Source organism: Podarcis vaucheri (assembly GCF_965113315.1).
Source record: "Podarcis vaucheri genome assembly, chromosome: 12".
NCBI classification, from domain to species: Eukaryota; Metazoa; Chordata; class Lepidosauria; order Squamata; family Lacertidae; genus Podarcis; species Podarcis vaucheri.
The window spans coordinates 5,582,465-5,653,714 of record NC_138750.1 but is presented as its reverse complement, the minus strand read 5'-3'; the positions used below and the strand labels follow the sequence as shown (position 1 = coordinate 5,653,714).

At 45.2% G+C, this 71,250-nt stretch overlaps 3 protein-coding genes across 6 annotated transcripts in view; 1 reads left to right on the top strand and 2 right to left on the bottom strand.

Annotated features, from left to right (window-relative positions):
• COA1 (cytochrome c oxidase assembly factor 1) overlaps positions 1 to 210 on the bottom strand; it is a 16,409-nt gene extending 16,199 nt beyond the window's left edge. Inside the window, exon 1 of one of the 2 annotated variants that reach the window (XM_082192940.1) lies at positions 56 to 210. The gene's annotated coding sequence lies outside the window, so the exon portion shown is untranslated. The remainder of the gene's footprint in view (positions 1 to 55) is intronic. The other variant, XM_082192941.1, reaches the window with a different exon arrangement.
• A 17,418-nt stretch (positions 211 to 17,628) lies between these two features.
• FIGNL1 (fidgetin like 1) lies at positions 17,629 to 42,120 on the bottom strand. The gene is made up of 2 exons (XM_082192844.1): positions 41,840 to 42,120; positions 17,629 to 19,767 (listed from the first exon to the last, which is right to left on the bottom strand). The coding sequence occupies exon 2, from the start codon at positions 19,762 to 19,764 to the stop codon at positions 17,725 to 17,727; it is 2,040 nt and encodes a 679-aa protein (XP_082048970.1). The 5' UTR covers positions 19,765 to 19,767; positions 41,840 to 42,120; the 3' UTR covers positions 17,629 to 17,724.
• A 1,674-nt stretch (positions 42,121 to 43,794) lies between these two features.
• On the top strand, positions 43,795 to 70,463 carry BLVRA (biliverdin reductase A). 3 transcript variants are annotated; one of them, XM_082192905.1, is made up of 9 exons: positions 43,795 to 44,377; positions 53,537 to 53,660; positions 53,901 to 54,036; positions 55,311 to 55,437; positions 56,055 to 56,174; positions 57,707 to 57,804; positions 62,016 to 62,123; positions 62,526 to 62,697; positions 66,394 to 70,463. In XM_082192905.1, exons 4-9 carry the CDS (start codon positions 55,319 to 55,321, stop codon positions 66,665 to 66,667), a joined length of 891 nt encoding a protein of 296 aa, XP_082049031.1. In that variant the 5' UTR covers positions 43,795 to 44,377; positions 53,537 to 53,660; positions 53,901 to 54,036; positions 55,311 to 55,318; the 3' UTR covers positions 66,668 to 70,463. The 3 variants fall into 3 exon arrangements, with proteins under 3 accessions (XP_082049031.1, XP_082049030.1, XP_082049032.1); XM_082192904.1 differs by lacking the exon at positions 53,537 to 53,660; XM_082192906.1 differs by lacking the exons at positions 43,795 to 44,377; positions 53,537 to 53,660 and adding an exon at positions 53,680 to 53,817.
• The last annotated feature ends 787 nt before the right edge of the window (positions 70,464 to 71,250 follow it).

Here is a 71,250-nt window from a genome sequence, read left to right as displayed (position 1 = left end):
CCAAGCAAATTATCAGGCATGGTGGGAGGAGACCCTCACTATGTAAAACATTCACCTCGTTCTGGTGCCCTTTCTGCCCCGTCAGCTGATCCTTCTTGATGCCATTTTTTTCTCTTTCTTCTCCACACCATGATTTGATCCAAACTGGTTTTCTGTTCACTGACGGACTTACTGCATCATGCTGACATCAACAAAAAGCATGTGCTCAGGAGAAGCGGGAAGAAAAAAGTGACACCCAGGAGGATGTGTTTGCAAGCAGGGTAAGACAGGAGGCACTTTTCAACTCTCGTCAAAACTAATACAAAATGAGGCTGCATTGAAACATTTAGTCTTGTTCATTCATTTCTAATGTTATATAATAATATTTGATATTTATCTAGTTTCAGCTTCTGACTATATTTGAAGTCCCGCAGGAATAATTTTTTAAAAAATGCAATAGATGTACCATGATGCTATTCAATCATTTAATAACAAATTCTACCACCTTGTGGTATTATTTTTCAGAATGGCACCTATGTTAACACAGCTGACCCTATGATTGCTCTTTGAGAACAATATTTCATCTACATACACCTGGATCTTAGTTGTCATTCTGGGGTTTGTTTTTGGGGGCTGTTGCAGTTTGGTGCTGCTTTGTCTTTTTAATCATCAGCTGTTCAGAACACTTGGAGATAAACACTGTTCTATATATACACATTAAAACTTTCTCATTTTAAATGAAATCCTCATGTAAAGCGCTGGGCCTCTCACTTCTTTATTTCTCATAAAAGAAGCAACATTTCTAATGGTTCAGAGCTTGGTCATAGATGATCTGCTTAAGCCCAAATCCAGCATAAAAAGATAAATCGGTACTTTCCTCAACGTGGGTGACTGCAGTTCTTATGAGGTGTTTTAGGTTCCTCATAAAATAAAAGTACTTTAAGTGCAGATGAGAAGCAAGGATGAGCAAAGGAATGCAAATCCCTGTTACATAATACTACTCTGAATTTTATTGCTGCTTGAAGGGGGAGGAAAATGAAAAGGTTAGACACTATAATAGTGGGGTGTGTTATAAAGAACAACAGTGCAATTATATCACTGTTGCTGCTTTAGAGCACTGAAGTTAATTCTAGTCACTGGTGAATCAATCACCATCTTCATGCTTCTTCAGACAGGCAAAGTGAAGCAAGCAAGTCCATCCCAGCACTCTGGAAGGCTAACAGGTTTCTTTTATGTCCCTTGTCCCTGGTTACTTCTATTTCATACATTATCTCATTACCGGACCAGTTTATAAGAAATGCTTTATCTACTTATCAGCCTAGCCACAAAAACACATGTGTGCTGGTATTGGAAGGCTATATGGAGCACGTGGTCACAATGGGAATTGGCACAAAACCAAGGATATACATAGTTATTGGGGGCAAAACATTATGTCTGAGGCAGAGATATTCATGTGACTGAACTCTATGACATACACAGGGAATGGCCAATATATGCAGGGATACAATGAATAAAACACATTATAGAAACTGGCTTTCACTACTTATTAACAATTCCCCAAACCATGCATTGATTCATCTAGTCTTCCATTTGTTGGGTGGAAATTTACCCATGGGGTGAATAATAAAATAATCAGCTGGGTGACTAAATTCAAAACGGGGAGCTAAACACATTCTCCAGCAGGAGTCTTGGTTGACCACAAACTTGACATGAGCCAACAGTGTGACACGGCAGCTAAAAAAGCCAATGCAATTCTGGGCTGCATCAATAGGAGTATAGCATCTAGATCAAGGGAAGTAATAAAAGGTAAAGGTAAAGGTACCCCTGCCCGAACGGGCCAGTCTTGACAGACTCTGGGGTTTGTGCGCCCATCTCACATCTATTGGCCGGGGGCCAGCGCTGTCCGGAGACACTTCCGGGTCACGTGGCCAGCGTGACAAAGCTGCATCTGGCGAGCCAGAGCCGCACACGGAACGCCGTTTACCTTCCCGCTGGTAAGCGGTACCTATTTATCTACTTGCACCCGGTGGTGCTTTCGAACTGCTAGGTGGGCAGGCGCTGGGACCGAGCAGCGGGAGCGCACCCCGCCGCGGGGATTCGAACCGCCGACCTTACGATCGGCAAGCCCTAGGCGCTGAGGCTTTAGCCCACAGCGCCACCCGCGTCCCTAAGGGAAGTAATAGTGCCACTGTATTCTGCTCTGGTCAGACCTCACCTGGAGTACTGTGTCCAGTTCTGGGCACCACAGTTCAGGAAGGGCACTGACAAACTGGAACGTGTCCAGAGGAGGGCAACCAAAATGGTCAAAGGCCTGGAAACGATGCCTTATGAGGAACGGCTAAGGGAGCTGGGCATGTTTAGCCTGGAGAAGAGGAGGTTAAGGGGTGATATGATAGCCATGTTCAAATATATAAAAGGATGTCACATTGCTCTGAATCCATCACGTGAAGCGTGAGGGTGGTGGGGAGGTGGCCTGGATCTAAAGACATGATATGTTGATCTGATTTTTCTGCTGTGGGCTTAATTCACTCCAAGGGATTTACATTTTGGTTGTGTGCCTGCATTTATATAGCTAAAGGGGCAAAGCAAATCTAGCAGCTTATTTGCTTAAAAAAAAATAAAGAAAAGAACCACATACTCTTAATTGCCTTCAAGTCAAACAATACAGGGCATCAGGGCATCTTTTGGATTTAGCTGAAGCATAGAAAAGTGCTCCTTGGCCCTGCTCCAATTATTCCCAATACTGTCAAGGTCCCTGAAGTGAACTACAACCTTGTAACCAGCTTGACAGCAAATACTGTTCTACATTTATTAATACTCCACATTATTTGCAGAATGACATGTTCCAAAGCCGGGACCTCACCTGCCCCTGTGAAAGGGTGTCAGATAGTTGCCCCGGCTCCCTGATGATAACACACAAAGATGTGTTTCCAACAAGCTGCTGTCATATCATTTTAGAATTCAATCTTCAGTGTGCCACAGCTCCTGCCAAGTGGCTTGAAAACCCAAGGCTCTTCCTTGCTTTTTAATTTCCTTTCAAAGCAAAGGAGCTGTGTGCGTATCTCTGTGTTATTCTTATAATGGAAACCCTACTCTTACAGAAACTTAGATCAACAAAATAGGTTAATCAAATTCAGAAACTGTTCCCCCTTGCTCTCCTCTTGGAACTGATCTGCTTCCCCCACCCTCTTCTCACACCTCTTCTCCTTCCTTCTGCTTTGTGGCCCTTGGGTTATTTTTAGCTATTAATAATGGGTCAACTATGTACATTATTCAACCCAAACAACATTTCGTTAAGCAAATAGAGGGAGAAAAATCAATAAAGGGAAGCATTTGGCAGCTCAGTGTACAGGAAATTATTTGCATTCTCAGCTTCAGATCAATAATCTTCTTTCCTCCACTGGTCCAACAGGAAATTATAACCTTTCTGAACATTATCTGGAAAGTTATCTTCACCAGTAATTTAGCACTTTTTTAACCTTGGAAAACGTAACAGAGTATTCTGCTGTTGACTTAGTTTAAATACCTTTTATTTTCTGTTCTACTGAGTATCTATTTCTGCCTTGTTGGCAGCAGGTCTGTACTTGTCATGCTGGCGGGTTTGCATATATTTGTTCTAAACAGGGATACCTCAAGGCTGTGCTCACCATATGGGGGGCCCATCACTCCCGCCCCAGAAACAGCACCTGGTATCTCCTGACTATGAAAAGTGGATCTCTCTCCCCCTCTGTAGAAGCTTCATAGTAAAATTGACATAAATTATTATTTCTAAGTAAGATTTATTTCTAAAAAATAAAAATGCACACAAACAGGCATACATTGCTCAAGATTTGAAGAATGATTTAAACCAAGAACCCAAATATACACTGAGCTGTTTTTCCACCTTAAGACCCCGTCCTGATTTTTATCTTACTACGAGATTGTTTGAAGCTCCTCACTCTCCAAAGTAATATGGCGTTTCAGGGCAGTCTTGGAAAGGGTCAAGGTCCTTGTCAATTTCACAGACTTACACTACTGTTACAAAGATGCAAATTTAGCATGAAAGAACATAGTTTCATGTTTCCAAGTTGGGGTGGGAGGAGATACTCTGCAGTCTAAACTGCACAGGGGGAAGCTAAACTAAGTGTTAAATGTGTGAGTGTGTGTGTGTGAGTGTGTGTAAAGGTAAAGGTAAAGGGACCCCTGACCATTCGGTCCAGTCATGGCTGACTCTGGGGTTGCGGCGCTCATCTCGCTTTATTGGCCGAGGGAGCCGGAGTACAGCTTCCGGGTCATGTGGTCAGCATGACTAAGCCGCTTCTGGCGAACCAAAGCAGCGCACGGAAACACCGTTTACCTTCCTGCCAGAGCGGTACCTACGGTATTTATCTACTTGCACTTTGAGGTGCTTTCGAACTGCTAGCTTGGCAGGAGCAGGGACCAAGCAATGGGAGCTCACCCCGTCGCGGGGATCCGAACCGCACACCTTCTGATTGGCAAGCCCTAGGCTCTGTGGTTTAACCCACAGCGCCACCCGCGTCCCTGTGTGTGTAGAAGTATTCAAATCTGAGATTCCCCACCCGCAGACTGAAGTAGTACAGCCCAAGAAGAAATTGAGCACCTTAATCTCTTTTCATCTCTCTCTGTTATCTAAAACTGCCTTCATCCCATTTTTGCTGACCCAAGCCTGGGAGTCCTCCTAAGCCAGTGTCTGAGGAGCAACCCTGCAACAGAAAGGAAATGCCTTCTCATACTCTCAAGTAGAGCTTCTGCCTCTGAAAAACATGTTTATCGTTTGGGAAGCCTTTCCACTGCACAAATACCCTGCCAGAAGATTAGATGAATTAATTGTTCAGCATATGTGCGCCGGTCTCCTGTGTGCTGGGTTGGCTCTCTTACCACTCCAGGTGCGCTCCCTGGGTGAACGGTGCCAACTCAGAGAGCAGCTTGGGAGGGGCTGGGAAGGCTTTGCTGCAGCTCCCCTGCCTACTCACAGGACGCAAGAGTAGGAGCTGACTTGCTTTGCAGCCACTGGCCCCAATCTAGGTCACGTCCTGTTGCCAGAAGAGTTGTCAGGATTTTTATCAGTCCTGATCCTGATCTTGACCCTTGTGCAGCATTAGCAAGTGAAGAAACATCTCCATCCTATGAGGAGCTTCATCTGCTGCCGCTCAAGCTGCTTGTTACCGTATTTTTCGCCCTATAAGATGCACTTTTCCCCCTCCAAAAATGAAGGGGAAATCTGGGTGCGTCCTATGGGGCGAATGCAGGCTTTCGCTGAAGCCTGGAGAGCGAGGGGGGTCGGTGCGCACCCACCCCCTCTCACTCTCCAGGCTTCAGGAAGCTATCCGCTAGCCATCAGAGACCCAGCTCTCCCAGGGCTAGCGGAGACCTTGCCGGCACCCAGAAGCTTGGGGCGCGCTGAGCTCTGCACGCCCCAAGCTTCGGGACTAGCGCAACCCTAAGTTTTATGAAGTCGGCTTTCTTAAAGTCAAGAAATTGAGTCCTAGTATGCTTGGCTGCTCTTTCCGCTGTATAGTAAACTTCAGAAAAGCATGATCACTCGCGCCTAATGATCCTTCCACTTCTACCCCACTAACCAGGTCATCAACATTGGTTAGGACCAGATCTAAAATGGCTGTTCCTCTTGTTGCTTCTCCCACTTTCTGGACAATGAAGTTGTCTGCAAGGCCAGTGAGGAATCTGTTTGACCTTAAGCTCTTGGCTGAGTTTGACATCTGTCAGGGGTTCAGGGGCAGAGGCACATGGGAGGCAGGAGAGGGAGGACCATTGGGCAGAGTCCGAGGACAGCGAGGAGGAGGAGGACTGTGGCCCAAGGGACTCCATGAGCTTTTCCAGCGAATCAGGGGATTCCCAGGAGGGGGCGCCTGTAGCCAGGGGGAAAGGAGCCCCAGGGGGGACTCATCAGGGGGAAAGAGCCAACAGGGAATCCCGAAGCAGCAGCTGGAGATCAAAGCCTGCTTCCCCTCCAGAGCGTAGCGAAGGGGGGGGGAGTTCCAGTGTGTCAGGAGAAGCAGCTCCGTTGGCTGGAACGGAGGAGAGGTCAGAACAAGCCACTCTTCCGGAAGGGAAGGGGAGCAGTGAGAGGAGTGACGTTACCATCAAGAGAAGGGTTGGAAACTGGGTGCGCGTGCCAAGTTCAAATGTGCAAGCGCGCGGGGAAACGGAGAGCCCGGGGGAGGAGCCAGGTCCCAAAGCCCGCAGGAGGGAGGGAGAGCCATCGGGAGATTCAGCGTCAGAGGAATCTAGGAGGGGCGGAACTCCAGCGGGCAGAAAGACCCTGCGGAAAAGGAAAGACAGGAGGAGGTGGAGCAAAGCAAGCATCTTAAGCTGGTGTAGGGGGGGCACCGATTCAGAAGGGACTTCTACGGTCTAAGCTAACAGACGTACGGCTGCGCGCCGCTACTGTGGAACAACTAATGGACTTCAATAAAGACCTTTGTATATAAAGAGAAACTGGCGTTGGTCCTTTGTGAGCTGGGACCTGAGGCAGCTGTGACAACATCCAACAAATATCCGGGTAATTGAAGTCCCCCATTACTACTATCTCCCTTCTTTTTGCATGCTTGGCCATCTGTTCCAGGAAGGCATCATCTATGTCCTCCATTTGGCTTGGGGATCTATAGTAAACTCCCACAATGAGGTCACTGTTATTCTTCTCTCCCTTAATTTTGACCCAAATGCTCTCACTTTGGCTTTGAGGTTCTAAATCTTGGATCTCTTCACAGGTATACACATCCCTGACATATAACGCCACTCCTCCTCCTTTCTTGTCTGGTCTGTTTCTCTGAAATAGATTGTATCCCTCCATTATTACATTCCAATTGTGGGACTTATCCCACCAGGTTTCAGTGATGCCTATTATGTCATATTTAGTAAAAGAACTGATCTTTTTCTTTTTCCAAGTGCTGATAAGCGTAAAAGTTGTCTGTAGCTTCAAAACACAAACTGTGTCCTTTAACTTTCTTCTGAAAACTCATCCAAGGGAGCCCAACATTGGTCATGTTTATAAACAGGAAATACAATTGTGCATGGAAAAAATACAAAGTTAAGTTTCATCCCCAAATATGATGCACAGTGCCCGCCTGGTGGCGGGATCTACTTCCCCATCCCTGGATTAGCAACACCATTTGAGGTGACCGAATCCATGGGCACAGCCACTACACACAACAGCTCATCAGCAGAATTGCTCACCAGCCAAAACTGTGCCAGTCTGACCAGTGACACAGTCTTTTGCCAGATAACCAATTTGGGGTTCTAAAATACTCAGAAGTTTTACCTTGATTCTTGACCCTCCAGTTTTGTTGTTCTTTTGGATCCATCCTCAATTCTACTGCAAGGTGTTGTTTTTTAACCCTATGCAACACAGGATGATAACTGCCACTTGACGCAATGTGCAACTGGATCCGGAGCAGTTTTATTTGGAAGGGCCACCAAGCACAAAGGGGCTTGCTTCCAAGTAACTGGGAATAGCGGGAAGGAGAAGTCAGAGCATTAGACCAGGACAGACGACTCGTCCACCCGGCTCAGAGCTGCCTGCACCAACTGGCAGGGGTTGCTGGGGTCTCAGACAGAGGCCTTTCCCAGCCCCATCTGGAGATGCCAGGGACACAACCTGGGACCTTATGGCACGGAAAGCATGTGCTCTACTACTCAGCTAGAGTCGTTCCCCTAGTAAATTACACACACTGTAGCAATTGTTACCTTTGAGGTCTCTAAACCCTTTTATTGCAGCACCAAAATACCTTTAACAGATTCACTATGTAATGCATTGTACCAGATGGGCCTATCCAACAAGCAAAAACTTTGAGGGAAATTGCACTTGGGACCAGTTCTGATGTCTGATGCTCAAGAAATTGTAGATTTTCTGAAGCAATCCTGTGACCATAGAAACGGATGGTCTATGTACCTTTTCCAAGAACATTTCTCTGGGTAGAATTTGGCACCTCACAGGACAGTTCCCCAGCAGACATGTGCATATGCTAAAGAGATCGCTTCAAAAAAAAAGCCACACTGCAGGTGCACATTCGCCCACTGACAGAATAGGCAAGTGAGCCATAAAATAACAAAGGAGGGAAATGAACCAGGAGCCATAAGACAAATAGATCTGGGAGATACTTTCCTAACCACAAATTCAGTAATAAGTTAAAGTGGGCTGCAAGCTTTTGGGAGAGGCAAATATTGATTGGTGATGCTACAGATTTAGAGCACAGACGTTGCTTTTTTAAAAGGAACTTTGGTTCTGATACATTATTATATTAGGAGATGTGTCTTTCTTTCCTTCTAAGAGTGAGAAGTATTTGCTTAGAATGAGTTCTCTTTTGCTATTTTCTACAGCCCTGTTCTGCTGTTTGTACTGGCTTAGAGTGTGGAAGAGGGCTGCACGCATAGCCACTTCAGCCTCCTCTTCCACTGAATATTTAGGAACCTTCTCCACGCCTTTAGGCAAAGGGGGGGGGCGTTAAGGTTGGGCTTGCATGCACCCTCCTTCCCCACTTTAAGGTGGAAAATAAGTTTCTGAAAATTTCTTTATAGTTTCTCCTACATATGGTCCCCACATTAAAAGGGCCAATATCCCATAATGTCAAACCTGCATTGAAGTCTTGGTAACAATGTGCAGATTTATTGAAATCTGATTCAGAAGATCAATACAGTAAAAATGCTTTAAACCAGCTGACAACTGTAAAATGTAAAACTAACCTATTGGTTCTCTGTAAAACAGCAGTGTAGCGTGGTTTGCTGGTGCCTGAGGCAGGCTGCCATGGGCACACGCCACAGGGGGCAGGGCACAGAGGGTGAAAGGAGCCCACCAAGCCGGCCACCAGAGCACACACGCCCAACTGTAGCCAAGCGGGGCCACGCTGCGCCACCTGCCTGCCAGTGCAGGGGGGAGCCCAGCTAGCCACCCCCACCCCTGGACCACCCCAGCTCACAAAGCAGCTTGGGGCTGGCAGGGCAGCGTGAGAAGGAGGCTACAGCCACGCACCCTTCGAACCCAGCCTTGCAAAGCAAGGGAGAGTCTGGGATCAAAGGGCACATGGCTGTTGTGTTCTTCTCACACCACCCTGCCACCCTTGCGTCGCTGTGTGAGGCTGGGATCTGATCTGAACATTTTGCCTGGTGAATCCTCTGGCAGGGCAAGGAGCCAGATGCACAGCACCCCCCCCCCCGAAAAATGCACCCAGGACTGTCAACATGGCAGCCCCCACCCCCTGCTGTGAAATAAAACAAACATTTGCCTCATTTACTTGAAATTGTGATCTTCCACTGTGTTGAAGAGAGGAATAAACTTGAAACCTAAAGTTCTGAAGGGGTGGGACAGAATCTCTCACTAACAGTGAACCCCAATCTAGCCCATCTTAAGATCTTGGCAAATGTGCTGAATGATGTGCTGGTGTGCTGAAACATCTGTTTCTTCATCAGACAAAATGTTTAAAAGTAGCTTGTTTCCTAAATGGGGAATTTGAATGCCATCCTTTACAACTTGCTAGGCCACTTGGCACAACCACAAGGCAAATATTTAAACAGCACTGCAACTCCAGCCTTTAATCAGTAAGAGATAGCAATAAAGAAAGTAATACAAAAGTAAAACGAAGCAGAGATAATTGCTCCCGTTTTAATCAGTTTTGCACACCTTTGCAAAGAGGTGTGAATTCTCACTAATGAAGGACAAAAATGTTTATGACTAGCACAAGCTCCTTCATTTTGATTCAAATAGTACTGCTTATATGCAGAAAGCAAAAAGGTTCAGTAAGCAGCTATCATGGAGAAGTAAAATTATAGAATCATAGAGTTGGAAGAGACCACAAGGGCCATTGATTCCAACCCCCTGCCAAGCAGGAAATACCATCAGAGCACTCCTGACATATGGTTGTCAAGCCTCTGCTTAAAGACCTCCAAAGAAGGAGACTCCACCACACTCCTTGGCAGCAAATTCCACTGTCAAACAGCTCTTACTGTCAGGAAGTTCTTCCTAATGTTTCGGTGGAATCTTCTTTCTTGTAGTTTGGCTCCATTCTCTGAGACGCTCAATCTGTTCTCTGCCATCAGATCAAGAACCACTTGGATGTGGTTCCTAAACCAGAAGAAGGAACTTCAGGGCAAGGGGAAAACCAACCTGGACCCATCCATCAGCCAGACAAGGAACAGCTTGAGGAATCTCCACAACCAGAAAGAACACTCAGCTCCAATCTCCAGTTAGTTCCCCTGTGACAGCAGAGCAGAAGGGAAGCTCTCTCTGGCCCACTCCACAATCCAGGGGACCAAGAGCCACTGAGAGGTGGCACCTGCCCCCTGCCTCCCAGGAAAAACTTCGTGGCAAGGGGAAGACTAACCTGGCCCCATCCACAGGTCAACGAAGCAGCAGCTGCAGGAAGCTGGCCTCCTCTCCTGTCTGCTAGAAAGATTAGTCTGTCCCAATGTCCAGTCACGCTGGGAGCGCGGAAGCCACGTGGGGGAAGGACACTCTGGTCCCATCCATTTCCTTAAGGAAGAAGAGCCATTCAAGTAGCAAGAGCAGCAAGTGAAGGTCAACCTGGCCAAAACATAGGTATAAATGGGTATCTAGCCATTTATTGTTTGTAAAGGCTGATAGCAAGGCAGTCTTCCATTTTTTTTCAATTGATGGGAGTTGCTTTTGGAAACAGGACTTGACTGAAATGTGCAATAAATATATACTAAATAAATTCTAAAATTACATACATACCAAGTCATTGTGTCCTGCTAATTATGAGTTTGCACTTAATACGTTTGACCTGAGCAGGACTTAGGGTGCACTCAGATGTGGGGAGTATGGACCTCGTTTGCCTTATTATAATGCTAGAGCATCTGCTTTACTCCAAAGCAGATATTGACATTTTGACTTGGTAGAGCAGCAATTTTGAACCTTGCTGTTTTCAAAACACTAGGACTTGTACAGCACTTAAAAAGTATTCCATGCAATGCTTGGGTCAGCCCTCAAAATGTGATGTAAAGACTTCTACTCATGTGCAGTTATGTTTGAGATTAGGCAGAATATTTTTCATGTTTCTGGAAGGACAGTGCCTAAACTTTCCATTTCAGAAATTCACTAACAAACTCACAAAAAAGCTATCTAGAAATAATAATGGCAGCATTTCCCCCCCCCATTCCTCTACATTTAAGACAATGCCAAGGAAGATAAAGTAGAGGGTGCCATATGTAGGAATTTTCAGAAACTTATCCCCCCCCTAACTTATTTAAGGTGTGTATCAATACAGAAGAATTGGAACTCATATAAATATCAAACTAACTTACAAGTGATTTAAAATATGCTTCCAAGATGGGGAAATAATGATCATACAATGTGATGTTAATTTATTTGTTGCACACAGCCAGCACCTCTTCCAGACTGAATATGATCTACATATTCACTCAAAAAAACCCCAAAATTTCAGCAGCTTCTTAGTGAATTCTGAACCAGATTTTTCTATACAGCTGGAGCTGTTTCATAAAGATGGTTTACAGGCATTAAGCAACTGAACCTGAAAATGGCTTGGGAATAATTACTATCAGCCAGAGGCACTTTCCATCAGCACTCCTGGAAACAGCTTATTTTAGCTCTGTGGCTTTGCTTCTCAAAACACCCATTGCAGGAGGGGGCTTCCAGCAGTTTACAGCTTTGAGGATCACGTGACATAAAGCAAGTACCTGCATCAATGGAACATTTCACAGCACATGGCAGTACATCAACAACTTGACAGACTTGCCTGAACGGTTCCCTTTCTTTGCCTCTGTGTTTTCACCTTTGTTGACTGCACTTTAGAAAAAAGGCTTTGAGCAGTTCTGGCACAGAAGAAACTCCACTGATCTGGACTGAAGTTGTCCCTACCCTTTGCCTGCTGTATGCAACTCTCCCCAGATTCTGAAGCTAAAGGGTCTGAAATTGTGGTTGCAAACCATGGTTAATATTATTAGCCATAATTAGCATGGTGCAGACCTAATATTTCCCTGTGAGTAATGCTTATGAGAAACAAGGAGGGAATTTGCACAGGAAAGAAGAAGAGAGGGGGGAAGCCCACCTCTGATTTGGTCATAAAATCAGCAGCCCTGTGATATCTGCACCAGGCAAGAGATGGTGCTTCTTGCTGCTGTTCTCAGAGGATAAACGGCAGATAGAAAGGCAAAGAACAAAGGTTTAAAAGTTATTCAGGCAGCTTAAAACTTCATCAAATATATAACTGGAATTTTAAAAACAGCAGCACTAAAAGATACTTCTGGTGGTTCCCTCGCTGCAAGAAGTGAAGTTACAGGGAACCAGGCAGAGGGCCTTCTCAGCCGCGGGGCCCACCCTGTGGAACGCCCTCCCACCAGATGTCAAGGAGATAAAGAAAAACACAGCCTTTAGAAGACTTTGAAGGCATCCTTGTATCGGGAAGTGTTTAATGTGTTGAAAGCTGCCCAGAGTGGTTGGGGCAACCCAGCCAGATGAGTGGGATATATTATTATTATTATTATTATTATTATTATTATTATTATTATTATTATTATTATTATTAAACCAACTAGTTCCTAGGCGCTTTCCATTTTACAACTATTTGGATTCATATGACTAGGAGATTGGACTCGAGGGCAAATCAACAGGGAAAGATGAAGAGGTGGTTGGCTCACCCAGGGAGGGACAAATACGACCCCCTTTATAGGGCCAGTTGTTCAGCCATCAGCTTTGGATGCCGCCTCAACATCCCCACTGTTAACGCTGTTCCCTTTCTCAGGCAGCTATTGAGTGCTTCTCAGAATAAGCTTCTCTGGGCTTTTGTTTCTGGAAGATCCTGCTAGTCTCCCATTATGTATTGACCTGTCATTTTACCTGGACTTTATGCTAGCTGAGATCATTCTGCAAGTCAAGATGATCCCAATAAGCTTTCACCTGGAACACCCCTATTCTCCTCACAGTGCTAAAAGCTCTTTGCTGCTGAGGCCACTTGTTCCTCCAGTGCGGGTGCTGCATCTAGGAGCACCCCCAGACTTTCAAAGTCTGTATTTGCTCTTTCAAAGCAAGTACAAGTGCAATACAAGTGCAACAGGCCAGCTACCTAATTCCCAGACAATGGGACCCAGCAACACACAGGATCTCTGTCTTGTTGGGATTTACTATTAGTTTATCAGCCCTAATCCAACCCATCGCTGGATTCAAGCACAGCTCCAGGACCTGCTGTCAACAAGAAACAGAGCATTGTGTCACCTGCATATTAATGGTACCTTGCTCCAGATCACCTGATCATCATTCCCAGAGGCTTCATATAGACATTAAACAGTATAGAGGACAAGGTATAACCTTGTGGGACCTCTCAACACAAATGCCATAGGACCAACCAGTGGTCTCCCAATTCTGCCTTCCAGAACCAGTCTACCATGCACTATACCATACCAGTCTCCAACACCCAACTGACAGGTCCACTCTAAGCACTGAAAGATCAAGGAGAAGCAACAAGATTGCACTCTCCCTATCCCTCTCTTGATAAAGCCACTTCCAGGCCTGCCCCAGGAGGTGGGGTTGCGGGCATCACGCCCTTCCCCACGTGAGCAGGGGCTGGTTTCAGCCCCCGCGAGAGCAGGGGAATCCCGTCCGGCCACGCCTCCCGGCCAGCCAATCGGCTGGCTGGAGGGGGCGTGGCTTGCCCTATTTAGGGCCGGAGCGGAGGGGGCTCGCCCTCTCTTCTCCGGCTAGCCCCACGTTTCCCCACCCTCCCTCCCTTTAGTTGGGCTTTAGGCAGGTCTGACTTTGCTATGGGCTTCGGCCTGTCGCCGCAAGGGGCATGGTAGGAATTTTTCCCAATTGGCAATTTCAAGCCTTTTGGTTTTTTGCCTACCTCGTAGCAACTCGTCACAACTCTTCGGCATTGGCGGTAGGCATTGGTAAGAAGGGGTTAAGAGTGAGGGGGGAGGAACGCCATCACCTCCCCCCAGTGAACGAAGGGTGGTCTGTTAAAGGACTCCGGGGGGCGTGGCCCTGTCTGAAGCCTATGGAGGTGTGGGCCAAAGGCACGCCCCAGAGCGGTGACCCGGGGGAGCTCCTAGTCGACGTGCCTCGGCGGGAGACTCCCCCGATCAGTGTTAACCCTTCACCGTGTCTCCAGCAAATGGGCTGGAGCCGGATAGTTGTTAGGACCAATGCCTAAGCCAATGCCTCTCATTCCTGAATTCAATAAAGTTGTGGCCTAATTCGCCCAATTAACCTTAACTATGGTGTCTCATGTGTTTATTTATCTTGGTGGGGGGGCGGGAACTCGCCACGCAAAGGTCATCCCTCAGAGCGACCAAGACCATTTGAGCCATGGCATGCTAAAGCCACACTGTGTTTTGAACTGAGTATGTAAATGAAGCAACTAAACAAAATAAATCCCATACGCTGAAAATTGCCAAGATCCATCCAGTCCAAAACCTGCCGATTGGATCAGACAGAATAGTTTTGCATCGAAGCACCTTGGTGACAGCAGTAACAGCAGGTGACTTTAGTTTCACGGTTGACTGGTCAAGTCATATGAGGCCTGACTATGCTCTATTTGCTACACATTTAATTAAAGAAACTAAGTTACATCACAACTGAAACATCCTGGACAGAGAACATAAACATCCTCAATTAAATATAATCCTTTTCAAGTAAATGGCTGTGGCAGACGGCTAAAGAGATGCAATACCGGATACAGAAAAGCAGCATTAGTACATTCAGTAAGTGCCTGGCTATACAGCTGACATGGTATAAACAATCATATTCAAGGAAGAGGAAATTATTCACTGCAGAAGAACACCGTGCTGACTGTTCAGCCAAGACCAGCGACTAGAAAGTAGCTGGTGCAGTTTTATAACACACACAACCCTTGTGCAAGCAGGAACATGTTAGATATACGTTGGGTGAATTTTTGAGATGTGTTTATGCGAGACAATAATATCTTAGCACTTTGAGTTTACAAGGGGTTCCCTTGAGCAATTTTTTTTCAAAGTCGAAGCCAAAATAAATCTTTTTTAAAGCTTCAGAAATATATGCTTTGAGCTCCTTAGCTCACCATGTACCAACTTAACAGTGCAAGACAGGAAGACCAGTAAAAGATGGCATCAAAATTTATTCTAATGGATCAACATGGCTGCTCAGCTAGACCAATCCAGAATGTAGGAGAAACATCTGTACATTACTCCCAAAATGTGGGAGCTGGTTCTCTGTTGCAATAATATTTAGAAACTTGGACTACAAAGTTTACCATTCATAAATGCTCGTGGTCTAAATTTACTAGATGGAACATACAGGCATGAAAGTGGGCTGCATCACTCCAGAGGCCATGGCAGAACGAACAGGTCTGGGCTTACCAAAGTGGCCTCCTGCAGACACACACGTGCCCATAGAGGCCTTTGACATTAGGTTCGTAAGAGGTATTCTGTTGATTGAAGAGGTTGTGGTATGTCTGGATGGATGTTCCCAGAGGGTGCTGCTTAGGGAGTGTTTTTCAGCCCCATGGAGCCTTCAATGTGGGGTTCTGCAGGGCTCAATTTTACCCTCTATATTGTCTAACATCTACGTGAAACTGCTGAGTGGGGTTATCCAAAGGTTTGGAGTACGTTGTCAGCAATATGCTGATGATACACAGCTCTACTTCTCCTTTACATCTGCAGGTGAGGCAGTGGATGTGCTGAACCAACAAACTGAAGTTCAATCCAGATAAGACTGAGGCAGAGTCAGTGGGCCGTTCCCTAAACCAGACGGCTGGGAGGTTGCCTGCTCTTGATGGGGGTTCATTCCCTCTGAAGGAGCAGGCATGTAGCTTGAGGAAACTCCTGGATCCTTTGCTGTCACTTGACGCTTAGGTGGCCTCAGTGGCCCAGAGCGCCTTCCATCAGCTTCGGCTGGTGGCCCAGCTACGCCCTTATCTGGACAGGGACAGCCTAACTACTGCTATCTATGCTCTGGTAACCTCTAGGTTAAATTACTGCAACATGTTGTGGGGCTGCCTCTGAAGATGGTTTTGAAACTTCAGCTAGTGCAGAATTCAGCAGCCACTGGGGCAAGACGGCTTCAGCATATTACACCGATCCTGGTCCAACTGCATTGGCTACCAATTAGTTCCCGGGCCCAATTCAAAATGCTGGCTTTAGCCTATAAAGCCTTAAACAGCTCAGGACCACATTACTTCAAGGACCGCCTCTCTCCGTATGAACCTACCTGGACCCTGAGATCATATTTTGATGCCTTTCTGCATGTGCCTCCTCCATGAGAAGTCTGGAAGGTAGCAAGATGAGAACGGGCCTTTTCTGCAGGAACTCCCCATTTGTAGAATGCTCTCCCCAGGGAGGTTCTGCTGGCGCCTTCATTATACACTTTTATAGACACCAGGCGAAAATCTTCCTCTTTAACGAGGCGTTTGGCTAATTGACATCTGAAGCACTTCTAAATTTGTTGTGGAAGGAAGGGGGGATTCTTGGGTTAACTTTGTTTTTATTATGTATTTTGTGCTCTTTATTTTAGTAATTTTATGTTGTGAACTGCCCTGAGATCTGTGGGTATAGGGCAGTATACAAATTAGGTTGTGTTTTTACTTGTTTGTAAGTTGCCTTTAAAGAGTTTTGTTCACAAAGGTGGCCTTCAATTTTCTAAAAATAAAAACAAATCGTTCTAGAACAAAGCAAATGCACGCCCCACTTAAATACCTGTTTTCATACCATTCTTTTTTCCACCTCACTTCCCTTTCTCCTTGTTTGACTATATCAAAACAAAGCATTTCCCCATATGCTGACAATTCAGCAGCCATAAATACCTAGAACACTGGTAACCTTTGGGTGATTCATATTATACAGCCTTTTAATATATGCTTGTGGGAGGTCAAGGTTATTGTTTTGCCATTTTGTTTTAATTATTTAGTTGAATTTTTATCTTGTATTTTAATCTGTGAACTGCCCTGAGATCCTATGATGAAGGGTGGTTATGTGTGTGTGTGTGTGTGTGTGTGTGTGTGTGTGTACATGTACACAGAGAGAGAGAGAGAGAGAGAGAGGAAATGACTTCTACAGGGCTATATTGAAAGACTGATGAGCTCTAATACCTTCCTACTCAAGTCCTGATTCTGTGATACAGTGCAATATTATGAAAATAGATTTACTTCTTCTCAACTGCAGCATATTGGTGTTTGTGTGGAGCCTCTTAACATCATTTCTTCTTCAATGATACCTGTTGTTAAGGGCTCTGCCACTCCACAGCTTAAGATTATTGTAATTAATTAGGACCGGAGTACAAGTTACTGCAGGGGCATGCATGCATGTTTACTCATTAGTAATTCCCAATGAGCATGGGGATTCCCCGCAACAGGGTGAGCTCCTGTTGCTTAGTCCCAGCTCCTCCCAACCAACAGTTTGAAAGCACATCAAAGTGCAAGTAGATAAATAGGCGGGAAGGTAAATGGCATTTCCATGCACTGCTCTGGTTCTCCAGAAGTGGCTTAGTCCTGCTGGCCACATGACCCGGAAGCTTTACGCCGGCTCCCTCGGCCAGTAAAGCGAGATGAGCGTCACAACCCCGAGTCGTCCGCGACTGGGCCTAATGGTGAGGGGTCCCTTTACCTAATATCGCTTTCTAAGCAATCAGTCTGCACAGAGGGCTTAACAGTTTGGGAAATAAAGGAAGGAAGGAAGGCAACCACATGCCAGTTTTTTCAAATTTATTAGAACACTATGAACATTTTTAGAAAGAAAGATAAAAATCAAATGTTCTCATGGAATTTAAGCATGCAAAGTTAATTTCTCTTATCTTCCACATCCAAATGTTTGATTCCAAGTATCATACAATTCAAGATCTTTGGAGGACACACTGGGGCGCACAGTTTTTAAAGCACTGTCAAAATCTTGAAAAACTATAGATCGTACTTGCTCAGGTGCAATGGTTGTAATATCAATAGACTGAAGGCTGCGGATAGGGCCTAGAGAAGCCTCTCTACAAAGCTGAGTCATATCAGCTCCAGAAAACCCATCTGATTTTTTAACAATGAGATCAATTTCCTCCTCCGTTAGGGAGCAATTTTCCTTTGACATCAGACAAGTCACTATCTGCTTTCTAGCAGAAGCGTCAGGAAGTGGGATGTACAGTCTCTTCACGAGTCTCCTTCGGGCAGCCTCATCAATTTCTTGTGGCCGGTTGGTTGCTCCCACAACTAATATGCGGTCTTCAGAAGAGGTCGTTGCTCCATCTAACTGGACCAAGAATTCAGTTTTTATTCTTCTAGAAGACTCGTGTTCCCCATCTGCGCGCTGGGACAGGAGAGAATCAATTTCATCAATGAAGATTACTGCTGGCTGCTGGAATCGTGCAACAGCAAACAATGCACGGACCATCTTTTCTCCCTCACCTACCCACTTGGAGGTCAATGAAGAGGCACTGATGCTAAAAAATGTAGCCCCAGACTGACATGCAATACATTTGCCAATGAGCGTCTTCCCTGTCCCAGGAGGACCAAACAGAAGAATTCCTTTTGGAGGACTCCTTAAACCAGTGAAAATGTCAGGTCTCAACATAGGCCACACTATTATCTCCTTGATAGTTGCTTTTGCAAATTCGACCCCAGCAATGTCATCCCAATTCACTGGAGGCCCATGATCCATGATCTCTTGCATAATAAGTTCAATCATTTTTGGCTCTATATTCTTTAGCCGTTCATCCGTTGGACAAGTCACCTCTGTAGACCCGTAAGATTTGCACTGCGTCCCTGTGTTTTCATTCCCATCTTGTTTTGGTGTTGGAGGGACAAACTTTCCGAATACACCCCGAGATCTTGAAAGACCCAAAGTCTTTTTTGTGCTGCTGCTGCTAGATGGGACTGGTGCTAGACGCTCCGATTGGTGCTGGTGCTTCTTCTGCTGCTCCATCCAGAGCTGCTCTTTTGCAGTTTTGAAACCAGATGCTTTGTTCTCATTGTTTTTGCTTCCACTCCATGCCAAGGTCTTCCCTTCTGTATTAACTGGCTTATTAAGAATGAAACCAGAAGATGTAGTGCTACTTTCTTCATTCGACACAAGAAATGCTTTCCTTTTCCCCAGGTTGCCCATCTCTGAAGGGAAAGCAGACTGAGTGGAAGATGAAGAATTCTGCTTCAAACCAGAGTTACTCATGAGTGTCAGAGAACTACTAAGCACAGATTCACCATCTCTAAACAATGGAGTCACACAAGAGGTAATGTCGGACACTTCACTTATGGGCACCGGCAAAAAAGAATGTGCAGCTCTGGCCTTGGCTGAGGAAAGCATACCAAACTGATGAGGTTTCAAAGCTGGGGCTCTGCCAAGGATATGGAGTTCCTGACTTGTACAGTCTGATGAGCCATCCCTATGTACAGATTTGCCATCACCACTGCAGTGAGTGAGTTTAGGAAGACCTGAAGCGACAGAGGCGGTGGCTTCCTTGTCACTCCGAAACATTTCACTATTCTGCATCATCTCTTGCACACACTTCAGTTCCATCACATTAGCTGTCGTCAAAGCAGATTGCCACTTGTCATTTTCATTTTGCTGACTTCTTGCCAGTGTCAAAATGTTTTCCGCACAGTTATTCAAGCCAATCTCTGGATTGTCAGAGTCAAGAATCGCAGAGTATTTGTCTGCATATTTTTTGAATAGGTTGGCAGCGCAAACTTGGGAGATCTCTGAGTTTGCCCATGCATACTGAATGCGTAAAATCTGTGCACGATATGCATCTGCCTTCTGTCCTGGTGTTGAGGTGTCAGAGGTATAAGCAAAGTGATTCATCTGCCATTCACTCAGGTGTATATCACCACTGGGGCTACTGGGCTGCATGCTCTACAGAGAAATAGGGACAAAAATATGGTGATGAGAAAGAGAAAGTTACCTTTTAACATAAGCTCTAGCTAAAGAAGGCAGTCAAACGACTGTACTTTATTAACTCATTACCCTTTATTTGAGCATTGTGAGGTATCTGACAAATATTTTACACAGCCAGGAAAACAATCTCACAGCTCTTGATTTTAAATATTATCCTATGGTTTGAACACTTAGCAAGGGCACAAATCCATGTGACAATCAAATCTCCTATTGCTCACTGCATCCGTTTCTGTACATACAGAAATAGCTTTCCTACAGGTAACCCTGATGCCCCCTGCCCGTTCTGGTGCTTAAATGATCTCTTAGGACAAACGAAGCTGCAAAAACTATGTTTAGACCACACAGTCACCTGGCACTGCCAATTTATTCACAAAAACGCACATCTGGAGCCATTTACAGCTATTGGACATAGCCAAGCCCAGAAAGTGACCTGGTAAGTACTTTCCCAATAATAGTGGTACCTTGGTTTACAACCATAATCCGTTTCGGAGGTCCATGTGTAAACCAAAACAGGTCGTAACCCAAGGCGCGCTTTCGCCAATGGGGCCTCCCAAAAAAATGCGTTGTAATCCAAAAAAAAAACTGCAAACTGGGACGCGCATTTCTGGGTTTGAATTGGTCGTAATGGTTGTAAACTAGGCTGTTTGCAAACTGAGGTACCACTGTATGGTGAACATGGGAACTCTGTGCGAGTCCCTGCCAGCTTCACAGACCGGCAGGGACTGAAGCATTTTACGCATCAGGATTGTACAGGAAGCAGTGGCACAGGAATATTACTTGAAATCTGCATCTTGAAACTGGCAGGGCAGACCTTGAGAGACATATTGTTTCTAGCTGCCTGTTAAGAGATAATTGAATCACTATTCTTAAACTGTGCATGAACCAATTCCTTAGTTATTCCTTAATTTCTTGTTCTGAGTACATTATAACCTCATATTAGAAACTATTGTTTCTATTAACCACTGTGCTGCACTATCGTTACTCATGTTTTGATGCTCAGTGATATTTTTTTAAGGTCAGCATGTCAGTGGTGATGTAGCCCATATCTTCTTCTTAGCTAGGGATCACCAAGGGGCAGCCCCAGGATCCTTCAGAGCCAAACCTTAAGTCACTAAAATGGGGCAAAGCAACAGCAAAGAATGCTTTGAGTCTGCAGTGTATGCATTTGGATCAGGGGTTGTCCACCTGGTCTCTACCGGCCACTAGTGGGCGTTTCAGGACTCTAGGTGGGCAGTAGGGGGTTCCAAGACGCAAGCTGAATCCTCCTTCCCTCAAGCGCTGGTGGGCGGTAAAGAATTTTTACCATCATGAAAGATGCATTAGTGGGTGGTAGGTATTAAAAGGTTGACTACCCCGATTTAGATACAGTAGTAACTTCTCCAGCAAAGCAGCCAATGCAGAAACCTGAACAGAAAGGCTATGCTTTTGTTATGCCATCACTGTGTCAACTGCATTGTTTGGGATGGCACTAGCAAGCCTGAAGACCAGCCAAGCGACTTACGGGAGCCGAATGAGCTAATGTAGCTTCCTGACACTTGCAAACAGTTCCGAGTGGTTATATGAATGCCACTGCTATTCAGAACATGCAGACATTTTCCTGGCTGCACCCAAAATACACACTAGGGACAAAAAACACTCATTAAAATTTTAATTCATAAAATGAAAGCTATAGGATTAATTATAGCTATTTAAAGGGAGTGGATGGCATTTTGGAGAGCTAGCCTTGTGGACTTTGCACAAAGTGACTTTTCTAGCTTTAAGTACCAAGTAGTCTGCTTCTCTGACAGCCAAATTCTCTAGGATTGCTTAGTTCCTTCCTTTTATGTGCTCAATAGCAGTTCCTTTACACAGCTGCTGCTAGACAAGAGGTATCTTTGCAGTTTTGCTTTTTGGACAATTGATCAATGATTATTATACAATGCATATGTACCGGAATACTTCCTTTCCTGTCTTTCCAGAGATGGATATATACTTGTACTATTCTCAAGAATATATGTGTAATTCTGCAGATCAGGCCAGAAAGCAAAGCTATACGTTTTGTTTTCCTTTATTTTCACAACTGTTACTGTTATTTCAAACTTAATGAATAATGATTTTGAAAAGCAGCCAGATGATGATATCCAATAAAAAGTGATTATTTCATTCAAGAAAAATAAATAACTTTCCAGAGATTATTAGTCTCTCTAGTGCAACATATGTGTAACTTTATGCTATGTATTCTTGTGGTTTTATGCTGTAAACCACCCTGTGGTTCTTGGATGAAGGGCGGTATATAAATTTAATAAATAAAGACAATACAAATAATCATCATTTGCTCTGGGCATTCCATCTCTACCTTCAATTAAGATTCTGCTTTGAGGGTAGCCAAGGGTGCTAACAGGATTTTCTAAACCCCCTACATCCTCCCGGCCCCCTGCAATCTATTGGCAGGAATGGCTGCTTAGGTACATAGGTTAACTTAGCCTAGACTACCTCACAGGGCTGTTGTTATTGCTATTAATTTGGCATGCCTGGATGAAATAATGTGGACACAGAGAAAAGCACATACCCCAGTATCTTCCTCTGTCCAGCCAGGCTAGCAGCAACCATGAGGAGCATATCCTGTTTCTGCTGCTCTGGGAGCCCCCCCCCCCCGCCCCCAGTCTCAGGTGGAGCAGGCAACCTTTGCTCCTGAGCAACAGTGATTAAGTGACCTTACACCTGCTGAGTGCTAAAGGCTTAGCTAGCTCCGTGCTCTTTCTTCGGAAATGTCCAAATGACAAAGAGAAAGGAAGGAAGGAAGGAAGGAAGGAAGGAAGGAAGGAAGGGAGGGAGAGAGAGAGAGAGAGAGAGAGAGGAGCATCTGGGGGCCCTGCTGGCTTGGGACCCGGCATCTGTGTACCCCCACTGACAGCAATATCACATTTTCCAAGCACAACATGCACCTGGGGGGCAGAGCGCAGGTTCTTCTTTTATATAGCTTGGTTAAGTTATGAAATGGGTGGGTGCAAATGATACAGGTCTTCACTAGTTAAGAGATTGGGAATCTGCGGCTCACCAGATGCACTGAATACAACTCCCACCATTGCTGATCATGGGCCATGTTGGCTGGGCTGATGGAGTGTGGATTCAGCGCAACCTGAGGAGCCCCACACTCCCCAGCCCCACTCTAGACATAATGGTAATAAATAACACGGCTGTACCTGTACAACTGAGAGAGTTGTCACGCTGTACAAAACTTTGCTTTACATTATCAGGATAACAAAGAGCACCTATTTGATGCAGATTAATTCCCCCTGAACACAATCCATAGGGTTGAAAAGTGTTTCCCCTCACCTTTTCAAATGGGCAGTGTGAGTTTTTAAGCTGCTGCAAATATAGTGAATGCAAATATACAGTCAGTTGGTAGTGTTTACGTTTGCTTGCTCCCTCCTTCCATTCTTGGGGCACTGCAATTGTTTATGCAACCCCTAATCTCAAAATGAAAGAAGAGGTGAGCCAAGACCTGTGCACATTAGTCAAAGGTGCACTTAGATTCACCCCACGCTCAAAGTTAACTAACCAAGAACTGAAAGCAAGATGAATGGCTCCAAAAGAGTTCAAGAAAACAGGCACTTTTCAGACACTGAGCAGTTTTGCGGAACTCTCTCGCCCTCCTAGGTGCTTGCCTCTTGCTGTTCAGCAGTGCCAGGTTGAGAAAGCACTGTTCTCCCAGGCTTTTTTTAAACATTAGCACCACTGAATGCTGTTATGAATTTGTTTGTCTCCATTTTATTTGAGATAGCTTCGCCTTCTGATAACTGACAATGGTTGCTATTGTATTTTATTCCCTGTGCTGGTTATGGATTTTGTTCTGGTATTTTAGCCTTTTAAAAATTCAACATTTCCTGTATATCACCAAGAGAGCAGAGTTATGGGGCAAGAAATAAATGCAATAGTTCATTTAGTTATACATCAGAAGTTTTACTTAAACACTAGCAAACAAAAGGTTTATTTAACTAACTTTGCACACAATAAAACACAATTAAATGGAAGGTAGCGTCTCCTAGAAGGAAAAATATAAGAACTCCTAATCCCTTTGACATAAGACAACTGCAATGTGGCACCGCGATAAAGGAGGAAAACATGCTTTTCAACTATTATCTGATAAAATCAGGAAGACTAAACAGTAATGAATTGCCATGAATTGCTTTTAATAAGATGTTCCCTGATAAGCGAATTAAAACACCTTTGAGAAATCAAAAGTATCTTGCATTTTTTTATTTGTTCATCACCACAATCTGCAACTGAAGAAAGAACCCAAACATTTCAGCTCAACATGTTAGCTTTTAAAGACCAAGTGAATAACACAAAACAGTATGTTTAATTTACTGTAACCAGAGACTGACTGTTGCGGTTTGGAGCTACAATAGTGCCACCTGCTGGACAAATGCGAGGTGGAAGTTCCTTACAAACCCCACATTTTGAAATAAAAAAATTCCTTCCAGTAGCACCTTAAAGACCAACTAAGTTAGTTCTTGGTATGAGCTTTCGTGTGCATGCACACTTCTTCAGATACCTTTTTTTTTTTTTTTACTATGGCAGACCAACACGGCTACCTATCTGTAACTGGAACCCACATTTTGATTTAGGGTCTGTTTCTTCACACATGCTTCCCAACCTCACTCCAAGGACCTCAGGGTTAGACTGGAACAACTATTGACCAGTCACAAACACCCCGTGGGGGGGGGGACATGGACAGCTTAGGATGGATAAATAAATAAATAAATAAATAAATAAGCCATCAAGCATGCATGGCTTGAAGATTTCCTATTTACTGAGTACTTCAGATTAACCAAACTGACTGCTGTACTGACACCGCAGGGAAGCTGTGCACGTGTACTTTGTCTAAGAACACCAGCAAAAATACTTTGAATCTGGACATGAGCCCCTTCCTCATAATTTTATGATTACCAACAGCTCTGTATTATGAACAATTAGCCATTTCCTTAAACTAAGTAATAGTTTATGATGATGATAATATATATTATAATAATTATATAAAGCGCTTTGTTGTAAAGACTGCACTGTATAGCCAAGCATAGACTAGGGCAAGTTTCCAACTCCAGTAACCAGAGGGTTACACTTTGTTTCAGAGTAAACAATCGTGTTAAATTAATATGAGAAACTCAAGCTGTAGGATTTTTTTTGCATGTTGCATCCACAAACTAATTCCCCAGCCCAATCCATTATGTCTCATGATGACCTACATCACCCCGCCCCCCCACAAAAAACCCACTGAGGTTGCATGTATGGATTTCTTAGATAACTAACTAGGCTGAACAGATGTACTATTACAATAACAACACATTTTCAAACCTAGAAACAGAAACCTGCCTACATAATATTTTAATAAACTACTCTATGGCGAACTGGCAAACCTCTACTGGATTCTGCGCAGCCTGCATTTTATTGTCCATTTTATTTACAAACATGTTTGCATCACACTGTTTGCAATCTCAGCAGGTTAACGCATGCTTTTGTTTTATTCCTTAGAACAAAAGGAATAGTCTCTCTCACCCACATCAAAGGACAGGTTGTCTACCCACATTCTGATTCTCTTAGTCTTGATGGTGTGTGAGAGAGAGAAAGAAAGAGAGAAGAGAAAGCTCCCCCCACCAAGTACCCACCTTCAGTCTCCCCCAGCCCCCAAATGAAGTCGAGGAGCAAATAAGGACATCTGGGACAGGAAGCCAGGGCTGCCACCACCACACAGTTCTCCAAAGCTGGTTTGATGTCAGTTAAGTCATCCGTGTTTGTGCTATTTGCATGTGGTACACAACAGGGGTGGATACATGTTAGGCTGATTGGATGCTTAGACTGGCCCCTAGGCGCTTCCTACGTGCCCCCCAGTGCAGCCTCTGGTCCCATCTCACCTCCACTCTGCACTTGAGCACATTCTGCAGTCCAAGGCAATTAGCCACCGGTCACCCTACTCCCCAGCACGTAGGAGGACCAAGACTAATTTTGCCAGAGGTTGTCGCTCATGTGCTTCAGCTACTCAATTTCAAGCATCAAGCAAAGAAACAAAGGGGATTGAGCAGCTCAGGGGCAGAAAAAGAGGACTCTGCCAAAGCATCTGTTGCTGTTCACACTCAAAGGGAAGCAGGGAGCAAGGTGAAAAAGCCTTTTGACTGCGGCTTGGCTCATCTCTCCTTTCAACCATTTACCCATTTTAAACTCTGATCACTGTTAAATATGACACCACACAGCACTTTGCTTGCATAGCACTTTAAGCAATGACTTCAAAGGCACATCCCAGGAAGCTTCTCCACCAGCGTACTGTAATGGTTCAGAGTGTCCCTGCACCAATATAATTCCAAGAAATGAAAGGATGAATAACTACTGGATTGCAAAATGATTAACTAACATGCATTATGGGATTCAATAATTGGGACTAAACAAAAAACAAACAAACTTTAAGCCCACAATGTTTAAAGATGTCACAGCCAGAATTCCAAGCCCCTAATAAGAGGAATTAAAAGTTAATGCCGTACTATTGTATCAGTATTATCAGCTATCTCCCCCATCAATCATTTAAAAGCCAAGCCAGCAACACACCATCTAGGCTATCAGGTGAGGAAAGCTATCCCTCCCTACCCCGCCCCCCCCAATCTTTCTCCTGTGTACAACAGATTGTATTCGTAAGTCCCTTTGGTCCACAGGCAGATGTCCAGTGCAGTTCCATCAGTCTGCTTGCATTAGTATTCCCACAAGCATGTATTCCCTTTCGTGTCTATGCATTAAAGTGCTATTTAAAAGCTGCCCATGTTCCTTTTAATGAATATTCACAGGTAGACTACAGCCTCTGGCAAAGTGGGAGTGCCATACATAAATCCAGCCGCTTTCTCTCACACACACCCAAAGAAAACCTTTAAAAGGGGGGGGGGCTACAAAGCATGGCATTTGCACAACAAAGACAGAAGTGAGGACAAGGAATTGTCTCCAGGGAATACACTACAATGGGATCTGCAAAAGCTCACAAGAAATCCAGCTGCACTATTTAAGCATGCAGACCCATAGCAACAGCGGCTAGCTAACTGCTCAGTCACCCAGGGTGGCGCAAGTGCCCTGAGCTCGGGGGCAAGGGGCAAGCTGCACGGAGTCTCCCTGCCGCCTCCCCCTCAGCTATAGGGCGGCCGAGCCTGTGGGAGACGGCGGGTGGATGCAAGCCCCACGCTGTTTCCAGCAGCACAGAGCCTGCAGGCAATCCGCCCAACTCCTCCCCCAGGCTCGGCTGCCCTACTGCTGAGGGGGAGGCAGTGGGCAGACGCAAGCCCCATACTGTCATTTCAGGAAGCATGGAGCCTGTAGGCGCCTGAGCCACTGCGTCACTTCCAGGAGAAACGCATGGCTCAGAGGCGCTGCTGGCCCAGCAGTAAGTGCCGCCACCCAGTGGCCCCCCACTGCATCACAACCATAATACTATATGCCCTCTGATCCCTCACATCAGCTCTATGGAGCCACAGGACAAAAGTGCATTGACACACAGTTTGCTTTAATTGAAAAATTAGTACTAGATTAGATTCCAGAGCACAGGATGGTCTGAGTCCTTGCTTCCTTCTGCACACTCCTCTGTAAGCAATTGCTGATATAATAATCCAAGAAATGCCAAAAGAAAAAAAAGGATGTTGGCTTAGGATATTTTGGCTATTGCACTACTTTTAACCAGCTTTCATAATTACTGGAGAATGAAATTTTAAAAAAAATACTTGGCAATTCAAACTGCATAAACAATACACTGAAACGCTGGTCTTAAGCTGTTGGGCTGGGATGTAGTACTGGGTCACGGCCAGTGTTAGAAACTCAGATACAGAAGCAAATCGCCAAATGGCACATTAAACCTAGGTTACAGTCACCCCAAGGGAATGCCTAGGCACCTTTTTTGCAGTGGGATTGAGTGATTATATTTCTATACTGCTTTTTTAAAAAAAAACTCAAAGCAGTTTACAACACATGAAAACATCAAATAAAACAAAGTAAAGCATCAAGGAAAATATTTCAGATTCTTCTCTAAGTGACATTTTGCTTTTCCCATATTTATTTACCTACTTAATTTATATAGCTGCCCTAAAACAAAAGAACTAGAAGCCTAGACAGCATCTTAAAAAGTAGAGACATCACCTTGCCAACGAAGGTCCGTATAGTAAAAGCCATGGTTTTCCCAGCAGTGATGTACGGAAGTGAGAGCTGGACCATAAAGAAGGCTGATCGCCGAAGAATTGATGCTTTTGAATTATGGTGCTGGAGGAGACTCTTGAGAGTCCCATGGACTGCAAGAAGATCAAACCTCTCCATTCTGAAGGAAATCAGCCCTGAGTGCTCACTGGAAGGACAGATCCTGAAGCTGAGGCTCCAATACTTTGGCCACCTCATGAGAAGAGAAGACTCCCTGGAAAAGACCCTGATGTTGGGAAAGATGGAGGGCGCAAGGAGAAGGGGACGACAGAGGACGAGATGGTTGGACAGTGTTCTCAAAGCTACCAACATGAGTTTGACCAAGCTGCGGGAGGCAGTAGAAGACAGGAGTGCCTGGCGTGCTCTGGTCCAGGGAGTCACGAAGAGTCGGACACGACTAAACGACTAAACAACAACAACAACAGAAGAACTCTAGGAAGCCAGTGTGGTACTGTGGTTGGAGTGTTGGACTAGGACCCAGGTGTCCAGGGTTCAGATCCCCACTCAGTCGTAAAGCTCACTGGGTGACTTTGAGCCAGTCACAGTCTCTTAACCTACCACACAGGGTCATTGTAGGGATTAAATGAGAAGGGGGGGGGGTGAACCATGTACTCCTTGGAGGAAAAGGTGGGATATAAATGCTTCCCTGCTTAAGACAGCTGGAGGGTCCGGCCGGAGGGAGATGTCCCGTGGCCAGCCTGTCATCCAGAGATCTCCATGGGGCTGCAAAACACGCCTGGCGAATTTCTAACACTTTCTGATCGAAAATGGTTCAAAACCGCAGCCATGCCACCATACAAAAAATCTATCTCCACCTTTCAGCAATGCCAGTTGCAGAAACCGGAAGGTATTTTGAGCTTGGGAGTAAGGGTGTTCAACCTCCTTAGAAATGAAACTATTTTGAAATGTCCTTTAAGTGCTTTCAAAGTCTCCCAATGGAAAGTGGCATTTTCATCAGCTAGCAGTGCACATTTTCCATTTGTAGCTCAAAACAATATAGGTTTTGTTTCTTCTTGCAATGGCACATCTGTACATTGCTAGTAGGAAGTTGCCTCATGTTTATGATTATTCCATGTGGCCTTTTCATCAGAGGAGGCTACTGTTCCAAAAACAACCATTAAATCACCACTTTGAGAGTCCCAAGGGCTATAACTCATTTACTAGGTGAACTGCTTTCTCCCACTCCCTGGTCATCCTTTGGCCAGAAGGATCCCCTTCTGACAGATGAACGACCAACTAGAACTGCTTTTTTAATGTGTATGTGATTTTATACTATTTTATTTTGTTCTGAGCTTTTAAATTTTGTAACTGGTGTTTTTATCTTGTTACTAGTCACTGACTATAATAAAACGACTATACTCTACTCTCGCTCCCTCTCTTTAAAGCTACAAATCAAAACACAGTCCTTTTCAATGCTTCACCCACTTTACGAACTATAAGCCCCGCAGGTTGTTGCTACAAGATTTTTCAGAAATAAAGCTCCCCTTGTCAACTACAGCAACTTACTCCTGCTGGTTAATCACAAACCAAAATTGGAACAATTATAGAATTATACACACATAGATTATTTTAACTCTCTTTCTCTCCAGTATTATCTTTGGGATGAAAAATGAAACCATTTGCACCAGTTTTTAGTACTAGAAACTACTTATTCAGAAAGCATGTCCTCCTAAAAGGGTTGCAATCCAGAAAAAGTGGATGCTTAAATCCCACTGGTTCCTTCAGGGTGTTTTACAGGACTAACAGCTAATCAGTAGATGGATAGACTAAAACTTTGGATGCTTCATTGCTAGGGTACAACTTTTATTGTGAGGATAAAATTAGTAGGTGTGAAAGAAACCAACAAAGTAATGCTGAAAATCTGTTTAATTGCTCAATAGACAAATAGACAAAAAAGTTGATTTATCTGTTGACAGTGCTAGTATACAACTTTCTGAAGATTATTAATAGTAATTATTAAATTTGTATACTGCCCTTCATCCAAAAGATCACTGGGTGGTTCACAACTGTCAGGGAACTGACATCAGAGGAAAGGGAGTTGGTAGGGCTCCCAGAGACTGGGAGAGAGTCAGCAGCCAAAGCAGGGACAAGGAGGGGGAGCGAGGGGTCTCTGGAGGAGGATCTCAGTAATGCTGAGAGAGACGCAGCAGCCCAGGCAGGAAACAGCAGGGGAGAGAAAGGGGTGAGAGACACATCCAGCGAAAATAGCGGGGAGGTGTCAGAAGCAACTGCAGGGAGACCCATGCTTCGCCGGAAGCTGCCACGTCGTGAGTCCAGGAGACGCGTTTCCGTTAAGGAACTTCTTTGCTGGAAGCGCTTCCGCAGGCAGCCACTGTCAGACTCTATTAGTGACTAGAGCAGACATGTCTGAGGAGCTCTGTCACACACAGAGGTTTGTGGGGCCGCACAAACTCTGAAGGGGCACAATTTTAAGCACAAGCAGCTAATCATCCCCTGACAGCAGTCTGACAGTCTCTGTACGCTGCCTGTGCAGGAGAAAGCATCATGAGCAACCCAGCCGGAACCGGAGAGGCAGGGGTTGGAGCTGGTCCAAGCTTGGAAGAAAGGTATCAAGCTCTGGAGGTCCAACTTGCGCTGCAGACGGCGAGGCTCGAGGAGAGAAGGGCTCAGGATGCTGACAAAAAGGGGAGAACCACTCAGTTCCCCAGAAAGGTACCAGGATTGGTGCAGAAGTTTGGGGGGGACCCCAAGGATTACCATGCCTTTAGGACCGAGATGCAATATGCCCTGAATGTGCAGTTTGATGAGTTCCCTGATGAGGAATCGCGAGTTGCTTTCGTAATTGGGCATCTTGAGAAGGGGGCGCGGGACTGGGTTCGACCCCTGATGGCAACGCACAACGATATCCTAAAGGACACTATGAAATTCTTTCGTGCAATGGATATCATGTTTTCCAGCGATATTGAGGAAGGGGTGGTGCGCAGACAGCTAATGGCTTGCAAGCAGGGAAGCAGATCTGTCCGTGAGTACTGGACTGAATTTACCATGCTGATTCACAGATTGGGGTGGGATTTATCGGCAGCACCCATTCAGATGCTATTTGAAGAAGGTCTTTCTTCGGCTGTGAAAGACGAGCTGTCCAGGAGCCCCAGGGCGGTGTCTATGGATCAGCTGACCAAATCTGCGCTGACCATTGGAGCGCGCCAGGAGGCAAGAGCTTTGGAGAGGCGGGAAGGGAGAGGGGAACATTGGAAGGAGTTACGCATTCCAGACATTCCTGAGCCAGCTTTCCCGCCGGCAGAGCCGATGGAAATCGGAACAGCCCGCGCGCGCGCAGTTTCAAAGCCCAGTGAGGGGGCGAAGAAGAAGGGAAAGGGAGCCCGGAAATGCTATCTCTGCCAACAGCCAGGCCACTTTGCCAGAGTCTGCCCCCAGAGGAAGGAATGGCAAGGGATGGTGGGAGCAGTTGAGGGGGGAGAGCAGGGAGAAACGGAGCAGGTAAAAGCCAACGCCTGGTTGCCACCGTCAGGGCACTGCAGCCAGGCCAAAGAGCAGTGAAAGTGCCCGTGCCAGAAGCTCCTCGACCTGCTCTAGTGATTGAAGTGTCGCTAGAGCTGCAAAATGGACACCCCCTAAAAATAAAGGCGCTGTTGGACTCAGGCAGCTCCTGCAATTTTATGAGCAAGGAGTTTGCTGCTGAACATCAGATACAGACTATCCCTTTAAGCAACCCCCTGCAGGTGACCACGATTGATGGCAGGGAACTGTTGGGAGGAGGAGTTAGCTTGCAGACCGTCCCAATGATAATGAGGGTGGCAAGGCACACAGAACTGATAGCGTTTAATGTGGCCACCTTGGGAGGCGCTCCCATTATTTTGGGAATGAGCTGGCTAGCCTTACATGATCCGCTGGTGGGCTGGCATCAAAGAGTGGTTTCCTTCGGTTCAGCACATTGCTTAGAACACTGCAGGGGGGAAAAGGGGTCAGCAGGGGCCCAAGCCACCCTGGCAGGGACTGAAGTAATGGGGAAGGGGAAGGTGCCACCACAGTATGCTGATCTCAGCGACGTATTCAGCGAGAAGGAAGCTGACCAACTACCCCCGCATAGGCCCTTTGATTGCCAGATCAATTTACTCCCTGGAGCACAGCTTCCTGTAGGCAAGTTGTATGCCATGTCAGACAGGGAAATGCAGGAGTTGCGAGCGTTCATTGACAAGAACCTGAAGAGAGGCTTCATCAGAGAGTCCAAGGCAGCGGGGGGTAGCCCAGTGTTTTTTGTGGATAAAAAAAACACGGACAAGCCGAGACTGGTATGTGACTTTAGGCGGTTAAATGCAGTGACAGAGCCGGCGGCTTTTCCTATGCCCAGGATTGATGATATTTTGACCAGGGTGCGGAAAGGAAAGATTTTTACAAAGCTGGACCTAAGGGGGGCGTACAACCTGATACGTATAAGGAAAGGGGATGAATGGAAGACCACCATGTTCACCCCTTTGGGGGCATTTGAATACCTCGTTATGCCTTTTGGATTACAAACAGGCTCCGCGTGTTTTCAAGCCTTCATGAACCACGTACTGGGGCCTTTGCTCTACAAGAATTGCGTGGCCTTCTTAGATGACGTGTTGGTGTATTCGGAGAATGAGGAGCAACATGTGAGAGACGTCAGAGAAGTGTTGAGCAGGCTGCAAGCCAACAGGCTGTGGGTGAAACTGGAGAAGTGTCAGTTTCATACCAAGGAGGTGGAATTCCTGGGGTACCGCTTGTCAGACAAGGGGTTGGCCATGGACCCCGGCAAGGTTCAAGCGGTGCTGGAATGGAAAACACCCAAGACCAAGAAGGATGTGCAGAGGTTCCTAGGGTTTGGAAACTTTTATCGTAAGTTCATCCGAAACTTCGCCCACCTGACGGCGCCCATCACGGACTGTCTCAGCAGTAAAAAGAAGTTTGTTTGGACGGGGGAGGCGGAGCGAGCGTTTGAGGAACTGAAAAGGGCCTTCGCCTCTGATGAACAACTTCTACATGTGGATTTACAAAAAAAGCTGAGGGTCGAAACAGACGCTTCTGACAGAGCCATAGGGGCGGTGCTTCTTCTGCAGCCGGTGAAGGAGGGGTCAGAGTGGCGACCGTGTGCCTTCTTTTCGCGAAAGCTGAACAAATCTGAGAGGAACTACACAGTGTACGACCGGGAACTTCTTGCGATTCATGAGGCCTTCCGGAGATGGAGGCACCTGCTAATTGGTGCACAACAGAAGGTGCAAGTGTGCACGGACCATAAGAATCTAGAGTATTGGAGAACTGCGCGAGTGCTCAACCAACGGCAGTTGAGATGGGCCCAGGAGTTCTCCAAATTTAACTTTGAGATTTGTTACGTACCAGGCCCAGAGAACGTTAGGGCGGACGCTCTCTCACGCAAACCTGAATATTTGGAGGGAGAGGGTGCCCCCGAAGAGACCCATGTCATTCCCGAGGACCACTGGGTGTGTGGGGCGGCATTGGTGGGGCAAAGGGAACTGGTAGAGGGAACGGTGCAGGATGAATACGCCCAGGACAAACTCAGGGGTCTCAGGAGGGAGGGAGACAAACCCGGGGGTTTTGAGGAGAGAAACGGGGCGTTGTACTACAAGGGAGCGTTATACATACCTGAAGGGGAATTGAGGGAAAAGGTACTCAAGCAACTGCACGATAGCCCCACAGCAGGGCATTTTGGGCAACACAAAACCATGTGGCTGGTTACCAGGGAATTCTGGTGGCCCAAGGTCAGGGAAGATGTGCGGGAGTATGTGAGAGGGTGTGACCAATGCCAACGAGCCAAGGGGGAGAGGCGGGCACCGGCAGGTTTATTAGAACCAGTACCCACGCCGGAAAGGCCATGGGAGGCAGTGGCAATAGATTTCATGACTGATCTGCCCAGGTCCAAAGGGAAAACAGCCATCATGGTTGTGGTAGACCTGTTAACCAAGATGGCCCACTTTATAGCCTGCTCACATGCGGTCACAGCGGAAGAAACCGCTAAATTGTTTGTGGAAAATGTGTTTAGGCTGCATGGCGCCCCCTTGAGGGTGGTTTCTGACCGAGGGAAACAATTTACTTCCAGGTTCTGGAGGAAGCTCATGAGCTTATTGCATGTAGAGGTGAATTTCTCAACTGCCCGTCATCCAGAAACCAACGGGCAGGCGGAAAGAGCTAATGGTGTCCTCCAGCAATATTTGAGGTGTTATGTGAATGACAGAGAGAATGATTGGGTGGAGAAGCTGGCGTTGGCAGAATTTGCCTACAACAATGCAGAGAACGTGTCCACGGGGATGAGCCCCTTTTTGGCTAATCACGGGTGTCATCCCCGAGCCTTCCTAGGGGGGGAAGGGGAGAACTGGAGCGTTCCAGCCGCAGAACAGTTCGTTGAAGAAATGGAAGCGATCCATCGCCAGCTCCAACTTAATTTAAACAGGGCGAAGGAGGAATATAAGAGGCAGGCAGACAAAACCAGAAGGGAAGGGGAAAGCATTAGGGTGGGGGACCAGGTGTGGCTGTCCACCCAAGGGTTACCATTCAAAGGAGGTTGTAAGAAGTTAAGACCCAAAAGGTTGGGCCCATTTGAAGTCACGCAACAGGTCAACCCAGTGGCTTTCAGACTCCGGTTACCGAACCACATGAAGTTGCACCCAGTGTTCCACAGGTCGTTGCTGTCACCGTATAAAGGGGACAGAGAGGGGAGGGTCAATAGGGGACCAGCTATGGAGGAAAAAGAACACAGCTACCATGTAGCGGAGATTCTCGATTCCAGGTGGAAGGGAGAGCAAGTAGAGTATTTGGTAATGTGGGAAGGGGAGCCGGAGTCGGAAAACACCTGGGTCAGGGCAGAGGATGTAGATGACGAGGTTTTGATTGAAACTTTTCATCAGAGATTCCCTCGTAAACCCCAGCCAGTGGCGAGGTTCCGGAGGGAATACTTCGCCACCACCGACGAAGAAGAAGAGTTGGAGGGGTTCTCTGATTCCGAGGTGGAGGAGGATTCAGCGAGTCGGAACGAAGACCGATGGAGGGAAATGTTCGAGACGTCTGAAGATGAAGAGGATTCTTTTCGGGGTTTCAGCTCCTCACCGCCCAGAGGAGAGAGTAGGGGCGGGGGAGAAGGGGGCCCTGGAGGGGAGGTGGATGTCAGGGAACTGACATCAGAGGAAAGGGAGTTGGTAGGGCTCCCAGAGACTGGGAGAGAGTCAGCAGCCAAAGCAGGGACAAGGAGGGGGAGCGAGGGGTCTCTGGAGGAGGATCTCAGTAATGCTGAGAGAGACGCAGCAGCCCAGGCAGGAAACAGCAGGGGAGAGAAAGGGGTGAGAGACACATCCAGCGAAAATAGCGGGGAGGTGTCAGAAGCAACTGCAGGGAGACCCATGCTTCGCCGGAAGCTGCCACGTCGTGAGTCCAGGAGACGTGTTTCCGTTAAGGAACTTCTTTGCTGGAAGCGCTTCCGCAGGCAGCCACTGTCAGACTCTACTAGTGACTAGAGCAGACATGTCTGAGGAGCTCTGTCACACACAGAGGTTTGTGGGGCCGCACAAACTCTGAAGGGGCACAATTTTAAGCACAAGCAGCTAATCATCCCCTGACAACAACATAAAGACAAAATGAGAACACAAAATATATTATAAAACAGAAACAAACCAATAATCCCCCTCCCAGAAATACATTTAAAAGGCCATAAAATGTTCAATCTATAACCTGGTTATAGAAAAACATCTTTGCCTGGTGCCTAAAGATATGTAATGAAAGGACCAGACGAGCCTAGAGAGGGAAGAGGAATCCTCAAACAGTGAGTCACCCCAGAAAAGGTACATTCTCATGTTTCCAACCTCCAGACCTCTTGTGGAAGTGGCACACAAAGAAGGGCCATAGATGGTGATCACAGGGTCATGGGCACAGGTGGGGGGGGGACAGCTGGCCCCCTAAATCAAGTAAATAAATAAGAATACTTAACTGAAGTATTCAGTGAAGAAACCATAAGAATATTTGAAACTGAAATGCGCGCTGACGTCACTTGGATGATGCTGTTGGGCATTCTAGTGATGCAACTGGCAACCTGACTGAGCGTGGCTTTTGGCTCTACACCCCCTTATGTTGGAGAAGACCAGGCTTCCTCAAACTCAGCCCTCCAGATGTTTTGAGACTACAGTTCCCATCATCCCTGACCACTGGTCCTGCTAGCTAGGGATCATGGGAGTTGTAGGCCAAAAACATCTGGAGGGCCGAGGTTGAGGAAGCCTGGAGAAGAACATTCAAGACTTCAAGATGAAAGACAAGTAGTTCTCGAGTTTTTATAAGTTGCAAGACTCTGAAGCTGAACTATGGTATACCATGTGGAAGGAGAAGAAACTCAGCAAAGAGCAGTTAAAAGAGCTGAATGTAGCAGACCTAGTAAAAGAGGCGCAAATCTTTTACCAGGCCCCAATAAAAGCTCTACTCATCTCTCTTGCTCAGCCAGGCACCACTTGTACCATAGAGTGGTCACTCAGCGCCTTGTGGAGAGTAAAGACCTGGTTAAGGTTGACAACGACAGGGGAGCATCTCAATGGGCTTTGCTTACTGAGCATGCACATAAAAACTGCATTGGGAAAAAAGGAGGGATTTGAGAAGGAAGTGCTGAAAAGATTTTCAGCAAGTCCAAGAAAACTTGCTTTAGTTTTGATTTTTTAAAAATATGAAAAGGGCACGTTCTTTGTAATTTTGCAAAATATACTCGTTAATTGCATGAAATGTACTTCCTGATGTTATTTTTTTATTTAACTTCCTAATTCTCAAATGACTGAAGATTCTGACAGATTTTTCTGAATTTTGTTGTTGTTTAGTCGTTTAGTCGTGTCCGACTCTTCGTGACCCCATGGACCAGAGCACGCCAGGCACTTCTGTACTCCACTGCCTCCCACAGTTTGATCAAACTCATGCTGGTAGCTTCAAGAACACCATCCAACCATCTCATCCTCTGTCATCCCCTTCTCCTTGTGCCCTCCATCTTTCCCAACATCAGGGTCTTTTCCAGGGAGTCTTCTCTTCTCATGAGGTGGCCAAAGTATTGGAGCCTCAGCTTCACGATCTGTCCTTCCAGTGAGCACTCAGGGCTGATTTCCTTAAGAATGGATAGGTTTGATCTTCTTCTCTCAAGAGTCTCCTCCAGCACCATAGTTCAAAAGCATCAATTCTTCGGCGATCAGCCTTCTTTCTGGTCCAGCTCTCACTTCCATACATCACTACTGGATTTTTTTTTCCTGAATACTTGGGCTCAAAAGAAAGTACAGTGGTACCTCTGGTTGCAAATGGGATCCATTCCGAAGCCCCGTTAGCAACATGAGCAGAACGCAACCCGCGTATATGCGCGTGTGCGGGTCGCTGCTTCTGCGTATGCCGTCATTTTGAGCATCTGCGCATGCGTGAGCGGTGAAATCCGGAAGTAACCCTTTCCGGTACTTCTGGGTCGCCGCGGGACGCAACCTGAAAAGACGTAACCTGAACCGAATGTAAAAAGAGGTATGACTGTAATTTAAAACAACTGTGGTTGAAACATTTCATTCCGAATCTGCTAGACAGAGCCAGACAGAGGATGATGACAGGTGGGTGTCCTGTCTGCCCCCAACGTAAATCATGACTATGCCCAAGTAAAGGGTCCTGATCGGTTCATGTGAAGGTATTGCAGTCTTGAGCCATTTCAGGTTTTATAGGTCAAAACCAGAACTTTGAATTGAGTCTGGAAACTGACCAGCAGACAGAGCAGTAGGGCCAGGATCGGTGATATATGCTTAAACCATCTTGCCCCACTGACCAACCTGGCCACCGAATTCTGCACCAGCTCAAGTTTCTGAACCGTCTTCAGAGGAAGCCCCACAAATAACACACAGCATATAATTCTAGCAAAGGTGATCCTTGTGTGGAAAAAGATTTCCACATATGGCTCTTGACTGACTTTCACATAACCTTCAAGGGGTAATGATCTACAGTGGTACCTCGCAAGACGAATGCCTTGCAAGACAAAAAACGCGCAAGACGAAAGAGTTTTCCATTTTTTTAGTCGTTCTGCAAGACGAATTTCCCTATGGGCTTGCTTTGCAAGACAAAACATCTTGCAAGTTCTTGCGAGTTTGTTTCCTTTTTCTTAAAGCCGCTAAGCCGTTAATAGCTGCTAAGCCGCTAATAGCCGCTAATAGCCGTGCTTCGCAAGACGAAAAAACCGCAAGACGAAGAGACTCGCGGAACGGATTAATTTCGTCTTGCGAGGCACCACTGTATTTCATTCAGCACCCAAGAGTGCAAATGCAGGAAAATGAACATTTCACACTGCTTTATAGCATCACATCATTAGTCTACCAAGCCTTTATTTGGAATAACAATGGCTCTTCAAGTCTTCCCTAGCCCTCCTATCTGTGACAACAGGTTATTGAACCTGATACATTATGTGTGTGAAGTCTGCACTCTAGCACTCTGCACACCCAGATAAAGTCCACCACAAACACAAAAGCCAAAATTATATAAATAGCAGGGTGGATAAAAATTAATGTGTTTTCATGTGTTTTCTAAAACTCAGTCTAAGTTGCTTTTTTAAAAACCGTTTAATCACATCAGTTAACAAACATGGATACATATGCTATAATGTTATTGTTTTAGTTAAATAAATTGTTTAAATTGTTACAGTGGTGCCTCGCAAGACGAAATTAATCCGTTCCGCGAGTCTCTTCATCCAGCGGTTTTTTCGTCTTGCGAAGCAACCCTATTAGCGGCTTAGCGGATTAGCGCTATTAGCGGCTTAGCGGCTATTAAAGGATTAGCGGATTAGCAGCTAAAAGGCTAATAGCGGTTTAGCTGCTTAGAAAAAGGGGGGGCGAAAAAAAATTGGAACACTTGCAAGACGTTTTCGTCTTGCAAAGCAAGCCCATAGGGGAAATCTTCTTGCGAAGCAGCTCAAAAACAGAATACCCTTTCGTCTAGCGGGTTTTCCGTCTTGCGAGGCATTCGTCTTGCGGGGCACCACTGTATTAAGGAAATATGGGAGTTGGAACTTAACAGGTTAAGTTGTTCCCATGATGCCTCAGCATTCTGACGTCAGATTTGGAAGCTGGGAGGAGCTTTCCTGTCTGTTCCTCTCCGGTCGTTGAGAGAGAGAGAGGCAGTTCATAATGGCTGCGAGGAGTCCTGGAAATTTCTGAGAAAAAGATGCAATAAAGAGCTGTAAATGGACATTACTGTGCTCTGTGTGTTTATCGAAATCTAAGTGACAGTTTGCTGCTGTGTTTTACTCTGCTGGACGTGACGGAGAAGAAGCGGAGTGCATCGCTGAGAGGGAAGCGTGCCAGACCGCTGTAAAGAGCTAATCGGATTATAAATCAATTAGCACGTCAAGGACTAATCAAAACTTCTACAGGAAATGATTATTTTTCTCCTTCCAATAAAGTACAGCAGAAAAGTTGTCCAAATATAAACAGTTAACTTATTAAACCTCACAATAATTTCATAATTATCTGTCTATGTATTTCTAATAGTATAACCAAATCAGCCATTTTTTATATAACTGTAAAAACTACTCTGAAAATTTATTATTCCAAAAATTGAAACCTTCATCTGGTTGCAAATATTAAGATTATACCAGCAAGAATGAGTCTTGCTGTAAAAAAATGATTTAAATCAAGTCTTATTGACTAGTGATTTAAATCAAGCCCCCACTGGCCACAGTCCACAGAACATATTGGACATCCCTTATGGCAGCCACTGGCTTCTAAGGCCTACCTGTCCTTTATATTTTGTACCTGGCAAGCCTGATCTCAAGCTCTCCACTTCTAAGCTGCAAGTGGTACAAGGCGGACCTACAGTTTCAGCTCATCATCCTTCACTTGTGTGTAAAACTGAGTGAACAAGCAAACTGTAAGCTGGACACTGCTGAAATCAGCACAGCTGCATCTACAGGAATTTGGTCTGAGATCTGCCTAGTGTGGCACAGTGGCAGCGTTCTTCTCTGCCCTCCCCCACCTCACTGCCATGGGCCTATTACAGATGAAGGGAAATGTACAGTGGTGCCTCGCAAGACAAAAAGAATCCGTTCTGTTATTCTTTTCGTCTAGCGGTTTTTTCGTCTTGCGAAGCAAGCCCATTGATGGATTAGCGGATTAGTGCTATTAGTGCTAATAGTGGCTTATCGGCTTATCGGATCAGCTGATAAGCGCCTTAGCAGCTTAGAAAAAGGGGGGGGGAGGAAAAAAACCCCGCAGGAACTCACAAGACATTTTCGTCTTGCGAAGCAAGCCCATAGGAGATTTGTTTTGCGAAGCACCTCCAAAACGGAAAACTCTTTTGTCTAGCGAGTTTTCCGTCTTGCGAGGCATTCATCTTGCGGGGCACCACTGTATTTTCCATAACCACAGAGGAAATGTAAACATTCTGTTTGGTTGCAATGAAGTATGGAAAAAGGGAGTACTGTACAAGAGAGGAAAATTCAAGTCTGTTTTAGTCTATTCCATGCCTTCTCTACCGCTACAAAATTTACAGATCCCTTCCCCCCAAAAAATCTAATACACATACATATATACTATATATTTTATAGTTTTATCTGTCTGTTTTTTTGCTCTCTATGCATATTTATGTGTGGCTTTCAAATATTAATTGTTGTAATAGAAACAACTTGCATAAAAGAATTTGATAATGCACAACATTGCTTTCACTAACCAAGGATTGATGGCCTCTGTAGTGACTGGAATTTGACATTTTAGAGAACTAGTGGGCCAAATACTCTAGAAAGTGCTTGTACCAGAACCTCTTTTGAACACTTCTGGCTTTGGCAAATAAACTGAGAACTTCAACAGCCTTTAGCATAGCTCCTCTTAAAAGCAGATACGCACAAATGACTGTGACTAACCCAAGAATCCAATATTGCAATTTTAGGAGACGGCTCGTAGAGAGCAAATCAGCATGTTGCAATTGGGGTGGGGGGAAGGAAGCCAAACTCATTGTTGGGAAGGAATCAACAACAAGGCAACCGCACCAGCAATCCCTTGTTCAGTGGGTTCTCACCGTATGGAATAAATTGGAGAGAAATGAGAATAACCAGGGCCTAATACAGTATATGTATAGTGCCTCCACCTACCAGCCTCATAATCCATGAAAACAGGGGTGGGGCTTTTTTCTGCTGAGGGCCACATGCCCTCAGGGGTAATCTGTTAGGGGCCACATGTTGTGTTGTGAGACAGAGAAAACCATACTGGATTAACTAATCTGAAATAAAGACCACCTTGCTTTGTGTTTTGCCATGGTCAGCTCCGATAAGAATACTCAAACCTATGCAGGGCTACTCAGAAGCCCAACTGTGGCTCCTAGAAGTTGTCAGCACGTGACACCAGTCATTAAACTCAGGAATGGCTTTGACTGGCTGGCTAAACCAAGTGAGGGTTCCTGATGGGTCTCAAACTCTCAGTGAGTTAAGGATGGAAGTGTGACGTTAACATATGAGAGTGCTGGAGGTGAAATAGTTAAACGGGTTACTCAATCAGAACCCGGGGGGGTGGAGTCAGAGGGACTATAAAACCAGCTCCAGGAGGGGTGAAGGGAAGAGTTTGTAGGGAGTTGGGTGGTTGGTTGGAGTGGGAGTGAATTGGGATAGAGTCTGTGGGGAGGTTGAGTTAGTGTAGCGAAATAAGCTGAGTCAGGAACAGTTAGGAGCTAGGAAGAGAAGTAAATATCTGAGAGGTGGTTTAGTGAGTGAGAGCAGGTAGTGGAATTTATAGGTCTGGATAGGCAACCCATGATTGTAATTGACTGATACCGTTTATGAAACCACACACTTGTTAAACTGCAATAAATAGAAGTTTATATTCCAATTTAACCCTGACTGGACTCAGTATTTTACCTGCTAGGGCCTGGGCAGCAGGAAATAAAGTGGTGGCACAGGGATCAACAGATGGTGAAACGTCCGGGGACCCTGTGTGATCGCCACAGGAAGCATGCAAAGACTGGCTCCAGCAGATTGAGTGGGCAAGACCAATAGTGGATCCAATGGTCAAGAAGGCGGTTTCTGTGCATGCTGTAGAAGGAAGTGAGGGACAGATGGGGCTTGTCCACCTGGGAAGGTAGCCAACTGGGGAGAAGCAAAACTCTGATCCTAAACCACTGCTGCCTTGCAGAAGATCTCTGGGAGAAGAAAAGGCAAAGAAATAAACGCTGTACGAATTTGGAGTGGAGTCCCTAAGACAGTTGGATGGTGCTTTGTATTCTCCTTCTGGAAACTCCTGCAGCCAAGCTGGTGCCAAACATATTGCTCCGCTTTCATTTGGAGCACATCAGCAAGGCCAAGAAAAAGGGTTTTGTCACCTGAGCAGCCTAGGACCTCCATACCCACTGCTCAGGCCTGCACTCTGAGGAGGTCACCGGAGGCAGCAAAAATAACATGGGAGGCAGCAGTTACAAGCTGTGACTCTCCAGTGGTTTGGCTTCACCCCCGGAGGCACACCCCATTGTCTCTTGAAACCAAGGAAGCCTAATTCCCTAGGCAGCGCTAGCTGCTCCAGCACTCGAAGGGGCACACATGCTGTGTACCCAGGGGCAGGGCTAGCCATGGAGGGGGGGAGGTCAAGCGTCCGGGGGGGGGGTGCCGCCCACGGCAAGGGTCCCAGGGGGACAGCACAGCGATGTCAAACCCACCCCCACCCCCGCTCAGGGATGACGCCTGGGGTGGGCCACACCTACTGCACAGTGCTATTTGCTACCCTGACCTATCCATTAAACTCATGCCTCACAACTGTGGACTTCTTGCAGTGTGCTCCTTCACAGGATTTACTCAAACTTAATCCTACCAATCTTATAGGGCTTACTCCCTAGTATAGGATTCTGCCTAGACTAAAAATGCCCTTCAACATATACAACTGGGAATGACATATATACACAGAAGGGCATTTTTTTAGTTTAGGCAGAATCCTATACAGGTAAGTCTGTGCATGCGAGCATGCTCTCACTCTGTGTGTGTGTGTGTGTGTGTGTATATATATATATATATATGCAGCACCTTAGAGACCAACTAAGTTTGTTCTTGGTATAAGCTTTCCTGTGCATGCACACTTCTTCACATACACATACACACACATTGAATGACATTTTTAGTTTATGAAGAACTCTATGCAGGTTTACTCAGAAGTAAGTGAAGATGGGGCTTGTATGTCTGTATATGAGTCTCGTGTGTGAGAGATTAACAGCATTTAGTTCCAAGTGGCGGCACAGCAAAGCTCGCCCAGCAGCAGAATGGAAGCATATCCGAGTTTACAAATACACTGCGAAGCGCCGCGGGACACCAAGGGCGGCAGACTAATTAAATATAAATAATACACGTCCAATTTTTCGCCTCTTAAAAGAGTCTCTTCTAAAACCAGAAGGAAGGCACGCACCTGGGGCCGAGAGAGGCGTCCTGGCCGAAGCCGCGCGGCGGGAAAGGGGCGAGTCACGCTGCCCTCCGGGGCGCCGCCGCCATCTTGAGGCTCCTCCCCGCTTCCTCGGCCCCCGGCGGGCGAAGGAGGGCCGGGCAGGGGCGGGGCGGGGCGAGGCGGGGAAGCGAGGCCTCGGCCGCCCCGGAGCACAAGCGCGGCGGCTTGGGAGGGAACCTGCCTCGCTCGGCCTGTGGGTAACTTTTCCCAAGAATGAATTTGTTGTTTTCGTTTTTATTTAGGAAAAAACAAGCAGAGGCAGATCATTGTAGGAGAGGCTGGTGCCGCTGAGATTGTCAGGACCTTTGAATGGCTCACGCAGAGAGTTACTTCATTCTTATGCAGCAGCAGCAGCAGCAGCAGCCTGGCTTCCGCAGGAGTTGTGTACGGAAGAGTGGAAGGCGTGCTTTGCATAATCCACTGGACCACAGCGACTCTCATCTCTATCTGTGCATCTCTTAGATAGAGAGAGAGATTTGCATTGTGCATGCCTTGCCTTGGCCTTATCCGGGTGAGGAAAGCAGGCACGTTCAGGGGACGGAGCGTGTCGGGAGAAGTTGCACCCCAAAGGGGAACTTGCCTTGCAAGGAGTTGCACATTGCACGGCCGGCTTCAGTTTCAGGCCGCCTTCGCCGGCGATTCCCACGGAAGGCCCTGCCCCGTGTTTGACACCGGGCACCAATCGGCGCCTGCCGGCCCTTCTGATCCCCTCCCCGCCGCTTCCCTGTCTCTTTCCGCCCGGCCTTTCTCTTGCTATGCCCGCCTCTGGCCTCCGCCGGCCCCCCAGTTTCCAGTTCGGGAGGCGGCGCCTGGTGGCGGCGGCGGCGGCAGGAGGGACCTTCCTTCCCCGGAGTTGTGCAAGGAGCTGTGAGCAGCGCCAGGAGGCCAAGCCGGTTTTGTGACTGCGCCCCGCACAGTGGAGCTGGCAGTTGAGTTGTGTAAGCAGTATCTGCAGAAAGAGAGAGGAGAGCAGGGTAAGCTCAAACCAGCCCTTCTTTCTCATGGGGAATGAATTTTAAAAAGTGGGGAAGGAGGAGATAATGTTGCTTCGGGTCCATGGTTGATGGGACTCTGTGATGCCCCCCCCCCCCGCTGGGATGGTGCTAGGTGGGCGGTCATCCCTGCTAGCAAGTACCATATCCCTGTCGTTTGGATTTTCCAGTTGCTGATGGTAACTTTGGTTATTCTGAATGCTGGAAGGTTCAGGGAAGATAAAAGACAGTGCTTCCCCAAACTGCAGAACTCCCTCCTGCAAGAAGCAGGGATGGCACCAATTTGGATGGCTTTAAAAAGGATGAGACAAATCCATGGAGAGAGGAGGGCTATCAGCTCTGCTCTGCCTCCACAGTCAGAGGCAGCAAGGCTTCCCAAAAGCAGTTGCTGGAAACCACAGGAGGGGAGAGATGCGCTGGGGCTCATGTTCCGCTCGCTGGTCTCCTGCAGGGATCTGCTTGGCCACTCGAGAACAAGACATTGGCCTCATCCAGGAGACTCTTCTTCTCTTCTTGTGTCCCATCCATACTTCCCTCAAAGTGCTTACTGCTGTAATTGGGGGGGGGGGCGCAAGTGGAATGTGGGAGGGCTTATTTGAGTATGCTGTCCTGTGTTTTATTACAGCTGTTGAAATATGCCCTCTGAACAATTTAGAAAAGGACAAATGCTTTATGTTTATGGACCCTGTAAGCCAAATTTTAAAAGGGCAACAAGCCCTTAAAGTGGGAGGGGGGAGAGGGGAAGCAATGTGCAATGTTTAAAAGAAGCACCAAGTAAATTCCTTGCACATTTGGAGGGTGCACCTTGAGTAAATAAGGGGGGGGGAGAAGTAAGGTAAATAAAGGACACAAAAATGGTGCAAAGTGTGCCACTTTAGATATTAAGGTGAGTAAACTTTGTAACTTTGACGGGCTATCTACAACTTGGTTTCAAGAGGAGTTGAGCTCTCAAAAATTCAGTTGCAGATGCTGAATTATATCCTGTAGGTCAGGCATCCCTTCGGCCCTTCAGATGTTTTGGACTACAATTCCCATCATCCCTGACCACTGGTCCTGTTAGCTAGGGATCATGGGAGTTGTAGGCCAAAACATCTGGAAGGCCGCAAGTTGGGGGTGCCTGCTGTAGGTCATTTCAACCAAGTGTAAAATGGGGGTGACTTAAGCTCCAATTGCAGAGTTTAAGTCAAAATTCTGAGGTCCGATGAGAAGTATTCTGCAGGTATGAAAGGTTAGCTGCTGTTAAAGCAGTTCTAAAAGTGTGGAGCACAGTTTGAAGTAGATGCAGGTGTTTTTAATACAACAGATTTTCATGCTGAAAAGCCTTCTAGTGAAGAAATACAGGAATTAATAAAGGTGAGCTATATCCTGCCCTCTGCTTCCAAGCTGTGAATGCCATTGCTTCTATAGATAAACCAGAACACACGCACCACACACGAAAGGGAGGTGTAAGCTGGCTTGGGGAAACCTGTGGGTTTGCAAGAGAACAGTAAATTGTTAGGGGCAGACAAAAACCTAAATAGCCCCACTAAGAACTGAACAAGCAGAGGTACCCTGCCATGGAATGCTGATTGACAGCGTGGAACCAGGTGTAGGAATGGCACGGAGTGACGAGAATCCTGAGAAGCAGCATTGCATGCCAAAGCACCCAAGGCACAAAGTTCCCAGGAGAACAACAGATTCAACTAGGCCACAACTTTATTGGTTACAGATGTGAGCGGTTTGGCTTAGGCATTGGGGTGAAGCCAAGCTATATCTTGACTCCTGCCCATCTGCAGAGAGTCCACTGAAGGGCAAACCACCAATAAGGGGTGCCCTATGACTTACATTAAATAGGGGGTCCCCGTAGGGGCTGTGACATGGCCCTAGCCCACGTCCAGACTTCAGATAGGATTCACACCCTGGATCCCTTTAACAGGATACCCTTACTGAGGAGGGGCAGGTGAAGCCAGCATCCTCCCCTCCAACCAAACAAAGGTTTACCCAATGCCTAAACTCACCAAAGTTGTGACGATTGCTACTAGGTAGTCAAAACCAAATGGCCGGTGCCAATTTGCCAAGTGGGAAAAATTCCTACCCAGCCTCAACAACATGGCGACCAACAATTGTCCATAGCAAGGTCGTATGAGCTAAGCATGAAAAGAGGGTGGGTGGGTTGGGTGATTCGACGAAGGGGTGAGAAAGGGGGCCGGCCAGCCGTGCCGCGATTAAATTGCCCATGGCCACACCCACCCTGCCAGCTGAATGGCTGGGGCTGTCCCCCAGCAATGGTGACGCGGCTGGAGTGATGTGGGGGAGAGGTGGCGTCCCTCCACCCGTTTGGCTGGGGAACTGTTGAGACCCGGCTGTCTGGCCACAATGCCTCCAACTGCGTAAAAGGTGAACCAACTTCCATACTGGAACACTTTGCTGCAGGTCTCACTTACCTTTGTAGAAAAATCGGTCTGCAAGACTGTAATATGATCCAGAAACAGACTCCAGGGTGGTTCTGACTTGATTCTCAGAGGCTTGAGTTGCGTGATCTTTGCCTTCTCTCAGTCATGAGAATGATTATCATTTGTTTGTTTGAGGGGAAATAAAACAGCTGCACTTGGTGGAAATTGTGATGTTGTCATCAAAACCTGCCCCCTATTCTTTACTCTGGGTGATCCAACTCCCATTTACAAGGTCCTGTGGGAATTGTTGTATGTTCATGTCAACGTGAAGGGTGTAAAAAGATGCACTGGTCAGGGGTTTCTGCAATACGCAAGCTTTCCTACCCTGTGTACATGGACAGATATATAAGCAAAGTGCCAAATGGCTCCTTAAACCACGGTTGCAGCTGCCAAAACAGAATGTCTAGTTGCCATTTGGGGACAAGACAGCTCTTAAGTCTTATTTTGCAAATGATTGACAGACTGTGATTAAGTCTCAGTTAAACATTTGGCTAGTTCAGATGACAACTTTGAGCTAGGTTAACAGCTTTGAGAACTTAAAGAAGACAAGTCACTTTATCTAGGAATAATCTACACACAGTATATATTGGCCTAATCCAACCTCTTTCTTAATGGTGACTGCTCCTGCTCAGGCTGCACAGAAAAAACATTTTTTCTTCCTGAAATTCATTTTGATCATGCAGATGAAATATAACTGATAGAATTTTACAGGATCTTGGATGAGTGTGAAAAGCGTCCTGATCCAATGATCCCCAGGCATGAAGCTCCAGATGGTGGAGACGTCAAGTGCTATCCTGGCGCCCAGGCAAGTTCACTTGGACACAAGTGGTTGATAGCCAGGTGCAAAATGCTCCTGGTGCCTGGCTAATTTCAAACACTGCTTGGATTGCCATGTTTTTGTTTATAAGGATATAAGGAGAAGGGCTGGAAAAGATCTTTGGACATCAGTCAGCCCAGCTAATATTGGGCTATAGAAGGCATGACTTGGTATAAAGCAGATTCATCTATTTATTTCCCTTTCCCTACATGTGTCAGGAATCCCAGTGTGTTTGTCAGCAAGGAAATGAGGCACTCTTATGGCCCTCCTGGCATTATGTTTGCACACCTGTTTTCTGACACTGGTCTTGGTATTTCTATTAGTAAAAGTAATGTGAGAGCCAACACTCAGTCAGACTGCAGTTGCAGCAGGGGTCAGAGTGACTCATGCTGCAACCTAACACCAAATAGTTTTTGGCCATCCTTTCCAAACTGCTCCCATGAACACATCCTTCAATTCATGGCAATGGTTGCTATGTTTTCCAGCTCTGACATGAATTGCAGGACAGTCAAATTCCAGTGTACAAGTTTGTGGCTTAAGTCTGGCATTTTTAGTTGTGGGGTTGAATTCTGAAGTCCCTCAGATGGCAGAAGCTGGGGCTGGGAATATATAACTTAGAGAAAATGTCATTTGAGGGTCCACAGCTGAAGTATGCTTTGCAGGAATGGAGCAGAACTCTGCCTGAGAGCATCTAAATATGGACAATACTTCTATAGAAGGACAGTCAGATTGATTCAGGACAAGTTGTATCCGTTCATATAAAAGCATGCCCAGGGTTCTTTTTATACTAAGTGTCTCTGCCAGGATCTGTGGCTCATAGTGGCATTGCATACAAATTGTATTTTGTGTGTGCAAGGGCTTTTTCCAGCCGGAACACTCCTGAATGTAGTTCTGGAGCGGCAACATTTTTTCCAGTGCTTTTTAAGGTAGTCGATGCGGCACACTCCCTAAAAAAAGCTCAACACTAGTGTGTGGCCTGCCAAGCATTTAAAAACAAACTCACTCTTGATCTTTAATCCCAAGCATCTAGCCTTCGTGGATGTTTATAAAGAAACTGTTGCATTACTGTGATCTGTCCCTTGAAGGCAAATCATTCTAATACTGCAGAAAGGGATTTAAACATTCGGTGTATTGTAACTATTTCACAGTTGTTATCTGAACGATTGGAGTTGGCAACGTGAAGGCTTTCAGTCATATCGGCTTCAAGTACAGCCCGTCCTGGAATCTTTTTAAATGACTCACAAGGTATAGCGGACAAGAACTCACCTTTGTTGCACTGAAGATCATGTTGCAAAGATGCACCAGACTTGCTACCTATGAGGTCATAGTCACATTGTGGTCACATAGTCCATAGCTGAGGGGGAAAGGATTTTTGTGACCAATGTAAGACACCTAAACTACCAAAATTAAGTGCATTTGATTTGTTCCTAGGATTATTATTTTTTTGTCAGATCACTAAATGAGAAAGCAAAACTCTCAGTACCATAAAGGGTAAGTAGTCTATTCCCTATTGGGGGGGCGGTCCTTCAACTGAACTTTAGAAGAAGAAAAATAGAAAAGTTTTGTGTCATCTTGCATGTCATGCTTCTGGTTTCCCCCCTCACATGTAAAATGCCATTTAAAAGTTGCTAGAGAATGAAACTGTGGGAAGTTAAATTTAAAACAATTTAGAACAGATTAACTATTTATGGAAATGGGTCTGTAGATTAACATTTTCATAGAATTACCTAGCAACCATGATGGACCAAAATGGACAAGTAATGAAAAATTCAGATTGGTACAGAATTCAGCATCCTGGGGGTCAGTTTAGGCACTCAGCTGAATGAGGTGGTAAAGCTTTGCTAAACCCTAGCACTTCAGCGGGCAGGTGGTGAAAATAGAAAGCAAGCATGTCAGGGAGAAGGGTTCCGTGTAACCACCCTAATCCCACGGGAGCATGGATCCTAGGGAGCTCTTTGTCCCTTCCTGTTAAAAACAGTAGACTTAAGGAAGTTCAACAGTGTGTAATTTTACTTTATATGGAACTAGGAACAGATGGAAAATGAGGAGACTTAGGGTTAACTGAAAAATGGATTTGGGGCAGGCAGGATCTGGGTTGGTAATGAATTAAAGGACGATCTAGATAGGATTTTTATTTGAAGAAATGAATTAATGTAAGATAATTTATTTAGAGGTGATTGGTCATAATTAAAGGAAGGAGAAGTTATTCTGAGCTTGGGGATAGTTTAGTGTGTTTTCGGTATAATCATCCTGCCCCCCACATTTCCCCTTCCCCAGGGGTGGTGGAAAATCTTCCTTCGTCTTCCTACTCAGTTGCAGCTTCAAGTTTTCAGACTGAAAAAAGACTGAAGTTGCTTCTTGAACATTCAGCTTGCTGCAACAGACTACAACTGATCTCCAATTTAGACCTGTGTTATCTTTGTTGGCAACTCAGTGGTGGAAACTCCCATAAAGCTCCAATAGATCGCTCTCGCAAAAGAATTGTCTTTTGGTAGAATGAATGGCTATCAGATCCAGAGAACTACCATAAAACTATAGACTACACCACACCGTCATTCCCTAGTTTGAGAGCGGCTGGGCTTTCCCAAAACTATTCTGCGGAGAGAACTAATTATTAAAAACAACACAAACAAATGTGTGCATCTCAGCAGATATGTACGATAAATGTTCATTGCATTTTTTAGAAGGGCTGCGGTTTTCTGCTGTAGCAGAAAGTAAAGTTGGAGGAACCCCAGAAGCTATTTTCTTCAGCATTAATTTAGTTCAGGCCTCAACTTGTATTTGAAACAAATATTCGTGAATTAAAGTTGGGGGATATGAAGTAGTTAACAGAGTAGCAGTCTATAAAATATATAAATTTGTAGTGATCATAAGGCTTTTGAACGTTAACAAAACCAGCACGCATATGGAAATACACGAGGCAGTACTTGGGGGTCTGAATGCAAAAGTTCAGCTAGGTTATCCAGGCTAAAGGTCACCACCCTTAGTTCCATGTTGAAAAGAAAAGCCAGTTTAACTTGATTAGGCTCAAATCAGGGTTAGTTGAAATCATATTCCTAAAGCATAAATTAATAACTATATTGGGGTACTTCCAGATTGCAAGCTTTAAGGAGACTTTGATGTGGATGAAAAAATATTATTCTACTCTCAGTTTCTAATACGTTTTGCAAAGATTGTATTGCTGATGCTAAAGCCAACAATTTAAATTAAGTTGTGTAGTGTTATTTAAGCCTTGTAAATACATCTGCAGAAGGTGCTAGCCCACAAATGCTTCCGAAAGGCACTGATGGTCTAAACATTTTAACAAGCAAGAGACCAGTATTTGGAAATCTTTGAAGTAGTTTTCACTTACTAAAAGCGAACAGTTAAATAGATGTTTTCAAAGCTGAACTTCTCAAGGGGATGAGTTCTTGTAAAAGCCCTGGTTACATATGCCAACTTTGCTCCTGGAAATATTATCTGGCTTATCTACTTGCAGATAAGTTTTCTGCTTGTTTTTTTACACAGGAATCCTGCATTCCCCCCCCCCACTCTTGTTCTGAAATAATACAACCCCAGATAGGTTACTGCAGTAATATCCTGTTTGCCAAATGGTCTGATGGGCTTAGTTATTCAGCCCTCTGGTTAAGCTTTTGCAGAGTATTGTGTGTTGGGAAAGGGTGCTAAGGATGTCCATACTTTGAATAATTATGTAAAGGAGAAAATGTTGGCTACTGCTATTTTTATTCATTTTAAGTTTACTTTATCTTTTGCACTGGTCTTCCTCCAAGGTACTTATGACAGCATCCATGGCTGTACACACTCCGCAGTGTAATCCTGTGAAGTAGGTTAGGCAGAGACAGTGGGCTTGGTCCAAGGTCACCCAGTGAGCTTGAGGTCTAACTTTGAACCCAAGTTCCCCAGCTCCCATCTTCTCCCAAATACATGGCAAGATTGCACCTGCCAACATTTCCTTCTCTTCGCACCTAAGAAAGAGGCTCTGACCTACATTGCATCTGGTCACCCAGCCTATGAACATGGGTTAGGGACAGGGAATCTGTGGCCATCCAGATGTTGATGGCTTCCAGCTCCTGTCATCTGCAACTGAAGAGGCCAGTAGTCAGGGATTGTGGAAGTTGTAGTTCAGCAACATCTTGAGGGCTACACGTTCCCCACCCATAGGTGAACAGGATGGAATGGGGAGGAAAACACAGCGGTTGATGGCCAAGACCACATCATGTAGAATTCTATCAGTTATATTTTATCTGCACAATCAGATTGAATTTCAGGAACCAAAATGCTTTTTCTGTGCAGCCTGAGCAGAAGCCATGAACAATGTTATACTTACTGTTGTAGCTTGTCTTCGCTTACCCCACCCCACTGCCCTGCTCACAGTTGTGTAGAATATTCTTATGTTATGAATGGTCTGTGTCACCATTAAAAAAAGAGAAAGGAATAGGCCAGTGGTCTGTCCCTGTATCAAGTGACTTCTCTTCTTTAAGTTCTCAGAGTTATTATCCCAGCTCAACTATCCGGATATTTAACTTTGTGCATGCCTTTTTAATTTAATGTTACAATGGTGTTGTAGGGGATGCTGACATGCCACCAGCCCTGGATTCAACTGCTGCTCCTGTTGGCTTCTACACTTTGGAATGGGGGGGGGGCATTTTGTCAAAACAGCTTCTTGGGCTGGCCTGTATAGGAGAGAGGGCTGGACTTTGTCCATTTCCAACAGAGATAGTTTTCAGGAAGTTTCTTTATTTATCTATACAGAACCTGGATGAATAGCCCTGTGGTTGGAGGTATTGGAGGGAGAGAAAGGAGTCTTCATGTTGTGTCCTTCTTATACATCAAAAGCAAGTTCCATTGGTTTCAGTGGGGTTTAATTAGGGGTTGTTTCCAACAGCATTTCTTCCTTGATGCATTAATGAATTTTCACAGCATCTCCTCACCACCAGGACCTCAGGATGAAAAGTACCATAACTGCTCAACCCTGTCTCCAAAATGATATAATATAATATAATATAATATAATATAATCACAGCTAAGTGGCATTGAGAAATATGAATGCTTGTTCCCTCATCAGCCTGGGGCCTAGATATTTTAAAAAGTGGTTTCTTTGTTTTGTTTTGTTTTGTTTTGTTTTGTATTACAGGGAAGGACAGTAACAGTGTTACAATGTCCTTTCTTGTGTTTTATAGAATCATAGAATAGAATAGAATAGAATAGAATAAGCCAAGGAGTGAGAAGTTTTTGCCTAAATAGCTATTTGAGATTGCAAGGGTTCCCTCTGGTGGCATTTTGGATTAAGATGTAGAACATTTGCTATCATAGCCTCCAGGAATCCAGGCAAGGATTGCTCATCTAATTTTTATTTTGGAAAGGGGAAGGGTTGTTCTGGGAAGACATCCTCAATCTTCCACTTGAACCTGGAATAGGGGAGAACTCTTCTTGCTTCCTCTGACCTTGGGGTGCTCAGTGCAAAAAATGATGAAGGCCACGAACCCAAGAACACTGCCTGCCCCCAAAGGCACTGTCTTCTGTGCACTGTTGAAATGACCAATCTGATTCGTGCAAAAATAGTAGCCTAGACTCTCTCCAAATTGTTGTGTTATTGGTTGGAATAAAAACAAATAGCAATTTACCAGAGGACCAGAATTCAAGAGTTTAAAAGAAAAAGTGGGATAGGGTTTTTTGTTGGTGTGAGAAAGCTATTTTTTAAAAAGGGGAGAGGAAATTGGGCATCCCCCCTGGAAGAGGGCAACATATCTAGTTTCAATTTGATCCAGGAATGCTCCTTCGCTACTCCTCTTTGACCCCGTTCCTGTTTTTGATAGATAACTTGTGGTTGGTCTCACCCTCATGCTTATCTTGAGCAGTCAAAAGTGCATAAGCCTTATCTCTGTTATACAGAAAAGGCAGAAAGAAGTAGTGAATTCTTTGTAAAGCTGAGACATCGTCCTAAATACTGCTACCTGCATCCTCTCGTGTTCTTTTTGCGCAGACCCAGGTGAAGGACTTTACTCCCCCTCCCCAGGTATGATGTACCCAGTTCCATCCCTGGCTTCTGACTGCTTGCCCTCCTGGCTGCCCTCTCTCCTCCTGCCATTTGCTGCTGGGTTGGCTGAACAGCTGGAATGCTACAGAGGGCAAGTGCAGGCAATGATTACGGGAATTGAAGCGCTTCATATTGTGTGAGCAGCAGCCCATCTCACAGCCTTTTTCATTCCACATTTGCACCTGATGTTGTACCCAAAGCACTCTTCTGTCTTGGCAGAACAATCCAGGCAACAGGAAGACCAACTGAGGAAGTGAAGAGCACAGAGGAAGTGAAGAGCACAGAGATACATGTCTGCTTGAGGAGGCAACTGGCAAATTAAACTGAAAAGTTGTCTTATTGGTTGACGTTACAAGTAAGTTGTTGGAAAGGGAAGGCTTCCTAAATTATAAGGGGAAATGTACTTTGTAGGCCTTGCTAATGGAACAGGATTGAGAGTCTGTGAGAGTAGGGCTGGCCCATCCATGAAGCAAGGTGAGGCAACTGTCTCGGGTGGCAGGATCCACAGGGGAAGCAGATCCGCCCTCCAAGGAATGAATTGCCCACCACTGCAGTAGTAACAGCAGCTGCCGAGCATTCCTCGGAGGCTGGATCTGCCACCTCCTCAGCCCCCACCCCAGCCCTCCTCCACAGAGGCCTCTTAGCACATAGACAGTGCTGCTGGTCTCTTCCCACCCCTAGGGAAGAAATGGTGGGGGAAGCCCCATGGGTCCACATCTGCCCAGCATGATCCAGAGTGGACCTCTTCCTTCCCCCACGACAATCTCTGATTCCCAGCTCAGCCATTGAGTAAGGTTGATTTGATTCCCCCCCTTGTTCCTGATGCAGAGCTTCACTCACCCCTTCTTACCTGGTGGGGGGGCACCATTTTGTAGTTTGCCTTAGGTGTCAAAATGTCTTGGGCCAGCCTTTAATCTAAGAGAACATATTGGGCACAATCCTGCTATAATCAAAACATTTAACTGAGGAAACAGTGCTAAACACCCTTTCTAGAAGGGAAGCCTCTGGCCAGTGACAGGTCTTTTGTCCCTTGACTCTGGCATCCCAGGGCAGCTGTCAGTTGGAGCAGAGAGATCGCCCTGGCAGGGAGAGGCAAAGCAGAAATCCCCTTCTCTGGCCAACGTTTATGTATCTGATGTTTAAAGTTTATTATTATTATTATTATTATTATTGCAAAGCAGAAATCCCCTTCTCTGGCCAACGTTTATGTATCTGATGTTTAAAGTTTATTATTATTATTATTATTATTATTATTATTATTATTATTATTATTATTATTTAATTAATTAATGCATCGCTTGCACAAGAGTCTCTTGGCAATTTGCCATTAAACAAAAAACATGCCGGTATTACAATGCTGTTTTTTAAAAATGCATAAATTAAACATCACAATCTAACGTCCAGCTCTTATAGCCATAGATTTGTTGTCCCTCTGTGCACTTTCAGTATTGAAGTACCCTGTGCAATTAACTTTGCTAGGGTTGAAAGAATGCAGCTCTTTAAACAATTAGACCATCTGTATAGGAAATGCCAGCAGCAATTCTGTGATAGCGTAGAGGATAATGGGGAGAGAAACAAGCTTCTAGTAACCTTTCTTCTTCTTCCCCCACCCCTCCCTCTTTCACGAAGGTTTTACCATGTTTGGGACTGTGGTCGTTGGGATTGGGATTGCAGGATCTGTGCGGATCAGGGACTTGCTGAATCCTTTGCCTTCCAGTCCAGCTGAGCATCTCAGACTGTTGGGCTTTGTGTCTAGGTGAGAGGCTTCATTATGTGGCTTAAGAAAAAAAGTCTAATGAGACTAATTTATACCTTGTAAAAACAATTATGCTTGATGGCACCTTGAAGCTAACTTTTGATAAGCCTTTTTTATTTTTTCGAAAAATGGGCATGATGTCTCATAGGTAATAACCTACTTCTTCAAATGCTTAGTAGGAACTTAATATTCTAATGAGCCAGGTTAGAGCGCTGTACATCTCAAGTTGTCCCCCACTGAGGCTCTTTTCAGTATTCCCTTTTCGTCAGAGGTAAAATGAGTGATAACTGGAGAGAATGCCTTTTTGGTTGTGGTGCCCCATTTACTTATCTGGTTCCAACACTGTTTCCTTTCAGGCACCAGATGAAAACATCTTAATTCTATCATCTTTTTAAGTTTCTGGCATTTTAAAATATTCCCCATGGTACTGGATTATCTATCATCTGTTTTAATTATGCTTTTTTGTTATTGTTGTGACATTTTAATTGAGTAAAAAGCTCCAAAAGCAATTTTGGGAAATAAATAAGCTCTTGTTGCTTCCTTCTGCACTTTTGTGCCACATAAGTGCTGTTCATGGTAGGTATGTTCTCATTCATTTTTGTTTCTGCTAAAACTAGGAGACCTCTAGGTGATGTTCAGAAAGTCAAGCAGATAAGTCTACAACAAGCTGTGGACAGCAAGGAGGTCACTGCTGCCATCGTCTGTACAGATAACCAGAACCACAGTGAGACTGTCAGGTATTGCCTTCCTAATTCTCTAGTATAAAAACGACGTTAGAATGTCGGTTCTCCGTTATTCCAGAGAGTATGTTGACCAGAATGACTTTCAGCAAATTCAGTTGCGATTTAGGCATTATCCTTCTCATCAGTTGATGATGGTTCATGCGAGTTTAAACAGTACATTTTCTTACCTTCCAAAACGTGGGTGGGATAGGAACATAGGAAACAGCCTTACACCAGGTTAGACCATTGGTCTGTCAAGCTCAGCTTTGTCCATACTGACCAGCAGAGGCTCTTCAGAATTTCAGACAGGAAACATGAAGAATAACTTTATGGCAATAAGAGCCATTTGACAGAGGAACGGATTCCCTCCTTCACTGGAGGTTTTTAAGTGGAGGTTGGATGGCCACCTGCCAGGGATGCTTTAGCTAAGGTTCCTGCATTTCAGGGAGTTGCTCTTGGTGACTCTTGGGAACCCTTCCAACTCTACAATACTACGATTCTCTTCCCAGCTCTTCCTGGAGACGTCAGGGATTGAACTTGGGAACGTCTGCATGCAAAGCAGCTGCTCTGGCACTGCTCTCTGGCTCCCCTGAGCCTTGGCTCTTTCCTGGTCGCCACTTAATGTGTGTGTTTCATCTAGAAAGGCAACAATATAAATGCGCAGTTTATGCGAAGTGCTTGTATGGATGCTAGAATGTAAAAAGGGATGGAGAAAATTGTCCTTAGCGCCTAGAAATGCTTCTGATATCCATGAAAGCTTGCGTCAAACTGTAAACGAGTTTGACTTTGGCTGCAACTGTAATTGCTGCACCAAAAGAACAATGAGAATTGTAGTTTGCACGGCTGCTGGGCTGGGTGGATTTGATTTAAATCACTAGTCAGTAAGAGTTGATTTAAATCATTTTTTTACAGAAAGATTCATTCTTGCTGGTATAATCTTAATATTTACAACCAGATGAAGGTTTCATTTTTGGAATAATAAATTTTCAGAGTAGTTTTTACAGTTATATTAAAAATGACTGATTTGGTTATACTATTAGAAATACATAGACAGATAATTATGAAATTATTGTGAGGTTCAATAAGTTAACTGTTTCTATTTGGAAACTTTTCTGCTGTACTTTATTGGAAGGAGAAAAATAATCATTTTCTTAATAACAATTTAAACAATTTATTTAACTAAAACAATAACATTATAGCATATGTATCCATGTATCCATGTTTGTTAACTGATGTGGTTAAACATTTTTTAAAAAAAACACCACAGACTGAGTTTTAGCACACATGAAAAACTTACAACAAATCCTTATTTCCTGATGAATAGCCTTTGGACTATAATGTAACTTAAATAGAAAACTATCCTTAAAAAGATTTTTCCTCCAAAAGCATTTTATTTTAAAATTTTAATTTTTTTGGTTATTTTTTAAATCATTTATTTAGCCACCCTGCTGCTGGGAATAATTTGGAAAACACCTAGGAAAGGTGCTCTGAGCTTCTGAAAGTGCAAGATGCATAAGTGTAACACATTTCATTTTCTCTCTTGTAAGGATGTTCCTGGAGGCTGGGAAACATGTCCTTGTCGAGTACCCTTTGGCGCTGTCTGCAAAGGAAGCACATGAGCTGTGGGAGTTGGCAGAGCAGAAAGGTATTATGCAAAACCAAGGCTGTGCTTGTTTAAAACAGTGTGTGGCACCATGGCTCTGCTCCTTTGTAATTTAAAGTGTGTGTCGCAGGGCAGCACAGTTGCAAAGGTATCGTGTCCTGTATGGAGTGTTATGCAGAAAGAAGAATTTGACAAGTACTGCTTCTTCTTCTACTACTGCAGCATCACAATGGGAGAAATTATATATGTCAAAGTTCTCCTTTCTTCTAAACTATTAGAGACAAAGGAACTCTGCCCTGGTCCCTCCAAATTAACAGAATGGGGGTGGGGGGACATCTCAGATGAGGAACAGGTGTGGTACAAAATGGAAAACTATGGAACGCTGTGCTGTGCTGCAAGAAGTTTGTGCTCTTGGACAGAGACAACCACTTTACTGCTTCAGTTTCTAAGAAAGGTATAAAGTATGTGTCACCTGGGGTCCAACCCTACCATTAGGCAAAATGAGGCAACTGCCTCAGGCAACAGACGTTGAGAGGCAATGGCAGCACCTCTCTCAACGTTTCTTCAGTGTTCCCTTCTATTGGAGAATATACTACTACTACTACTACCGCCACCACTACTACTGTACTACTACTACTAATAACAACAACAACAATAATAATAATAGTACCCCGCGCATCTGACTGGGTTTCCCCAGTCATTCTGGGAGGCTTCCAACATATATAAAAACATAACCAAACATTACACACCAAAAGGCTTCCCTATGCAGGACTGCCTTCAGATGTCTTCTAAAAGTTGTGTAGTTCTTTATCTCCTTGACATCTGATGTGAGGTCATTCCACAGGGTGGGTGCCACTACCACGAAGGCCCTCTGCCTGGTTCCCTGTAGCTTCACTTATCACAATGAGGGAACCGCCAGAAGGGCCTCTGTGCTGGATCTCAGTTTCTGGGCTGAACGATGGAGGTGGAGACGCTCCTTCAGGTATATAGGGATGAGGCCATTTAGGGCTTTAAAGGTCAGCACCAACAATTCGAATTGTGCTCAGAAACATACTGGGAGCCAATCTAGGTCTTTCAGAACGGTGGTATATGTTCCCAGTGGCCACTCCCAGTCACCAGTCTGGCAGCTGCATTCTGGATTAGTTGTACTTTCTGAGTCACTTTCAAAGGTAGATCAAGCAGTAGTCCAAGCATGAGATAACCAGCACATGTACCACTCTGGTGAGACACTGTGCAGGCAGGTAGGGTCTCAGCCGATGTACCAGATGGAGCTGGTAGACAGCCGCCCTGGACCTGTGCCTCCATAAACAGCTGTGAGTCCAAAATGGCTCCCAGGCTGTGTGCACCTCGACCTACAGGGGCACAGTTACTGCATTCAGGACGACGAAGTACCTCACACCTGCCCACCCCCCCACCCCCCTGTTGCCCAGAAACAGTATTTCTGTCTTGTTGGGATTCAACCTAAATCTGTTAGCTGCCATCCATCCTTCAATGGCCTTCAAGATGTTCACTGCCTTCACTGGTTCCGATTTAAATGAGAAGTAGAGCTGAGTATCATCCACATACCAGTGAACACCCAGCCCAAATCCCCTGATGACCACACCTACTGGCTTCACATAAGATAATTAAGATAATTTCTTATTTATACCCCACCCATCTGGCTGGGTTTCCCCAGCCACTCTGGGCGGCTCCCAATCAAATATTAAAAACACAATATAGATGCTGACAAGTTTTGTGCACCACATGGCCTGTCCTGACCCGCCCCTCCCTCAAAAAAGCTAGCCTTCTGCAACAGAGGATGCTGTCCCATTGCAGGAAGGCACGGCATGTGGAATTTGGAGGAGTCGGTGTAGCACCACCTTGTACTTCATATACCGTATTTTTCGCCCTATAGGACACACCGGCCCATAGGACGCAGCTAGATTTTTTTGGGGGGAAATAAAGGGAAAAAAATTATTTCCCCCTCCCCCAGGCGCGGGGCCCCCAGAACAGGACCCAGAGCGATGCCGAAGCTGCGTGCAGCTTTGGCATGGCTCTGGGAGCTTGCGGGGCTGGAGGAGGGGGAAGCCCCCCGCCAGCCTTCTAACCAAGTCGGGGGACAGCGGGAAAGGCGCGCTGCGCCTCCCCGCTGTCCCCCAAGCTTGTGGGTCTGGCGGTGGGGCTCTCCAGGCTTCAGCGAAAGCCTGCATTCGCCCCATAGGACGCACACACATTTCCCCTTCATTTTTGGAGGGGGAAAAGTGCGTCCTATAGGGCGAAAAATACGGTAAGGCTGCAAAATGTCTTGGGTTGCCCCTGATTTCACCTTTCCTAGGAAAAAAAGCAGGGGGGAATTCCTTAGTTCATTCTCTTTTGTTACTGATTTTTATTATTTATTAAATTTGTATACTACCCTTCATCTGAAGATCATAGGGTGGTTTACAACATAAAAATAAAACATGAGAACACAAAATACATAACAATAATGAAAAAACGAGAACAAACCACAAACACATTTTAAAGGCCATAGATTGTTTAATCATCCAAAGGCCTGGTTATAGAGAAAGTGCCAGGTGAGCCTCCTGGGGGATAAAGGTAAAGACCCCTGATCATTAAGTCCAGTCGCAGATGACTCTGGGGTTGCAGCCCTCATCTCACTTTGCTGGCCAAGGGAGCTGGCGTTCGTCCGCAGACAGCTTCTGGGTCATGTGGCCAGCATGACTAAGCCGCTTCTGGCGAACCAGAGCAGCACACGGAAAAACTGTTTACCTTCCCGCCGGAGCGGTACCTATTTATCTACTTGCACTTTGACGTGCTTTCGAACTGCTAGGTTGGCAGAAGCAGGGTCTGAGCAACGGGAGCTCACCCCATCATTGCGGGGATTCGAACTGCTGACCTTCTGATCGGCAAGTCCTAGGCTCTGTGGTTTAGACCACAGCGCCATCCACGTCCCCTTGGGGATATCTCCTTAGGGATAGCATTCCACAAATGGGAGCCACTGCAGAAAAGGCCCATTCTCATGTTGCCAACCTCCAGACCCTTCATGAAGGAGGCATGCAAAGAAGGGCCTCAGGGTCCAGGGTGGTTTATATGGGGAGAGGCATCCTTGAGCTGTTGTGGTCCTGAGCCATTTACGGCTTTATAGGTCAAAGCCAGTACTTTGAATTGGGCCCAGAAAGTGATTGGCAGCCAGTGCAGTTAGGCCAGGATTGGTGATAAATGCTCAGACTGTCTTTCCCCGGTGAGCAACCTGGCCGCCAGATTTTGCACCAGCTAAAGTTTCCAATTCTTCTTCAGAGGCAGCCCCATGTATAATGTCACAGTATTCTTGCCTAGAGGTTACCAAGTGCATAGACAACAGTAGTTAGGCTATCCCTGTCCAGAGAGGGGTGCAGTTGGGCCACCAACTGCAAAGGACCCAGAAGTACCCCCAAGCTGTGTGCCCCCTCCTTCAGAGGGAGTTTGCCCCAGTCATCTGATCTAGGGCCCCTGTCTTATCTAGATTGAGCTTCAGCTTATTGACTCTCATGCAGTCCTTTACCAAGGCAAGAGAGTGGTCCAGCACGTCCACTGCCTCACCTGAAGATGTAAAGAAGAAATAGAGCTGTTTAAGAGTAGCAGTCTTTCACCCACACTGATATCAGTGCAAATAAGATCCCACTCTTTAAAAAAGTGAAAAGCAGGTGTAGTAATACAGATAGCACAGTGTGGAAGCACCTTGTATTTTGGAGCAAGTCTGCACAATGTCTGACCCACCAACCATCTAAATTGTGTTCAAAAACAGGGACGTTTTGCAGCACCTGATGGGGTACAGTAAATGGCTGATAAGCTGTTTGGCACAGGGTGCCCTGGCCTGCTCTATACCTTCAGGGAAGGTAATTTCATTCTCATGTATATATACCCCACCGTTTTATCTGATGGACGAAATAGTTGCTTAATTGTTTTTTTCTGTTTTTAGCCATTTTTATCCGTAGAATGCCTTAAGTCCTACTAGGGAAAAAGGCAGGATATGTATGTATGTATGTACAAACAAACAAACAAACAAATAGTGCAGCCAAGAAATGGAATGCGTAGCTACTTCCTTGGTGTAGGGTTCCCAGCTAAATTACTCAAGGGGAGATTTTATGACTTTACTAGCTATGTAGTAAGAAGGTGCTCAAGGAGGCATAGCTTCTCTCACACTCTTGTAGAAGACTGGGCACTGACAACCATGCATTTGAACCTGATGCCATTCCCAATTGTTGATCCTTAAATCTGATTTGTCTCCATGGCAGGCAAAATCCTCCACGTGGAACATATTGAACTCCTGACTGAGGAGTACAAGCAGCTGAAGAAAGAGGTGGCAGGGAAGGAGCTTGTGAAGGGAACCTTGCACTTCACAGGTCAGTTGTTGGAGACTGTCTAATTTAATGCAGTCTGACCTGCTTTGCAGCAGCCGGTGCTTCAGACGTCATCAACCCACCCATTTCTGGAAGGAATAAACGTGGACCAGGCCTAGATTCTTAGCCAGTTTAACCAAAGATTCTAGGCCTACCTCTTTGCTGACTGCACTGGTTTTTCTATTTACAAGTATTATTTATTGTAAGAGAGCTTTAAAAATGTGGTTCTGTCCAGCCCCCAGCTGCAGTTTGGACTGGCGCAGTCCATTCTACTGTCTGTTGTACAAACAGACCTGGTCTTTGAAATTATTCTGTCTATTTGGTAGTATATCAAATAGTCCACACATAGGTAGAATAGTTCTTTTTCCAGCCATGTGTTCAAAGTCCTCTTTCTCATTTCTAAAGGTGGCGCACTGGATGAAGAACGCTCAGGATTCCCAGCTTTTAGTGGGATTGCTCGCCTGACTTGGCTAGTTGATCTATTTGGGGACCTCACTGTTGTCTCTGCCACAAGGGAAGAGCAGAAAGAGAGAAATTACTCCAGAATGACTGCACAGTTTCAGACTGCAAAAAATAGGTTGGTATAATTGAATTCTAGAAAATGTTGATTAACCACAATAATATTTCTCCTGCTGGCTTACTCAACCCTCAACCAAAATAATCTCTGCTCAGGCAATCTAAATTTTGCACCAAGAAAAGGACGAGGCAGGAGCAAATTAGCTGTGAGCATCTCTCTAGGAGCTCATATGCTTGGGTATATGCTACGGCATAATTTGGCTTTGTGCAATGTGCAAACCAGACCAATATCTGTTTAATTTACAAACCACTGTCGCATATGCTCAAGGTAGTGTACAACAAAACAAAACCATAATATTGAAATGAACACAATAAACAGTTTACACTTTCAATCTATAATACTGCCCTAGTCTCAATAAATTATTTCCTCTGCATCTGTGACATAGGGCATGACCACAATTGGACAGGCATTTGCTGAGAATCATGAAATGGTTTTGTTTTGATATCCTGGGTGATATTTTCAGAACTGGAACCAGTTGTAATTGCTCCTACAAGTCGAATTTGCCATTGTCTTCCTACTTTTCTAGGTAGCATGTGGCCTGGTTTGTTACCTGCGCTGTCAACCACCTTTGTTCTACTAGGCTTATCACATGTTGTGTGCACCTCTGCCATGTGTATCCCAGTAGCTTTTGTCTTTGGTGTAGTCATTTGTCTAAGATTAATCTGCTAGGAATGGTAGCGTTGCATAACAGTCTAACTATGTTGGCTAGCATCATATCCTAGCTCCACTGGCAAAAATCTCTCGTGGAGCTGGAGCCAAGGTCTCTCTCCAAAAAGGTCACTTAAACTGCCCGTGGCTCAGCAGCAGCATGGCTCCCAAAAAAGTAAGCCCTTTATCAAATAGCATAGATGGGAGTTTGTAACTCTGAGCAGACAGTGTTTAACTTCTGAAAAAGAGCACGACTGATTCCGGTCCACTTGAAGATAATGCTATATCCTCTGCCACCTCACAAATGTATGTTAGCTGGCTGTGCTGAGGAGGACTCTGAATAGTGCTAGATTTGGAGTCCTTTTTCTATCTGTATGTCCTGGGCCAGGGCTGTAAGCAGCCCACCGCCACCACCCCCATTCTGTCCGAAAGAAAAACAAAGGGGAAGCGACAAAAGGCATTCTCCCTCAGAAGATGTAACAAGGAGTGCCTGCACACGTGTTTTCTGCAAATGACCAAACAGATGACGCAAGGAGAGTCCAGGTCTTCCATCAATATTTGTGGCAGCAAAACAGAGTTAGCAACTATGCTGACTGGTTGAAAAGCTGCCACTGCTGCGGATTTGGTTTCACTGAGTATTTGGACAGCTGTTTACACAGAGCCGTCAGTATTAAATCTTGTTACTTGTTCTGTCATCTATTATAGAAGAGTGGAACCTGCAACAAAACGTTGCAGTTTATCCTCACCTCCTTGTAGGAGTGCTCTTGTTCAGGATTCCTGCCAGCCATTTCATTTCATACAAAACATTTCAGGTCCACACATTTCCTTGTTTTTCTTTTCCAGCTGACAGTCAATATTGTTTGGCTCTTGAGCACATTCATTTTTCAGTGGACATGTTTGTATGTGTTTAATGTTTGTTCTCTTTTAGTTTTGCAAGACATGAGATTTCCCTAAGCATGCTAATACCTTCCTCTTAGTGGCCTCACTTGGCCTACAATCCTGTTGCCACTTGCTACCTGAGATCACTGTTAGGAGTGGCAACTAGCCTGTGTAGCCCGGCCTCAGGTGTCCAGGATTTAACCAGCCAACATAACGTCTGCGGGGAATTCTGGAAAAATGTCCAGGATTTTTAGGTTGATTACCTAAAAAAAGTTCAACAACATTGAATTTCATTTAAAATGCTCAACAACTTTTGTGTCCTGAATTTTACTTCTAGAAATATGACAGCCCTAGGTATAGCAGCGCAGAAGTGAGTTACAATCAAGCTTCTCTCATTTGGGGAATGAAACTTCTCAGGTTGGGGATTGGGAAGGCTGCTGGGTAAAATCAGACATATGGCAAGAGACAGGAGGCAGCTGTGAACTGCTGGCAAGTGATAAAGCAAGACTGGGAAACAATGACTAGAGAGCCAAGGCTTGTTAGATCTGGGCTTGAGAATCTGGCAGGGCAATTATGCCAGGTGTGTCTTCTGTTGATGTTGCAACATTGTGATCCTGCAACCCAAAGGGGACAAGAAGGGTCAGAAAAGCAGAGGGGAGAGGTAGGGGTTAATTTCACGGATTGAATTGGAAAGCTGCAGCCTTCAGTAAAATGCAGTAATTTGGTAACTTTTCACAAAAGATAAAGAACACCAGCAGGTGGTGCTAGAAGTGGCAGCAAGTGTTCAAATAATTTAAAAAAAATGTCCAGTAGCACCTTATAGACCAAGTAAGTTTGTTCTGGTATAAGCTTTCGTGTGCATGCATACTTCTCCAGTTCAGTTTGCCATTTATATGCTTTAATAAGCTGCAAGTTATTTTTCAATGTATGTCTTCATAATTTGCTGCATTTACAGAACCACCTGCAGCCAGCTTGCTTAGGATGGGGAAATTCCCTGTGTTGTCTTTTCAAAGCCAAAGACATCTGTGCAAGCCGCTTCTGGGTGTCATGCAACCCTTTTAGCATTTGGCTGCTCTGCATAGAGAGCCAGTGTGGTGTAGTGGTTAAGAGCGGTAGTCTCCTAATCTGGTGAACTGGGTTCGCGTCTCCGCTCCTCCACATGCAGCTGCTGGGTGACCTTGGGCCAGTCACACTTCTTTGAAGTCTCTCAGCCCCACTCACCTCACAGAGTGTTTGTTGTGGGGGAGGAAGGGAAAGGAGAATGTTAGCCGCTTTGAGACTCCTGAAGGGGAGTGAAAGGCGGGATATCAAATCCAAACTCTTCTTCTTCTTCATAGTGTTCCAGGTCTGTTCCCTTTCTGGGCCAGGTTTCCCAGTGATGCAGTTCCATTGACATGGGTGGATTTGCACTAGCTGAATGTTTGGCCCACTCTCATTTATGTCCGAGTTGGTTTTAAGTGTGGGCTGGATGTGGACAGACTCAGTAAGTCTTTGCTGGAATAGAGAAATAGAGCATTTCTGACACATCCCTGAATTGGCTGTGAGTTAGGCAGAACTACTCTTGATGTCCTTCTGGGTACCTTGAGTGGGAAAAATGGGGTCAGAAATGCAGCCAGAGTCTTAACACAAGCTTTTTGTGAATTTGTTCTTAGCTTTTGTTATCTCTGAAATGTTATTAATGAGGAAGATGAGAGTGGCTTATTAAAAACCTGCTTGAACTTTATGTAGCCATTTTACTGCATTTTTAGTATATAAAAACAATTAAAACAACAACAACTCCCTATGTGAGCACATTGTGGCCTTTGCCAACGGAGAGCGTTCCCCAAGTGTTAAACTAAGATTTGAGCATTTCTGATGTTTTATTACAAGTGTCGACATAGCATTATAATATGCCAGCAAAGCAAAATGCATTTCTCATACCATTACAAGCAATAATTATTTTGGGTCTACTTACAGAAAACCTGTGACCCACTTGCAGAGCCTTCAGGGCCCCCTTGCAGGTGGTGACCCACAGCTTGGGAAACGCTGTGCTGGAGAATAGCACTTAATATTGGAGGGCACTTTCTGGCCTCCACGACACACTTTTGGCTTATTATGAGGTCTTCATTTGCAGCCAGCCTCTGAGTTGGTTGACTTGGTTTCCCTTCCCTTTCCGTCTCCTTTAACCAGGCCCCTGACTTGGATTGAAGAAAGGGCACCCGGGATGAAGCGGGACAAGGCCATCAACTTCTGCTTCACAAGTGGGTGCTTGGAGAGTCTTCCCGAGGCCCCCCGCTCACAAGTTGGCATCTTCATGCAAGACCTGATCCTCTTTGCCAAAAAGCTTTTGGGCCAGGCCTCCCAAGAGGAAGTGGTGGCTGAGAAGAGGCGGATTCTGCTGTGTCTCGACCTTGCCGAAGAGATTCAACGGCTCTGTGAGCGGCCAGCGAAGATCTACTCTTGAAACTGCTTGGGATTCGGGGGCTGGGCTGCTTAGAACTGCTGCTGCTGCTGCTGCTCCTCCTCTTCCGGAAATGGTTCTTTCTTCCATTCCCTTCTAACTTGCCAGACACTCCATTGTGACCAGTAAGACTTTTCTAACAATTTTGGGCCAGTCCAGGTTTCCCATGTCCTTTACAGGTTTGGTTTAACCTGGCAAAAGTGAATAGTGTACCACTTTTGGCTTGCCTTAGTGAAGGAGTTGGCAAAATGTAGCCTTCCAGCCCTTCAGACCTTCTTTTCTTTCCCCAGGACATACCTTCTCCCTGGCCATATTCCTTCACCCAGACCACATCCCTGACTGGCCTGGCTTTGTGCCCTCCATGAGTGCTTTTGCCTGGGTAGAATGTGCTCTTGAAGTCTGGTAATACTTCTTGCTTTGCTTGGGTGGAAGACAAGAGGTGTAGGCACATGTGTTGCCTGCTGTTCAAAGGTAAAATACATTTATTTGCTTCCTCTACTTTACCTTTGGCCTTGCCCACCACTGGCATGGGTCTCTTCTCTGAAAGCACCTTCTGACAACAGAACTACAGATACAGAAAATGACAGCTCTATGTTGCATTTCCTGCCCCAATCTACAGAATGTTTAGTTGGACTTAATTTGTGTTGTGTCTTCAGCCCACCTGTCTTTTTGGCTGTTGCTGGGAGGACTGAGGAAAAGATCCTCAAAAATCTTGCTCTGCGTTACTGGAAGCAAGAGAACTTTCTATGTGGCTGCTATTTCCTGTATCGTGTTTAGTTCTCACCCATATTAACTAGCTGACAGACAGGTATATGAGCTGCAGAACTACTTCCATGAACTTATGGCTCAGTTTTAACATGGCTGGAGTTAAAAATCTGCCCTCCAACTGGGTTTTACACTTAATTGCCTTATGCTGAGTTGGAACTTGAGATTTCAGACCTCATGCTTTGATCCAGCTCCTTTCTGAGACTGATTCCGTCTTAACCTGCCATAAAGCAAGTGGGTCTACTCTATTTTTGTGAGGAGAGTGCCTCCACATGGTGGTAGTGATCATAGCAGGTGACCTGCTTGTTCTCAGGCTGTTCTTCTAATATAAATACCAGTTGTCACCATGTAGAGGCATATTTGTGAGAATCACCACACAAAGTGGGTCAAAGTGGGTCAAAGTGGGTCCTTGCGATGCTTCTGCTACATCTTGTATTTGGAGTAGCTCTTGGTCATTTTCCTGTCCCTAGAAACGCACAATAAACTCTGCTAATATTCAGTTTGAATTTGAATATATGCGGGGGGGGGGAGAGTCTGAGAAGAACATACAAAACCCATTTGAAGTGTTAGAAATGATAGATTCACAGTGACTGCATAGCAAGCAATCTCGCCTGGATCTAAAAATTGATTTGCATAACGTAGACCTGAAATTATTTTTGGTTATATACAGTAGCTATAGAAAGTACAAGAAAGAGGTTCATACTCAAAAGTATACTGAAAGAAGATTGTATACTGAAATTTCTGAGGATTATGCCTTTCATTTAGCACAGTGCTGTGTTATTTCTGCCCATGATAGTCTTGCATCTATTTTGAAACGGCAAAACATCTCAAGCGCTATCGTCAAAGTAAGATTTTTGGTAAGTCAATTGTTCTATTTCACTTGGGACTCTCTAAAAAAGATGGCATTTCAGGATCCTTTCCGTAGTTCCAATCAATTCAGCCATTTATAATTACTGCTATGTTCTTGTAAACACTGACTCGCAAATAGGAGCCTAAAGTTATATTCATTTTAAAAATGGAAGCAAACTTCCCAATATTGGGCTTGAAATGCTTGTGGTCACAAGATGGAAATTTGTGCAAACAAGATACTGTTCTGTGTCTCAATAGAATCATAGAATTGCAGAATTGAGAGTCATCAAGTCCAAACCCCTGCAATCCATGAATCCAAACATAGGGTCCCCATCCAAAATGAAACCATACTATACCCTGCTTAGCTTTTGCAAATGTGCCAGCATGGGGGGGGGGGGTTGCTGCTTGTGGGTGTTCTGTGGCATTTATTGACTTGTCAATAAAACAGCACCGCATCTTTGTGAAGGGAGCAAGGTTGGTTGTTTTGCTTCTGTCAAGTCCCTGTGGCTGATTGTGAGACTGGCATGCAAAGAGACTGGCATGTGCAGAACGAAACTATTTGCACTTGGGAGTACTACACCAAAACTGCCTCTCAGCTGCTTTGCTGAATGGTTTTGGTGCTAGTTTGTCGCTGCCCCTGCCATATTGCTTTGCTTCTGATGAGGGCCAATCCAATGTTATATTGCCTGAAGCAAAACCAACCAACCCAATGGCATCCACTCTCCATTGATTATTATGGGGTACAGTTGCTGGGAAACTCTACTGTGCAATAGCCTTACTGTACCCTGCAGGTTTGATCTGCCTGTCGCCCAAGTCTGCTGCCTTGTGGTAAGGACACTGCTGTTTCTAACTTAAGGGAAAGCCTACCTAAATTGTAGTACATGTGACCCTTAAAAGTACTTTTACTGCAAATTATGTTGCTGGACTTTCACTGGCTCCTCTCTTTACTCATAGAAACGGTCTAGAGGTGTACAGTGAGTGACATGAGAAATTGAGGAGGACCATAGATCTGGGCTGCAACATATTCTGTAATCTTGAAACTCTCTTTTGGAGACAACAGAATTTTCCCTATATGCTGCTGTGCTTACAGTGTTTTGTTCATGCTAGCAGACAATTCTTTTTTTAATGGCCAAAATTCTATAAACTGCCACTTAGTGTAAACTTTATAGGGCCAAAATTATTGTTATTATTTATTTAATTAATTTCTATACCGCCCTGTGCCTGAAGGTCTCAGGGTGGTTCACATAAAATGAAAGCCATTGGCCCGAATCAAAGGGAGCTGGGAATTTTCACGATATAGAAAAATTTTCCCCTTCCCCTGCCCCTCCCAGGGAAGTGAAGAAAGCCGGTTGTTGCCTTGGAGATTTAGTGTTACTTACATGGAAAAGTGTAGTGCAATTGAGTTGGATCCAGAGTAAGGCTGAAAACCCTATACCCAGTTACCAGGGAGTAAACTCTATTGAATTTAGTAGGATTCAAAGAAAACATGTATAGGATCACACTGTTTGTTAGTGCAACATGAGTGCCATTTAAACAATCAGGACAAGTTCATAATGACTTAACTCTTACTGATTTCTCTTGGAAGAAAGTTCTGTTAACTCACTCTGGATCCAGCCCCTTGTTTTTTGGAAAAAAATACTGCAGTTTTTACAAACAAAGGGCCTTTTTATTTTAATTTTTAAGACACAGTATATATAACTGATTTTTTTAAAGAGAGAGAGAGAGAGAGAGAGAAATCACATTCTGTGATCTTCAAAGAGGGCACCTAAATGCCATCATATGCATGTTCACTCAGAAGTAAGTCACATTTATCTGGGAGTAAAACCCATTGATTTATGGAGGGCTTATTTCTGTAGACATGCATAGGATTGCATTGGAAGCAATGCTAGACAAGAGTTAAGTGGAATGTTGTTGCTGCAGTTATCTTTGTCCAGTTTAACTATATTTTATTGCTGATATGAATAGAACTGAAGGAGGCAAATTGTTGGTCATTGTATGCCTTTAGTGGCCGCCTCAGTTTTTTGTTTTCAGAAACGCCTCTGTTTCCTTGGAACCCTTTATGTGATGCACTGAAATGCCTTGATGCATGCCTCAGAAACATGATGTTGTTGATACATTGTGCTATAAGTATGCTGGTGATTATTGTATGTGCTGCCTTGACTTTAATAAAGACATCTGAGCTCAATTTACTCTTTCATCATTTTGTTTTCCTTCCTTCATTTCTCCTCCCCGCAATCTGGTCATCAGATGCGTCTTGCTTTAAAAGTGCTAATGCTCTAAATTGCGGGACAATTTTCCTAATATGCTTAACGGAGAATCCCACTGACTTAAATCATTGTCCTATGTACCGTGCAATACTAAACATGGTGTATGTACTGTATCTTTCCCAAGTACCTGTGTCTGACTCTGAAAATACAGGTGTTAATCCTGTTTAGAGAGAATCTGCATGTTTCATAAGGGTCCCGAGATTTACAGTGGTGCCTCGCAAGACGAAATTAATTCGTTCCGCAAGTTTTTTCTTCTTGCGAGTTTTTCGTCTTGCGATGCACAGTTTCCCATAGGAATGCATTGAAAATCAATTAATGCGTTCCTAGGGAAACCGCCTTCAGACCAGGTCCGGGGACAGTCTGTCCCCCGACCTCTTCTGAAGGCTGGGGGGGAACAAGGGCTTTTCTTCCCACCCCCAGCCTTCAGAAGGCTGTTCTGAAGGCTGGCGGTGGGAAGAAAAGCCCTTCTTCCCACCTCCCGCCCCGCAAGCTCCGGGGACAGGAGGGCTTTGCTGCCGACCGCCAGCATTTTAAAAGCCCCTGCTGTCCCGGGGCGATTTTAAAATGCTGGCGGGCGGGAGCGAAGCCTCCGCTGTCCCGGGGAGATTTTAAAATGTTGGGGGTCGGCAGCGAACACTTCGCTCCCGCCCGCCAGCATTTTAAAATCTCCCCGGGACAGCAGAGAAGTCTCTGCTGTCCCGGGGA

Bases quoted from the DNA above. Each gene is read 5' to 3' on its own strand.
- FIGNL1 (XM_082192844.1), bottom strand. From the start codon at position 19,764: ATGCAGCCCAGTAGCCCCAGTGGTGATATACACCTGAGTGAATGGCAG.
- BLVRA (XM_082192904.1), top strand. From the start codon at position 55,319: ATGTTTGGGACTGTGGTCGTTGGGATTGGGATTGCAGGATCTGTGCGG. The intron at 57,805-62,015 runs GTATTATGCAAA...TCTCCATGGCAG, and splicing joins GGAGTTGGCAGAGCAGAAAG to GCAAAATCCTCCACGTGGAA. The intron at 62,124-62,525 runs GTCAGTTGTTGG...TCATTTCTAAAG, and splicing joins GGGAACCTTGCACTTCACAG to GTGGCGCACTGGATGAAGAA.